The 72,089-nt window shown below is 41.2% G+C and overlaps 1 protein-coding gene across 3 annotated transcripts; it reads right to left on the bottom strand.

Moving 5' to 3' along the window:
• Nucleotides 1–15,269: 15,269 nt before the first annotated feature.
• On the bottom strand, nucleotides 15,270–65,840 carry VILL (villin like). 3 transcript variants are annotated; one of them, XM_069958820.1, is made up of 20 exons: nucleotides 65,759–65,840; nucleotides 41,359–41,434; nucleotides 38,033–38,107; nucleotides 36,228–36,424; nucleotides 33,510–33,618; nucleotides 30,724–30,834; nucleotides 30,288–30,487; nucleotides 29,042–29,120; nucleotides 28,359–28,457; nucleotides 27,845–27,998; nucleotides 25,712–25,812; nucleotides 24,903–25,040; nucleotides 24,114–24,272; nucleotides 23,383–23,562; nucleotides 23,119–23,264; nucleotides 21,732–21,876; nucleotides 20,598–20,786; nucleotides 19,578–19,643; nucleotides 18,437–18,721; nucleotides 15,270–16,610 (listed from the first exon to the last, which is right to left on the bottom strand). In XM_069958820.1, the coding sequence occupies exons 1-20, from the start codon at nucleotides 65,767–65,769 to the stop codon at nucleotides 16,497–16,499; spliced, it is 2,634 nt and encodes an 877-aa protein (XP_069814921.1). In that variant the 5' UTR covers nucleotides 65,770–65,840; the 3' UTR covers nucleotides 15,270–16,496. The 3 variants fall into 3 exon arrangements, with proteins under 3 accessions (XP_069814921.1, XP_069814922.1, XP_069814923.1); XM_069958821.1 differs by lacking the exon at nucleotides 65,759–65,840 and adding an exon at nucleotides 53,678–53,790; XM_069958822.1 differs by lacking the exon at nucleotides 65,759–65,840 and adding an exon at nucleotides 52,084–52,154.
• Between the last annotated feature and the right edge of the window lie 6,249 nt (nucleotides 65,841–72,089).

Below are 72,089 nucleotides of genomic sequence, written 5' to 3'. Positions count from 1 at the left end.
GGTTAGAAGCGCCCATGTGAGTGCTGTTTCTCCCTGCATTCTACATGCTACTGAAAATGGCAGCGGGGAGAAATGGCACTCAGCTAAGAACCCCCTGTTTCTATAACCTCTACAGCTTTTTCTATGCCTTTTCTCTTTACTGCCTATATGATTCTGCCAAAAAAACTGCAATTTCTGTGCTCTCCTCTCTTTCTCCAGTGAGCTGTCCCTTAAAATTTCTGTTCCTCTGCCCTGTCACGTTGTATGCAGAAAATAAACTAACGATAAAAAAAAAATGCAAAGATATCTGTAGACTAGTGAACAATATATTTGTAAACTCTATATTATGCTTACATAATAATATAATATAGAGGTGCTGAGACATTAGAAAATAGTCACCCCTAGGAATAGGCTCAAGGTAAAATACCCTTATTTTGGGCAAAATTATTGATATTTCCTGAAACCACTGGTAACTTGTGATATCTCACACCCAGTATTAGTTGAATATGAATGTGTTTCCATCTCTTTTCTCAAACCTGGATATAGTGACATCTCCAAAAGCTTCATAATATGTTATATTTGATATATTTTAGGGTATGTTATTTAATGAAATAAGGTGGAGAGAAGAGATGAGCGAACCGGATTCGGGTTTGAGTCCATCCGAACCCGATCGTTCGGCATTTGATTAGTGGGGACTGCTGAAGTTGGATAAAGCTCTAAGGTTGTCTGGAAAACATGGATACAGCCAATGACTATATCCATGTTTTCCACATAGCCTTAGGGCTTTATCCAACTTCAGCATCCCCCGCTAATTAAATGCTGAATGATCGGGTTCGGATCGACTCGAGCATGCTCCAGGTTCGCTCATCTCTAGTGGAGAGTCATGGATATGGCCGAAAGCAATATATATACAATATCAGTAGGGACAATATTCATTGTTTACTCTAATTCTCATAACAAAAGGTCTCTGAGGTTCCCAGATATCTCTTACAGATGCTAACTAGGAGGCAACAATATGTCTCCTCCCCACTATAGTGTGCAAATGAGGTAGGCTCAGGGTGTGGTATCATATGCTAACTGGATATAGAGATGGCATTCTTATTCTGATGTATATTGCAGGGGAAGAGCACAGACTGGTTAATACAGATTGTTGGCTGGAAGTGGGCAGAGTCTCCAAGTGGGGGAAGAGCAGAGGAAGGAGTATAAAAGACCCGAACATAACTTACCTAAGGAGAGAGCTGGAGGCCTGAGAGAACTGGGAGAAAGTCTAAGAGAAGCTTACCTGGAGGTCTATTGGAAACACAAGAGATGGAGACCTAAAGTGTGTGAAGAGTCCTCGGTTTTCTAAGTGATTAAGCTGTAAGTTACAGATATTGTAATGTTTGGTAATTATTAATAACTGTGGCTGTAGTTTTACACATGTATAATATATATTTCAATACACTTTTATTTAATTTACTGTGCTTTTACTGTGCATTTTTGTTAAATTCCACACCCCAGCTTTTGATCTGTCTCTAGTTTTCTTTTTAAGTGACAATGCCTATTTGAACCTTTGCTTTTCCATGATCACTTATAAATGATGGGTCACTGCCAAATCACATAGCAGCCAATAACAGATATAACCTCACCGCTTTGGTCTGTGCAACTATTTCTATCAGCACCAGATATGACCAGAAATCTTGATTTTACAATGACCGGTACCAGAAAGAAGTAATAACACTTATCCTGTATGTTTCTCCAAATGTAATACTTGTAATATTTATTTCCCACAGGAACAATTATTAACAACCTACAAGATCTACCGGCTGTTGTGACAATCATGAGACCAACCATTGCCAGTCAGCAAAGGAAAGAATTTTTCCAAAGGCTCAGACTGCTTGTGGAGGCCCATCCTTACAGGAGAGAGAATAGACGGTATGTGCACAGAAAGAGGAGGAGGGGAACAACTTAATTTTGAAAATCTACACTTCATCATATATTGTATCTACAATATAACATACAATGTATGAGTTCTGTATAGCGGCCTTATTGCTAATGTACAATGACAATTCATATTATTAGTTATAGTTTTATTTTTTCTATTTTAACTTTTATTTACTCTTTGTCACCATAACTGCCCAATCCTGTTCAGTTTTTGCTGTTTAATCAGTTTTAGGTGTTTACTCACCTTTATTCTAGACCGTATCAGGTTGCAAAATTCCTGCTTAGAACATTTGTTATGTAGATATTTATTATACTTTATTTCTTTCATTGTATTTATTTTAACCAATATGCTTTGTATCCTTGTGTATCATCTTATTTTCACTAGCATTTTATATATTTTTTTTTACCGTCTTTCTCTTTTGTCAGTTTCTATCTGACTTTTTTTCCCCGATAGTATCAGCTTCCTTTTAACTAAAAGAACTGACTTACAAATCTTGATTTCTCAATGACCAGAATTGGGAAGGTAGAATGATACTCCTTATCCTTTGTGTATGTCCCTCCATTGGTAATTATTTTATTACGTGTTTCCTACAGGCATTGTCAACAACCCACAAGAGCTCCAGACAATTATGAGAATCATGAAACCAACTATTTCCAGCCGGCAAACGAGATCATTTTTTCAAAGGAAAGGATAATTTGTACAGAACAATCCTTGCAGAAGAAAGAAGTGGAGAGGGTATCATTGCAAAGGAAGGAGAGAAGAGTGTATCTTTACTGAAAGAAGAAGAGAAGAGTGTATAACTTCATTAAAAAGTTATATGCCTCTGCCGCCATCAGGCAATGTTATGAAAGGACTTCTGAAACCTCTCACCATTATGCGCTTAAGAACAACAATGATTTCAGGGATTCTGTGGTTACCCCAACATTACAGATCCCTGCTGACACACTGAAAAGATTTAGGAGAATCTTATAAATTTATAAGTTAGCATGTCTACAGCATAGAGGGATGACATGACGGAGATGTCTCTATGCTCTCTGCCCTTTACATCCACATTCTAATTTATCATTATATTAGATTTTTTTTATCTTCAGCCTTAATTGCTTGTATATATATATCGTGTATATGGTTTAGAGTATTTAGAGTAGACTTAGAGTACTCTATTTAGAGTAGACTTACATTTGACTCCGACTGACTCCAATATTCTTTGATAAATTTGTGATGACTTTTTCATTCCTCTGTATATTATTTTTAAACTTGTATTGCTGCTACCTGTTGAATATATTTTCTATTATATAAATTTTATTACTTACTATGTATTTATTTAATCCATTATGAGTAAGATCCTTTTGTATCATCTTTTGACGTTAGCCTCCTTATCACCTTCCTTTGGTATTACTTTTTGTTACAGCTGCCCTTTTACCAATAAACAATTCACCATTACAGTTTGTCTATGCATCTCTGTCCTTTAGCACCAGAGGTGTCCCACAAATCTTGATTTGTCAAGATTGCAGAGTGATACCTGTAACATGTATATATATTTACTTTATTTGTAACTTTCATTTCATAAAACTTTTAACATGTCAAAAACACAAGTCAAAAGTTTTAATAGGTCAAGGTCTGGGCCTTAAAACCCAAACAATTGCTAGAAGGAGTGGGGAGAAGCGCTCATGTGAGTGCTGTTTATCCCTGCAGTCTACATGCTACTGAAATTTGGCTCTATCAAAAAAGTTCAGAAAGAGTACAGAGACAGCAGGGAGACCAGACCGACCTCTGAATGGAGAAATAATGGCACTCTGGGCGGAAGAGGTTGTTTCTACAACCTCTACAGCCTCTATATGAGCTATGCGAAAATATGCGGCCAGACATATACGTAGTGTGAACATAGCCTAAGTATAAAGTCTGACAGTCCTACATTTCTATAAACAGCAGCTAAATGCTAAAAAATGTCTAATAAAGTCTAGAAATATAGGTCACTTTGCATCCAGGAAAGAAATCAACGATTAAAAAAACAGTGCAAAGATGTACATAGACTTTAAAGCGAACAATATCTTTCTAAACTCTGTTTTATGCTTACATAGTTGTATTTGAATAGGCTGGAGGTAAAATACCCTTATTTTGGGTTAAATTACTGATATTTCCTGAAACCACTGGTAACTTGTGATATCTCACACTCACTATGCATTGTATGTGAATGTGTTTAAATTTCTCCTCAAACCTGGATATAGTGTGGGCTCCAGCACTATATCATTACCGAGAAAATAACTGTCCTGCAATATGTGGAAATGAAATAAAAATTGGTTTAATGGTGCAAGAGGCACCTTGTGAAAGACTAAGCACATAAATCCAAGCAGAAGAACAGAAGGGGCCAAAAGTGTCAGAACCAACAATGAAGCTACAGATAAGGGCAGCCTACATGTGTATAGCAGTGGTCATTGGTGACTTACAGGGCTCATTCTTTGTATTTGCCCCACTGTGCAGATCTATAAGATAAATGGATCTTTGAAAATTAAAGCTTTATAATAGGTTATATTTGATATAACATTGGGTATGTCACTTAATGAATTAAAGGTGGAGAGTCATGTATATGGCTGAAAGCAATGTATATACAGTATCAGTAGGGCCCCGTTCCCACTGAGCAAAGGTAGCGGAATTCCGCGACGGAATTGTCCGCCGCGGAATGCCATTAGCCTCCCGCTCATAATGGGAGTCTATGGGAGGCGCGCGCTGCTGCTCTGTACGCGCTGAAGAATGAACATGTTCATTCTTTGCTCAGTGGGAACGGGGCCTAGAGACAATACTCATTGTTCACTCTAATTCTCATAACAAAAGGTCTCTGAGGTCCCCAGGTATCTCTTACAGATGCTAACTAGGAGGGAACAATATGTCTCCTCCCTACTATAGTGTGCAAATGAGGCAGGCTCAGGGTGGGGTATCATATGCTAACTGGATATAGAGATGGCATTCTTATTTTGATGTATATTGCAGGGGATGAGCACAGATTGGTTAATACTGATCTTTGGCTGGAAGTGGGCAGAGTCTCCAAGTGGAGGAAGAGCAGATAAAGGAGTATAAAGACCCAAACATACATGAGAAGAGAGCTGGAGGCCTGAGAGTACTGGGAAAAAGTCTAAGGCTGTATGCACACGTTCAGTATTTTTTTCTGGTCCTGAAACAACCCGTGAGAAATTACGGATTGGACATCCGTATTCCATCCGTATTCCATCCGTATTTCCGTAATTCCATTTTTTTACTACTCATTGCTTTTCAATGCACTTCATCCGTATTTTTTGGCGGAAATACGGATGCCAACATTTTACAATCCGTAAACAATCTGTAACCAATTGATTTCAATGAGAGGATCCGCAAAAAAAAATGGGTCTGCACCGGGTCCGCACTAGGACATGTCCTTTTTTTATTACGGATTGATTTTCATCCATTTCTGCTACTGATCGTGTGAATAGCCCAATAGACTTCAATGTGCACTAACTCGGATACGGAAATACGGATCCGTAAATTACGGAACGTGTGAATAAGGCGAATAAGTAAGAGAAGTAAGAGAAGCTTACTTGGAGGTCTATTGGAAACACATGAGATAGAGACCTAAAGTGTGTGAAGAGTCCTCGGTTTGCTAAGTGATTAAGCTGTAAGTTGTACATTTTTGTTTATTATTAATAACTGTGGAGGTTGTTTTGCACATGTAAATCACACACACACATATATATATATATATATTAATATTTTATTTAATTTAGTGTACCTAGCATTAGTATCTAACCCACTAAATAGGGCAATAGATTTTTGTTGAAACTGATGATCTGTCCCTAGTTTTTTTTCTTAAGTGACAGTGCCCATTTGGAACCTTCACTTTTCCATGATCACTTATACCTGATGGGGTTATTTGTTTGCTGCCAAATCACACAGCAAACATAACAGATATAACCTCACCGATTTTGGTCTGTGCAGCTTTTTCTATCAGCATCAGAGATGACCACAAATTGTGATTTTGCAATAATCAGAACCAGAAAAAAGTAATATCACCTTTCCTCTATGTTTATTAGAGTTTATGTTTATGTTTATGTTATGTTTATTGATATATTCACTGATTTTCCATCTTCTCATACATATAAAGTATTTAATCGTATATTTCCTTCTGTATATCTGTCTACTTATTTGCTTTCCTTTTACCTTGTGTGGCTTTTACTGTATCTGTTCTGTATATATTTACTTTATTACTTGCAATGTATTTATTTTTACCATTATGCTTAGTATCCTTGTGTATCGTCATTTTGTCATTAGCATTTTTTTTTTAAGAATGATACTCCTTATCCTCCATAGGTAATCATACTACAGACAGTTATGAGAGCCGTGAAACCAACCATTACCAGCCGGCAAATTAGAGAATTTCTCCAAAGGAAGATAATAATTAATAATAATAATAATAATAATAATAATACAATTTGTACAGAACAATCCTTACAGAAGAAAGAAGTAGAGGTGGTATCATTACCAAAGGAAGGAGAGAAAATGGTATCTTTACTGAAGGAAGAAGAGGAGAGTGTATAAAGAATTCATAAAGACGTTATATATGCCTCTGCAGTCATCAGGCGATGTTACTAATGGACTTCTGAAACTTCTCACAATTATCCCCTGAGGGTCAACAGTGATTTCAGTGATATTGTGGTTACTCCAACATTACAGATCCTACCAGACTTATAAGTTAGCGTGTCCACAGCTGAGAGAGATGACATGACTGAAATGTCTCTATGTTCTTTGCCCTTTACATTTATATTCTAATCCACTTACAATTGACCCCATATTCTTTGATAAATTTGTGATGACTTTTCCATTCCCCTATATATTTTCGTTATCACGTTATATTTTTTTTATTCTAATTTGAAACTTGTACTGCCGCTACATATTGTATATAGTTTTATTATATTAATTTGTACTACTACTACTATGTATTTATTTAAACCATTATGAGTAAGATCTTTTTGTATCATCTTTTGACAATAGCCTCTTCATCACCTTTTTGGTATTACTTTTTGTTACAGCTGCCTTTTTACCTTTGTTACCAATAAACAATTCACCTTTACCATTTTGTCTATGCATCTCTATCCTTTAGCACCAGAGGTGTCCCACAAATCTTGATTTATCAAGGTTGTAGAGTAATACCTGTAACATATATAAGTATTTTTTCCTACATGCATAAGCAATAACCCACAAGAACTTTAACATCAATAAAGTGTAACTTTCATTTTAGAAAACTTTTGATGTGTCATAAAGACAGGTCAAAGGTTTTGATAGGTCTGGGCCCTGAGACCCCCAACCAGTGCTAGAACGAATGAGGAAAAGGGCTCATCTGAGTGCTTTTTCTTCCTGCAGTCTACAAGCTACGGAAATGGGTTCTATCAAAAAAAGTTTCTGAGTACAGAGACCAACACAATGAAAGATAGAACATTCACCAATAAAATTATGTAACTGAAAGCCACAAACTGAGTTCTGAAACACCTAAATCTGGTCATGAAGTAATCAAAGAGTCACTGTCGTTAACATTTTTTGCAGAAATCAATAGTCCAGGCGATATTAAGAAACTTTGTAATTGGGTTTATTAGCCAAATCTGCCATTATCTGCATGTAAAAAGCCTTTTCCCAGGTCCCCCCCTCCTCTCCTTTCTGCTGTCCACTCCTCAGAATCAGGAAATCTCGACTGCTTTTTCATCTCTTTCATCAGTGGGATCCGGTCTGGTCTATGAAGAGGGGAGGGAGGAGGGGGAAGGAGCGAGATTAGCAGGCAGCTGAGAGTCGAGAACAAAGGATTGCACAGCAGGGGAGCTATTCAGAGCCTTAATTACAGGTCAGATAGCTCAGTGCTGATGTCAGAGGAGAGAGCCCGGGATGTGAGTGTAAATTAACTCTTTGCTGTCCTGTCTTGCTGCTTTTACTTTCTCTCTTCATAGGAAAACCATAAAGACAGGGGGGAGAGCTTCAAACTGCTTTTTCATGATGAAAATTCATTTTTCGGCTAATAAACCCAATTACAAAGTTTCTTAAAATCACCTGTACTATTGATTTATGTAATAAAAATTTTAACAACAGTGACACTTTAACCTCTTAAGGACCCATGACGTACCGGCACGTCATGGATCACTGTCACTTAAGGACCCATGACGTGCCGGTACGTCATCCCTTTAAACGGGCGCCGCGGCCGGCCGGGTCCCGATCGGGGGAGATAGCCTGCTATAATACATAGCAGGCCATCTCTCCCTGTCGGCATGGAGGGTTGTTAACCCCCCCCCCATGCCGACGATCGCCGCTATTGGCTGATAAGCCCATAGCGGCGATCGGAACCTTTCCGGGCCATCGGTGGCCCGATGACCCGGAAAAAAATGGCGGTCGGTGCTGTCCGAGGACGGCACCGACCGCCATTACTGTAAAAAGTAATGGTGGTCACGGTACCACCGTCCCGATCGCCGTGAACAGCCGGCCAGCCGGCCGGCCGTTCACGGCGATCAAAGTCCCCACAAGTAATAAATACCTGCTCCGGACCCCTCAGCTAGGTAGCTGAGGGGTCCGGAGCAGGTATTTGTACATTACTCACCTGTCCCGGGGTCCTGATCGGCGTCTTCCGGGTTCCCGGCGTCCACTTCCTCTTGTTGGGACTTCGGCTTCTTCCGTGAGTCCCGATCGTCTCTTTCCGGCTCCAGCGTCGTCTATTTTCGTATTTTTCCGGCTCCAGCGTCGTCTATTTTCGGATCTTGCGCTCTGCTGCCCCCTAGCGGCTGATAAGTGTAATACACGTATCAGCCACTACAGGGATGTTCAGAATGTAGTAAAAAAAAAAATTTTTTCCCAATTTTTTTTTTTTCTATTTTCCGCACCCTATCGCCGCTGAGTGTTGATCAGCATCGCACGAAAGTGCGCTGCTAATCAGCAACTCCTCCTTTTTGGCGTAGGGTGTTTTTTTTTTATATCCTACTGCCACGGTCTGCTTATAAGTGCCGAACATAAGTGCGGCATTCATCAGCAACACCATTTTTGGCGTAGGTTTTTTTTGTATACTTACTGTAAAAAACACGTAAAAAAACACTACACTACATTGAATAAAGTTTTACACTACACCACTACATACCCCATATACCAATCCCCATATAAAGATGGCCCCCAGGGTGTTTTCGGTGTCGGACGCATACATTATTATTGCCTCCGACACCGAAACAGCCAGTGAGGATGAATTGGGGGGATCCTTCTTTCCTCCATTCATCCTCATCCTCCTCATCATCCAGTGACGTGTCTGGGAGTAGCGTAGCGTACGCTGCCCCCCAGACACGTCTTTTCCGCCAGTACCGTCCCAATAAGAGATGACGGTATGGCGTGAAATTCTACAAACTCTGTGAGAGTACCTCAGGGTACACTTACAGATTTAGGGTACGTGCACACTGCGGAATGGCGAAGGATAACCCTTCGTGCATTCCGCAGCTGGCACCCGCCGGCGGACTGATGCAGGGGCGCGTCTCCGCCTGTGTCATAGACTCTATCCTATGCATGGGCGGATTCCATTATCCGTCATTCCATCAACACGTTGGACGCAGAGCGGAATCCGCCCGTGCATAGAATGGAGTCTACGACACGGACGGAGACGTGCGCCTGCATCAGTCCGCCGGCGGGTGCCAACTGCGGAATGCACAAAGGGTTATCCTTCGCGATTCCGCAGTGTGCACGTACCCTTAGAGTGTATGAAGGAAGGGACACCCGAATCCAGCCACCAGATGCCCACTCCCCCCCCCCATCCTCGGAGTTAGTGGGGAGATCGTCCGGGAACTGATCTTCCCACTGCTGGATAAAGGTCACCACCACCCGTACGGGGATAACCTTTATACCAGCACCCCCTCTTCCGGTCCCTCGCTGCCCGAGCTACTGTAGCTTGCGGCACGATCCGAACATATCAGAAGTAGTAATAGAGCCCTAATATTTAGCAGCCATGGAGCGGACCCAGCGCTTCTGGATATGAAGGACCCCGTATCGCACCAGGACAACATTTTCCAGGTGACGTCCCCCACACTGGAGAACGGGAGACCCCAGAAGAAGTGCAGAGTGTGGTGTAACAGGGGGATCAGGAAGGACACCATTTTCCAGTGTGACGCCTGTCCTGATCCCCCCGGCCTCTGCATACTGGATCGCTCCAAGGCGCACCACACGTCACTGGGGTTCTACATTATCTAAATTCTGTCCCTTATTCCTATTTCAGGGGTCACGTTGATCCAGGGATTATTCTGATCGCCATTATGGAGTCGGGAAGGAATTTTTCCCCTGTGATGAGGCTACTGTCGTCTGCCTCACGAGGGGTTTTTGCCTTCCTCTGGATCAACACAGGTTGAATTTGATGGACACCTGTCATTTCCAACCTTATAAACTAATAATTGGCCTAATACCCCCAAATAAATTAGAATTGTCCCTTTTCCCCAGCTAAGTAGGTATGGCCGCCATTCCCATTAGAGGATGCCATGATGCAATTACAAAGCCTCTGTGCGGCCAGGACAGTAGAAACCCCCCACAAGTGACCCCATTCTGGAAACTACACCCCATAAGGAATCTAACAAGTGGGGCAGCGGGTATATGGCCCCCTGGTGACGGCCACATTTGGGACGTGAAAATGAAAAAAAATGGTATTTTTTATTTTCACGGCACATGTCCTACACATGTGCCCATCACTAGTGGGGTCCATATGCTCACTGCACCCCTTGTTAGATTCCTTATGGGGTGTAGTTTCCAGAATGGGGTCACTTGTCGGGGGTTTCTACTGTTCTGGCAGCACAGGAGCTTTGTAATTGCGACATGGCCTCCATCCCCCATTCCAGCCTCTAAATGGCGCTCTGTCCTTTTGGTGACTTGCCCTGTGCCCATATGGCAAATTATGTCCACATGTGGGGTATTTTCGTACTCAGGGGAAACTACCCTACACGTTTTGTGTTCATTTTCTTTTTTAACCCCTTGTGGAAATGGAAAAAAATCAAGGCTAGACCAACATTTAGTGTAATTTTTTTAAAATTTTTACTCTAAATCATTGATCTTGTCTTGATTTTTTCATTTTCACAAGGGGTTAAAAGATAAAAAAAAACACAATGTGTAGAGCAATTTCCCCTGAGTACGGAAATACCCCACATGTGGACATAAAGCGCCATGCGGGTGCAGGGTAAGCCTCCAAAGGGAAGGTGCGCCATTTGGTTTTTGAAGGCTGGATTTGGATGGAATGGATTTCGAGGGGCCATGTTGCATTCAAAAGGCCCCTGTGTTGCCAAGACAGTTAAACCCCCCACAAGTGACCCTATTATGGAAACTACACCCCTCAAGGAATGTAACAAGGGGTGTAGTGAGCATATGGACCCCACTGGTGACGGGCACAAATGTGGAACAATGTGGCGTGAAAATGAAATATTAAATTTTTTACACTATAATGTTGGTCTAGCCTTGAATTTATCATTTTCACAAGGGGTTAAAAGAGAAAAAAACACACAAAATGTGTAGAGCAATTTCCCCCGAGTCCGTAAATACCCCACATGTGGACATAAAGCGCCATGTGGGTGCAGGGCAAGCCTCTGAAGGGAAGGAGCGCCATTTGGATTTTAGAGGTTGGATTTGGCTAGAATGGATGATGAACGCCATGTCGCATTTACAGAGCCCTTGTGCTGCCAAAACACTGTAAACCCCCCACAAGTGACCCCATTCTGGAAACTACACCCCTCAAGGAATCTAACAAGGGGTGCAGTGAGGATATGGACCCCTGGATGACGGGCACATTTGTGCCATGAAAGTGAAAAAATGAAAATTTTCCCTTTCACGTCACATTTTTCCACATTTGTGCCCGTCACCAGTGGGGTCCATATGCTCACTGCACCCCTTGTTAGATTCCTTGAGGGGTGTAGTTTCCAGAATGGGGTCACTTGTGGGGGGTTTCCAGTGTCTTGGCAGCACGAGGGCTCTGTAAATGCGACATGGCCCTTGAAATCCATTCCAGTGAAATCCAGCTTCCAAAAGCCAATTGGCGCTCCTTCCCTTTGGAGGCTCGTCCTGCGCCCGCTTGGCACTTTATGTCCACATGTGGGGTATTTCCGTACTCGGGAGAAACTGTGCTACATGTTTTGTGTTTTTTTTTTCCTTTTATCCCTTTGTGAAAATGAAAAATTGAAGGCTAGAACAACATTTTAGTGTAAAAAATACTTTAGTCTTTTTTCAAGCCATATTGTTTGGAAAATCTGTGAAGCACCTGTGGGGTCCAGATGCTCACCGCACCCCTTGTTACATTCCTTGAGGGGTGTAGTTTTCTAAATGGTGTCCCTTTAGGGGTGTTTTTTAGGTTTTGGCACCCCAGAGCCTCTGCCAACCTGAAGTGGTACAGTCAAAAATGACCAAAAATAACGGAGCCATTGAAATTCACTAGGCGCTCCCTTATATCTGAGGCTTGTGGTTGCGTCAAATAGCGCAATAGGGCCACATATGGGGTATTTCTATAAACTGCAGAAATGGGGCAATCAATATTGGGGTGCATTTCTCTGGTAATAGGTTTATAATTATGAAAAATATTGGATTACAATAAAATCTCTGCACAGAAAATTAAAATTTTCAAATTTCTTACACACTTAGCTTTTATTTCTGTGACTCCCCTAAAGGGTTAAAAAACTTTCTGGATGTGCTTTTGCAGAGTTTAGGGGGTGCAGTTTCTGAAATGGGGTGCTTCGTGAGGCTTTCTAACACACAGTCCCCTCAAATACACTTTAAACCTGAACAGTTCCCTAAAAATATCTGATTTTGAAATTTTACTGAAAATTTGGAAATTTGCTGCTAATGTTTTAAGCTTCCTATTGTCTAAAAAAAATGAAATATAGTTTAATAAATGCCGCCAACATAAAGTAGACATGTTGCTAATGCTATTTAATATATAATTTATGTGGTATAACCATTTTCTGTATAAGCAGAAAAGTTTTAAAGTTGGAAAAATGCATTTTTTCACAATTTTTCACGCTATTTTGGGTTTTTTCATAAAGATTCGTTATAAGTATCGACTCCAATTTACAAGAAATGTGAAGTACAATATGTCACGAGAAAACAATCTCAGAATCAGCCGGATAGGTAAAAGCATCCCGAAGTTATTAATGAATAAAGTGACACTGGTCAAATTCATAAAATTTGCTCCGGTCCTTAAGGCCATTTCAGGCTCTGTCCTTAAGGGGTTAAACCCCTTAGCGACCCATGACGTATCTGATACGTCATGGTGCCGCTCGGGGTGTTCAGAGCAGGGTCCCCCCGGGACCACGCTCTGAACGGCGCTGATCCCGGCTGACACGTGCAGCCGGGCAGTGCCTCTATTAGCCGGCGCGGGTCCCGTTGCCGCGCCGGCTAATTAAGCCTCTAAGTGCAGCTGTCAAACCTGACAGCTGCACTTAGAGGCACTGCGCCGCACGTCCCTGGTGTCTAGTGGGACGGATCTCCCCCCCGCGATGCGATCGCGGGGGGGAGATCCGTTCTTCTGCCCGTGCCGGGCCTCAGCGTCGGAATGACGCTGATCCCGGCTCGGCAATAGATTGCTATGGCCTGCAGCAGGCCATAGTAATCTATGACCGATCTAATCGATCTTTGCTGTGTATATACACAGCATTGATCTCTATGAGAGATCAGTGCTGTCTATATACAAGTCCCCCAGGGGGGCTTCTAGTTACAGTAAAAAAAAAAGTAAAAAAGTGTTTTTATTAATAAAAAATCCCCTCCCCTAATAAAAGTCCAAATCACCCCCCTTTTCCCATTTTATAAATATAAATTAATAAATAAATAAATAAATAAACATATTTGGTATCGCCGCGCACGTAATTGCCCGAACTATTAATTAATCACATTCCTGATCTCGCACGGTAAACGGCGTCAGCGCAAAAAAATTCCAAAGTGCAAAATTGCGCATTTTTGGTCGCATCAAATCCAGAAAAAATGTAATAAAAAACGATCAAAAAGTCGTATATGCGCAATCAAGGTACCGATAGAAAGAACACATCATGGCGCAAAAACTGACACCTCACACAGCCCCATAGACCAAAGGATAAAAGCGCTATAAGCCTGGGAATGGAGCGATTTTAAGGTCTTATATTTGTTAACAATGGTTTGAATTTTTTTACAGGCCATCCGATACAATATAAGTTATACATGTTATATATCATAGTAATCGTAACGACTTGAGGAACATGCATAACAAGTCAGTTTTACCATAGGACGGACGGCGTAAATACAAAACTCCCCGAAATCAAAACAAATTTGTTTTTTTTTTCAATTTGACAGCGCAAATGATTTTTTTCCGGTTTCGCAGCATATGTTATGGAAAAATAATGCCTGTCAATGCAAAGTACAATTGGTTTCGCAAAAAATAAGCACTCATATACGTCTCTAGGTGAAAAAATGCAAGCGCTATGGACTTTTAAACTTAAAATGGAATAAGCAAAGGCGCAAAAACGAAAATAGGCTTTGACCTTAAGGGGTTAAATAAACTATCCACCAGTCTACCAGCTGTCATAGGTAGACATAGACATACACAGAAAAGCACAAGCTGTGCCCACTGGCTACTCTGATCTGAGTAAAGACAATGATGCTGACAATGGGAAATATGGCACATACCTGGAGATGATAAATTTTTGCTAATTTTTGCAAAATCTTTGCTAATTTAATGAAAAGGAAAAACTAGAATATTACATTGATAAGTATTCACACCTATTACTCAATGACCAGTCTACCTGTTACAGTTGTTACAGTTACCAGTGGCATAGCTACCATGAAGGCAGAGCACGCAACTGCTATGGGGCCTGTGCGGCAAGGGGACCCATCCAAAGTGTGGTCTGCCCCCATGGTACTAGCTGCCAATCACAGAGCCCCACGTAGCAGGCTGCAACTCACTCTAGGGATGATATTGGGCACTCCAATACCACTGTTCACACTGCGCAGGTTGCACGCTGCTGTGACTAACATACAGACAAAAACAGAAAATGCTGCAGCAACCTGCAAGTGTCAAGACTCACCGTAAAAACCTGTTTTAAAGATTATTAAAAAAAGAGGTTCTTAGTAAATAGAGTGTACCATCTCACCACATTAAGGAGCGATGGTTCTTGACTATAAGCCTACAAAACTGGGCATAAAGGATCAGACTAATTTAAGTTTAAAACACCCACAGGAAATGGGTGCAGTGTCAGCCTGTTTTTTTCCAGACATGACACTTAAAACCTAGATTAGATTTTTTGGCCTTGGTCCTATCACAATATTCATACTGTTCACTTTACAAAGGTTCCATCTTATTCCAAATGGCTACTGTCATAACCAAATAAAATGAACGATACAACGTACACCATGTTTATTGGATCAAACATTAGGATTGAACAAAACTAAAAGAAAAAAAGGTCACTTAAGACATAAGCAATGGCACATCAATGAGATTACAGAGCAAGAGGTACTGAGCTATGATATATCAAAGATTCAGTCCTACATACAGACAATAGACAGTGTATATCTGCTTTATCATGGGAACTACAAATGTTTACTGGACGGAAAAACATAAAATAAACAGAATAAAAAATCCATGAGAATACAATACTCAGCCCGAGGGATAAACTGATGTGTCAAATCTGATGTCTGGAATAAGCTCTGTATGGACACTAGGCAAACTATATATATATATATATATATATATATATATAATTTTTTTTTTTACATTTTTTTTTCTTCAAACATATATTAAGTCAATAATGTACATGTTTTTGAAAGCACAATGGGGCAGATTTATAAGCATGTTTTCATCTAGAACTTTAAATAAATGAAAATTAGGTTCATTTTGGCAAGATTTGGAGTTGTAGGCATTTATTGTACATTTTAGAACCTTTATGTGCCTCGCTTAAAAAGAAGTGTGTCTAAGAGGGAAAAGGGTGTGGCATAAATGTGACAAAGTGCAATAGACCTTTGGTGTAGAACATCTGTGCAAAGTAATTCAACCAATAGTTGGTATACAAATAGACAAGGCTAGAGATGTGCCGTATATATTATATAGCATTAGACTGTCTAGTCTAGGTTTACACTACTTATTACTTAACCCCCTTCTAAGTTTCCTCTAAACCCATTATAGGATCTTTAGAATTATAGAATTTTGTGACTGAAAAGTGTGAGCTATTTGGCATCATGGTCCATTCTCCTTTACTAGAGGGAGAGGTAGTTGATCTATAAGCAATATAAAATCAAATCATAGCTTTCCCCATGTTGGCCAGGGATCCTGAAGCTAGTTTAGCATATGTTTTACAGAAGTAAAAAGAATATATTGACTTTGTATAAAGAAGCGGATAAATAGTGAGGTGTAGCACAAATAATAACCATTGTGATAAGAGCTGAAATTTGGAAGGCCGCGTCTGAGACACCAAAGTCCATAAACGGTAATGAACACTAGATGGCGTAGGTTGTCAGGTCTGCATAGTCATATACGTAAAGTAAAAGGATCATGTATGTGACCTCTTCCTCCGGATGACGAAATGTGATTATGGATTAAAAAAAAAGAAGAAAAAATTAGATATTCTATGTATTAAAAGAGGCCATTTTGCTTTTTGATGTTCTGTTGCTTCCATTTGGGCAGTTGGTAGAACTGGGCTTTGGGCATCCCGAAAATATTGGCAAAGTCGGCATCAGACAAGTACATCTGTGAAAAGGTGGAAAGTCTCAATATTAATAAAACAGAACATAAGCAGAGAGATACACGTGTATTTTATGGTGGAAAATCTTCTGGAATATTTGCGATTTAATTAATGGGGGAGATTTATCAAACTGGTGTAAAGTAGAACTGTCTTAAATGCCCCTAGCAACCAATCAGATTCCACTTTTCATTCCTCATAGATTGTTTGAAAAATGAAAAGTGGAATCTGATTTGTTGCTAGGGGCAACTAAGGCAACTAAGACTACTTCACACCAGTTTGATAAATCTCCCCCATGTATTATGCAAATGAGTTTTGTGATATTTGTGGTTCTGTGGCAATATGCATGTATTTTATGATGCTTATATGTAATCAGGTTTGAAAGCAATAAAATGTATAAATGAAAAGATGCAGGAACCATGTGCATAGCACTGCATTAAATAGTGATACTGTCGCTTGGACTGTCACATGGAGCAAAAGGGTCAGAATTCCATGGCGGAAAATCCCGCCTGCCTCACACAGTGTCACACAGTGTCTTGCGCGCCTCCGCTTTTGTCACTTTCTGCTCAAAGAATTTACATTTCACCACTTTTGCTCCATATGAACATACACTTAAATTGGAGGAAGCTTTTTTTTAACCTCTAAAGGACATATGCCGTACCTGTACGGAATATGTCCGTAAGAGGTGTTCAGAGGGGGGCCGCGCTGTGAATCCATTCTGAACTGCCACGATCCTGACTGCTATCTGCAGCACGGGACCGTGGCTATTAGCACCATTAGATGCAGTTGTCACACATGACAGCTGCATCTAACCGTGTTATTTGCAGCCCATCTCTGGTGTTTAGTGGCGGGATCACCCCTGTGATGCGTTTGGGGGGGGGGGTCCCTTGGTCTTACTGGGGTGGGCCTCAGCGTCGGAATGACGCTGATCCCGGCTCGGTATTTTATTGCAATAGTCTGCAGCAGACCAAAGCAATAGAGCACCGATCTAGTGGATGGGTGCTGTATAATACAGCTACACTGATCTATATGGGAGATCAGTGTGGTTGTATTCGAAGTCCCCCATTGGGAATTCTAATTAATGTATAAGTTAAAAAAAAAAAAAAAGTGTTTTCATTAATACAAAACCCGCTTCCCTAATAAAAGTCTGAATCACCCCCTTTTCCCATGTTATAAATAAAAATAAATGAATAAATAAACATGTTTGGTATCACATTCCTGATCTCGCACGGTAAATGGCGTAAGCGCAAAGAACCGCCAAAGTGCAAAAATTCAGAAACATTGTAATAAAAAGCGATCAAAAAGTCAAATATACGCAAAAAGGTACCGATAGAAAGAACACATCATGCCTCAAAAATGACACCTCAATCAGCCCCATAGACAAAAGGATAAAAGCGTTATAAGCATGGGAATAGAGCAATTTTAAGGAACATTTTTTTTTTCTGTAGAAGGTTTTATTTTTTTTAAAGCCATCAAACAATATAAAAGTTATGGAAGTTGCATATCGTTTTAATCGTACCATCTTAAGGAACATATATAACATGTCAGTTTTTCCATAGAACAAACGGTGGAAAAATGAAAAACCCCCAAAGAAAAAGAATTGCTTTTTTTTTTTAATTTCACAGCGCATATAATTTTCTTCTGGTTTCGCAGCATATTCTATGCAACAATTAAGTCTGCCATTGCAAAGTACAATTAGTGATGCATGTGGGTTTCTAGGTGAAAAAATGCAAGTGCTATGGCCTTTCTAACACAAGGAGGAAAAAACGAAAATGCAAAAACGAAAATTGGCTCCGTCCTTAACTGGTAATACTTTTTAAAATTTTTTGCTTACCTCTTTTCTGGTGGGGTCTACTCCATCGGGTAAATCTTCTGCAGTTTTGTTAAGAAGCAGACTGCTATCAAAGACCTGATTTCCATTGCTCTGGGGGACTATTTCTACTTTAGGGAGGTTCTGGCTTGATGCTTGATTTCCGTTCATACTGTTATGATTACCATTGCTTTGCGGCAACCCACCATTAGTATGTGACTGATACGTAGGGACATTGATGTTTTTATTCTCTGTCTTTACTTGGACACCAACCTTGTTTGTGCTGTTCAGATTTGTGTTTTGCAGGTCCTAGAAAAGGGAAATGAATACAATACAGATTCCAGGGCTGTTTTTCCGAGCAAAATTGGCTCACCATCAAGTGCTTTACTGTATTATACTTTTTAATTTCTTGCCATAATTTCTACCATAGAGGTATTGCATTAAGGATCCTATGGGACCAATACGGGAATAAAACGTGCAGGAAATGCAGCGTTTGGTAAAAGTATTAGACCAGGAGGGTAAAGCCAGTGTTATAATGGGTGCCCATATATGCCATGGGGCTTTCTCTTTGTACGCTGTTTCTACTGCTGTCCCTTTTGTTCTGATTGATCATTGGGACCCCAGTTATTGAAGGTGTATGCCCACCTTTATACTAAGGAATTGCTATTGTGCCTTTTTAATCAGGTTAACACACATAGACATAAGTCTGTATTACACGGCACAATTTTTCATGGAAAGCGAGCGCTGACCTGCCAGTTCAGTGTTGGCTTCACCTTCGTTCCCTGTTTGCTGCCTGTGCTATTACATACATAGACAGTGAGCAGGAAGCAGTAGGAGGAGCAGTCCGAACAATCCTTAGATCATTCGAGCTGCCCTTTGAAGTCAGCGGCGGTCTGCTGGTGCCGCTCCTATTCCACGGGGCGACGCACAGCCGACAGTCGCTGCACACATTGTAATCTTTCAACATGCTGAAAGATCACACAATCAGCCAACATTGTGCATATCGTCTGATTATTGCCTTTCAACATGCGCTATTACACTAAATGACTATCAGCCTGGACAGTTGGTAATTGGCCAAGTAAGGCCGATAATCATTGTGTAATAGGGCCTTTAGCCTTTCCATAATTACAATGCCTCATCTGATAAGATAATCCAGTAGACTTACCACACTGATCTGTGAAATAGCCGAGACATCACCCAGGTTCTTCTTCATGTCTTCATAAGAGTCAGACTGTTGGGAAAGATCATTAATATTTTAGCAAGAAATTAACCATGGGACCCACTATACAGTATTTGCATGTGTTAATAGATGTAACAAATCCTTTTTTGTATTCATTATTTGCAACTTGCCAATGATATTTTCTAAGAATTCTAAAGTTGTGGTATATGTATAAAGCATATATTCTTTCTTCCTTTTGTTGACAAATAAGGTGAATTTGAGACAGTATTACATATACTTGTGAAACTTGTTGAGTGCAGTGTCCATTATCATGACAGTTCTTTTTTTCTTCTCTCCATGTGTACAGGCCAACCCTTGGTAGTAGTCAGTATGTCCTTATCATGTGTTTAGTCCTTTAACAGTCATGTGTGGTGCCTTACCTTTAACACTACATATGTTCCTTTAAGCAGTTGTAGTCTCTTACTAATCCTAGTCTATATGAGTTTATTTAGTTTTCTAGGTTTTTGCCCTGATCATCCAATTTTATCTAATTTCTGTCCAGTTCTTCATTTTCAATGTATCAAGAATTCAAATCTTTATTACAGTCAATTTAGGATTGGGGTATCTGCAAGAGGAAATTACTTTAATGGTCCATGTATGTGCAAGGGCATGTGATAGTGCTCCAAATATAGAGAACGGGATGTCTTCTGCGTGACCTGGGCCTTGCTGTGTCTGAGCCCCATAACAGGCCAAACCAAAAAATGCTCTAGTTCTCGTATGGGTCAATCTGACTTTAATGGGAATATTATTGAAGAGACCATTGAAGAGGACATAGAGTATCCAATGTCTCATTATTTTCTTCTTAAACAAAACTATATTCCCCTACCATTGTTCTAGGGTGACATACAATGTGCACTGTCCATATGGTGTGTTCATATCTTTGATCTGAGCTTAGGACCTTATTAATAGAATGTGTTTACCATAACATAGATCCATAACATATGCATCCAGACTAATATTACTCACACTCCACTTAAGAGAGTCCCAGGCATCAAACCAGCCAGTGAAGGTGGGAGGTTCATGACCTTGTTTTACTGTAACTAATGGAGTTGCTAAGTCTCGGCCAGCAGGATGAGATTTCAGGTATTCTCTTGCAGAGTTAATAGATTCATTCTTCTCATAATCATTTGCTGACTTGCCGATCCAAAGGAAAATCTGAGGTGAACACAATAAGGAAAGGTTTTTAGGTTCAACAACAAAACCATTATTTCAGCCTGAACAAATAAATTTCAGAAGTTAAGGATCTTTATAAAACCTCCTACCATTGGAGCAGATGGTAAAAGCATGATGGGGTTTTGGATGTTCCACTATTAAAGGGGTATTAAAAGTTAAACTAACTTATTCCCTTATACACAAGATAAAGGATAAGTGTCAGTCTATGTGGGGCATGACTGAGAATGAACCCTGTCTCATAAACTTTGTTTTTCCTAACTCCTGCTTATGGTTGATCATGTTTTCAGTTGGTTCTAACATGCAGGAGGCAGGGGAAATCTGTGTGAAGCTGCATCTCATAGATAATACTAGAGACTTTGAAGTGTTAGAGAGTTTTACTTGCACTGCTGCCCTTGGATAAAATGCAGGCAAGTGCAAGTATAGAATGATGTGAGTCCGATCTCTCTGCCATTACAAAGCCAGAGGCATCATGGGAAATATAGGCTGAAGGCCATTACGTGAGACTGTATTGGCAAAGATATAGAAGAGGCCAAAATGGCAGACAGTCCACATATGGTTTATCAACTAAAACAGGTACAGTATACACAAGGCATACACAGTAATATACTCTTTAGGGTTGCAAAGGATTGTGAAAACAAATGAAAGATACTAAGGTACATTATCACATTTGGCATGGATGTACAGTAGGTCAGTGGTGGGGCTCAGGCATGATAAATAAATGCTGAGAAGCCCTTTATACATCTATCGTTACGATTATTCAACATGGGGTATACATGACTGGGCTATACACATCTGTTTTTGCTTATTTTTCCCTGTTTTTATTTCTAGTATACGTTGATTTTGAAAGAAGACATTAGATAGGTTGCTTTGGTTTGAGCATACACAGTGGTTATCCGGCTACTTTATGCTTTGTCAGACATCACATACCTCCTCCCATGTATCAAGCATCATGACATCATCTTCATCAAGGTCACTTTGGGTAAAATCTACAATTTCTGTCATAATGAAACGACCCGTCTGATTGGAGCACTCAAAGAGGCGGGGTTTGTACTGAACCACAGTTTCCTGGAATCTTTAAAAAATATTAGAAAATGATGAAGTATTGGCCGTATAATATTAAATCATAGGACAGAACATTTACAGAGAAGGCGGGTCCTGAAAATACAGCAAGTGGATGGAGGATGAGAGACCTGGATGCCAGATCACACACAGCGCAGATTTAAGTATACACTGCTGATTGCGATATATGAACTGACAGCACAGATATATACAGTGGTCCCTCAACATTTAATATTAATTGGTTCCAGGACGACCATTGTATGTTGAAAATATTGTGAGAATATGTTGAGACCAAAATTCAATGGTAAACTGGTAATTGGTTCTGAATCCCCTAAAATGTATTCCCAAAATGAGAGAAAAATAAGATTTAATGGAAAATAAGTAGAGATGAGCGAACCGGGTTCGGGTTCGAGACGATCCGAACCCGAACGATCGGCATTTGATTAGCTGGGGCTGCTTAAGTTGGATAAAGCTCAAAGGTTGTCTGGAAAACATGGATACAGCCAATGACTATATCCATGTTTTCCACATAGCCTTAGGGCTTTATCCAACTTCAGCAGTCACCGCTAATCAAATGCCGAAAGTTCGGGTTCGGATCGACTCGAGTATGCTCCAGGTTCGCTCATCTCTAAAAATAAGCAGATAATTAATAAGGATAAAGTAAATCCTTACATATAACAGTCAGAGGCAGTGACTAGAGACTGTAAATGACTTTCTAAATATAGGATGGGAGCGTTTTTAGGATCCTGTACAGATTGTATGTTGAGTCTGGTCTCAGGTTACGATGGTCCAGAAAGGACCATTGTATGTTGAAAATATTGTATCTTGAGGCCATTTTAAGTTGAGGGATCAGCTGAGCATTGGATGTTTTCCCGCTCCTCATCTGATGGCTGTTACTTTTACACAAGCTGATTATCGGACGCAGGAGTGTTTCTACAAACACTCCTGGACAATATTCGGCTTGTGTAAAAGTCTCCATACATTACTTGGGTGGACTCTTCAAGAAGACATGCTACCTCCTCAATCCCCCTATTTAGAATAGAAAACATTTTGGAAATATAATTCATTTCTGGTAATTGTGTGAATACTGATGCACTTACTGGTTTGCAGACTAGAATATTAGTGTCTCCTTAAATGAAGCTAGACAACTATAAGAAATTTGTTGTGTTGTTTATTGATGAAAACCCAATGGTCTAAATGTCACAGCACACAATGAATAGGTGACTGTCAAGTGGTACGATCTATGCCTACCCACCTCTTATCACTGGAATAAGGTGCCCTTCCTCCCAGGGCCACCCAGAATTCGGCAGGCTCTTGACCCTCCAGGATGGTTTGTTTGTCTTGTGTAGAAATAATGTTGGCCACTGTCTTCGCCATTTCTCTCTCATCTCCACTGCAGCCCTAGAGAGTAATATACAGTATACAACATTATGATATACTGTGGACACAGTATACATAATATAATCATGTTATAAACTTACAGGAGGGTAATGTGCAACATATATAAACAATCACTGACCTTTCCACACCACAGGTAGCACATGGTATCAGTCTTCAGTACAAAAACATCATTGGAATTTAGAGAAGCGGCTCTGGCCGGGACCTCAGTGGCCTTTGTGTTGTATTCGTCGGTTCCCCTGACCTGGAACAGTCTGACTGCAGGTTCTGGTTCTGTATTTCCACTGCGACTTGTTCCTCCCTAATGCAAGATTATAAAATAATTGATTCCATTGATAAGAGCATGTGCTTATGTTATAAGGGCCTGTTCACACAGTGGATTTAGAGCAGAGAAAGAATCTATCTATCTATCTATCTATCTATCTATCTATCTATCTATCTATCTATCTATCATCTCTCTGGTTCCCTGGTTAGCAAGAGCTACTTCCTTTGTAAAATTTATAGTTGAGACTAAAGCCTCATTCACATATCCCGTAGGCTGTCCATAGCCTCGGACCCGTAGCTACAGACAGCCTACAGAAGTGCATCCTTAGTGCATCTGTAGCCTGTCTGCAATGCACAGACCCTTCAGGTACTAGTGATAATGGCCCCGTTCACGAAAATAAACGTGTCCACAGTGTTACCCTTAATTGCGACAGCACTACGAAACGAAGGTAGCATTACAAGGGCATACTGCTGCCCGAGGTAAGCGCTGATCAACTAGATTGGCGCTTGTTTAAGTAGTCTATTACAAAGCTCTTGAGCAACTACTTTAGAGACAGACATAATGCACAACACAAAAGACAATATTACCTCATATATAATCATTTTTCCTTTAAATATAGCCTGGAAGTGTTTTGGTTCTTTCCCCATGGTCACACGTATTTGCACTGGTTGATCATTGTATTTGCGGTCCAGCTCCACAGCGTGAAAGGCACAAGCTGTGATTTCATCTTGGGTGGCATGGCGGCCCTGCAAGTAAGAAACTAAATATTATAAAGGCTTCACTGACTCTTAAGTAATATTAAGAATCATTCATGTAAGCTGGAGATTGTTCACTATAATTTGTGCAGCTGACAATTTTTTTTTTTAAAAGGGCTACACAAACAATCTAGTGATCATTAGTGTGGCTCTGCCCACCAGATGACAAGCTGTGTACTTGGCTCAGTAAAGGAGTGCTGTTGGGTTGTGTAATCTATGTAATAGACGACTTTACCCTTTAGACCACTTGTGCTTGGTCATAATAGTATTTCCGGTCTGTTTAGGTATCTTTCACATTTTTGTAATTGAGAACAAGTAACAGTGAATAAAACATTCAAAGCCATTTCAAAAATCAATGCCACCATTTATAGGCTAACAAAAAAATTGCATTAATTTTACACTTACAAGACCTTAGATTGGGATAAAAAAAAACTAGAAACTGGTATAAAGTAGAATTGTCTCAGTTGCCCCTAGCAATCAATTAGATTGTATTTTTTATTCCTCACAGATTCTTTGAAAAATGAAAGATGGAATCTGATTGGTTGCTAGGGGCAACTGAGACAATTCTCATTTATACCAGTTTGATAACTCTCCCCCAATGTGTTTTGCCCGATCACTTACCAGCCACATGTAAAGCAGATAGTTTGGTTTCCCTGATTTTATGTATGTGTATAGCACCAAGTAACAATCTCCTCCATAGAATCTGCCATAGGTCTTTGGATCAACTTCTTTCAGCTCCAGATTTTCGATTCTCCAGATCTGAGAACAAAATTAATTTGATTCACGTTAATGATAATCTATGCAAATTTGCCTCTGTTAGGGAATTATAATAAAGATAAGTCCCCTGTTTATGAATATTAGGGATAATACTTTCAATGAGAATGTTTAGTTTTCTATTGGATTTTTAATTATTTTTAATTTATAGTAATATTCAGTGTCAAATATAATGATTAAATCAATGTTTATAAACAATAGTGTTATTATAGAACGTCCTGACACTTTTTTCCCCCGCACAGAGTGGAAACACAGTAACAAAACAGGCCTGACAGACTTCAGATCAATGAATGTGTTTTTCGACTTCTTGTACCTTTGGTTATAGTCGTGTGCCTTTAAAGTCTATGTAAACCTACACATCCAATTTTATTTATAAGTAAAGTGTTTTGTACCTACAGCTTTTTTTGGTGAAGAAAAGGTGTCTGTAGAAGAGAAACAAAGCAATTTTTTTTTCTTAAACACCTAGGGAGTAGTAGGACCTGTCTATTTTTTATGTGTCAAGTGTTAAGGCCCCCATACACGTAAATGTCAGCAATTAGGAGCACACTATGGAACATGTAAATGAAGCCTAAGATAGTTGCATAATTACATACATAAAAATATATAGGATCCTGTGATACATATATACTGTATGTTGGTGAAAAACATCTACTCACCTCCACCTGCCCTGAGGCATCATCCACCATCCGCTGTTCTGCTGCTAAATCAGGTCTTGCATAGAGCTGATTAATGTCAAACTTAACTTGATCCACCTTGGCTGAATAGAAGATAGTATTTATTAACACTCACAGCCTATTATACAGTGAATGTATAGCAGTCCAAACTATTTGAGCTAATTCCACCAAAACTTTATCTGAAATAGACAGATGTCTGACTGACTCCAGAAACAGCTTTGTTCTAATTTATTGATATTATAATCTAATTATCTAATGGCTTAAAGAGTCACTGTCGTATTATCTTTTTTTTTTTTTTTTTGCAGAAATCAATAGTCGAGGCGATTATAAGAAACTTTGTAATTGGGTTTATTAGCCAAATATGCAATTATCTGCATTTAAAAAGCCTTTTCCCAGGTCCCCCCTCCCTCCTCTTTTCCATCCAGGAAATTGTGACTTGTTGCATCAGACGTACCCAGTCTGGTCTATAGAGAGGGGAGGAGGGAGGAGGAAGGAGGGAGTTAGCCGACAGCAGAAAGCAGATAACAGAGGATTACAGGCACAGAGCTGGGTGAACGCTGTAATCAGAGCTCAGAGAGGTCAGTGCTGACTGTCAGATGAGATAAAGAGCGATGTATTTGTAGATTAACTCTTTCTTGTCCTGTTTTGGTCTTTTATTTAGCTCTCTCCATAGGAGAACAATGAAGACAGGGGGTAGAGCTTCAAACTCCTTTTTCATGATAAAAATGCATTTTTCGGCTAATAAACCCAATTACAAAGTTTCTTTAAATCGGCTGGATCATTGATTTCTGCAAAAAAAAAATTTTCACGACAGTGACACTTTAACCCCTTAGCAACCCATGACGTGTCTGATACGTCATGGTGCCGCTCGGGGTGTTCAGAGCGGGGTCCCGGCGGGACCCCGCTCTGAACGGCGCTGATCCCGGCTGACACGTGCAGCCGGGCAGTGCCTCTATTAGCCGGCGCGGGTCCCGTTGCCGCGCCGGCTAATTAAGCCTCTAAGTGCAGCTGTCAAACCTGACAGCTGCACTTAGAGGCTTCAGACCTGACGTCCCTGATCGCATCGCGGGGGGGAGATCCGTTCTTCTGCCCGTGCCGGGCCTCAGCGTCGGAATGACGCTGATTCCGGCTCGGCAATAGATTGCTATGGCCTGCAGCAGGCCATAGTACTCTATGACCGATCTAATCGATCTTTGCTGTGTATATACACAGCATTGATCTCTATGAGAGATCAGTGCTGTCTATATACAAGTCCCCCAGGGGGGCTTCTAGTTACAGTAAAAAAAAAAGTAAAAAAGTGTTTTTATTAATAAAAAATCCCCTCCCCTAATAAAAGTCCAAATCACCCCCCTTTTCCCATTTTATAAATATAAATTAATAAATAAATAAATAAATAAATAAACATATTTAGTATCGACGCGCGCGTAATCGCCCGAACTATTAATTAATCACATTCCTGATCTCGCACGGTAAACGGCGTCAGCGCAAAAAAATTCCAAAGTGCAAAATTGCGCATTTTTGGTCGCATCAAATCCAGAAAAAATGTAATAAAAAACGATCAAAAAGTCGTATATGCGCAATCAAGGTACCGATAGAAAGAACACATCATGGCGCAAAAACTGACACCTCACACAGCCCCATAGACCAAAGGATAAAAGCGCTATAAGCCTGGGAATGGAGCGATTTTAAGGAACGTATATTTGTTAACAATGGTTTGAATTTTTTACAGGCCATCAGATACAATATAAGTTATACATGTTATATATCATAGTAATCGTAACGACTTGAGGAACATGCATAACAAGTCAGTTTTACCATAGGACGGACGGCGTAAATGCAAAACTCCCCGAAATCAAAACAAATTCGTTTTTTTTTCAATTTGACAGCGCAAATGATTTTTTTCCGGTTTCGCAGCATATGTTATGGAAAAATAATGCCTGTCATTGCAAAGTACAATTGGTTTCACAAAAAATAAGCGCTCATATACGTCTCTAGGTGAAAAAATGCAAGCGCTATGGACTTTTAAACTTAAACTGGAATAAGCAAAAGCGCAAAAACGAAAATAGGCTTTGACCTTAAGAGGTTAATGATTCTAATGTATATAGGACAGCTTACCAATCTTCCCCACACTGTATGCTTTTCCAAGTCCTTGAGTTTCTCCGAAATCTCTCCAGTTCTGGAAGAGCTGTTTGAACATGGTTGACTCGGCTCCATCGTTGACCACCTCTATATTTGTTGTAGCAGGATATCCTTTGCCTTGTATAAAACCCTACAAACAGGATAGAATAGAAATAAAGTGACCATTCATTGGGCAACAAGCAAAGTAGGGCCCCACTCTTTTTAAGACAATTTGTCTTATAATTACCCCTATGTAGGACCCAAATATTTGGCCCTACATAGTGTGCAAAAAATACTCCCTTAAAGGGGTTGGTCACTTCTAATACTATCTTCATAGTGATTTAGACAGTCAAGTCTGTGAATAACTGCTAGGAAGTCAGAATTAAGCATGGGTGGTGGCACCAGTACCTGTTAGGTCTACCAAGTGGTCATAGTACATTGCTTGTTTATCATCTCTATTGTTAATTGTTTTTTGCCTATGACAACAGATTTCTGTATGTATTGCACTTACCACTGCCCGACTAAAAGCTGATTTCTTCTCTTCAGGACTGGAATCTTTTCCCCTCCAGACAAAAATCTTTACTCCTCCTTGATCTAGAATGTGACAGTCCTGCAACAAAGAAGAACAGAAAGCTGAAACCTTTTACCAGTGCAGTTTGTATGCTGGAGAAATGCTCATTCAGGGGGGTTATCGGGGAGTAGAAAAAAACACAAAAAACAGAACCACCCCTGTCCGCAGGTTGTTTGTGGTATTACAACTCTGCTCTATTCACGTCAATGGAACTTAGCTGCAAACCCCCCACCCAAACTGAGGACAGGGGTGATGCTGCATCTGGAACAAAGGGAGTATTTTTTCTAAGCCTGGATAACCTTTTTTTTTTTTTTTTTTTTTTTTAACTTGTCTGATAGCATCAGACATTAGCATGTACTAAGGGCAATATTATTTTATCCTACTCCATAGCATGAAATAAAACATTTAAATATGTTGATCTTGTCTTGACACCTTCCTGATGATTGCACAAGATTTTGGAGTGAAGGGAAATGCTATAATTTGTATTGTAATTTGTAATATCCTTATGTTTCTATGGGACAATGATCTATGTTACTAATATGGTAATTTTTCTATTTATATATTTAGTGATATACAAACTAACTGTATAACTGATGTATATACTTTCCGTGCATCCCACTAACCTGGTGTTGCAGGAGATCTTGAGTTAGAGGTTTTGTTGCAATTTCTTCCACAACCAAGGCTCCATCTTTTTCAAATACACTAAAAATACATATAATAATGGGGTCAAATCAGAACAAATAGTGATTTAAAGGGAACCAGTCATGTCATATGGTTTTTAATGTAAGGTGCCATAGGAGTGGATCTGTAGTGGAACGTAGTCATGCAGCCTCCACCTATTGGCACCCTTTGTACTGCGCTTTGTATGAAGTTCCCAGTATTCTTGGTGGTGGGAGGAAGAAGCATGTCTTTTTATCTCTGTGGCTCGGCCCCTGTTGCAGGGATTTTAATTTATTTAGAATACCAGGAGATGCATCCAAATGCTGTACCCAACATTACCAGGGAGGGGTTTTGAAATGTAAGGGTGACTCCAGTTAAAGAGAAACTAAACCTAAAAACGTCCTTATTGATTGCTTTTAAATACAAGTAAGTCGACATTCAGACATTCTAAGATGGCACATTGCCGACTGTAGTGTGCTTCTGTATGTCATCCAAGTCAGCCATGAAGGCAGAACACTAAGTACAACTATAAGGTATATAGGGGTCATATACCTCCCTGTGGGCTACCACTGGCTTACCCAAAATTCGCTGCATGGAAGTTAGGAAACAATTCACATATAGAATGAAACAACATCATTCAATAGGTAAGAACGGGCAAACCTGGTTCCCATTAATGTACCCTAAATGTATAGGCCGCCTCAGTATTCTGTTTCTTCTCCACCATGGACCAATTAAATATATTATATGGGCTTGGAAGGCTGAATAAAGTTTATATCATTCTCTTTCTTTTAAAAACAAGTGTGTCATTGGGCTTGAGACATACAGTATAACGTCCCTAATCCGATGCCTGACAAATATGTGCAATAGATTAGGAAATTGAGGAAGGTGGACATAATATGGAATATTAGTACTTATAAACCTGTAGATGGTGCTCTAAAATTGACATTGTTTTTAGACTGGAAATATATCACTTTATTTTACTGATCAGAGACAAATCTTTTGTTATTTTATTTTTCATATAATATTTCCTATAATGGGAATTACTTACTTAAAGGGGTACTTCCATAAAGTTATACTTAAGCTATAACATTATACATCATACCAATAAAAAACATAGCATTTTAAAGGTTGACAGCTTCCCTTTACATCTTTAGGGAATTTCTATGTAAGCAGTTTAGAGCTCCAGATTAAGTTGCAGTTCTGACTTACTGGTATAGCCTGACATTTGCTTTTTGCTGTTCATCTGCTTTCTCATCAGGAATAGGGTCCTTCAGTTCACCGGTTCTGGGTCCGAGCACAGCCGTCATTATCTGCATCAAGTCAGGGGAATCACGTTCATTGTCTATGACGCCAATCTGCGCTCTTCCTCCTCGCTCATCATCTCTTATACCCTGAGCCATGGTGCAGGCCTGGAAAGTGAAAAGATAGACAGCTAAATAGATGTGTGCAGGAAAAAACACACTCTGCTGTTAACTTTAAAAAACAATCTTTCCCTTCACCTTAATGTTTGTGCTCCTTTAAGAAGCCTCAAAACATGACTGGAGATTTAATAAGCCAAGCCAGAAACTTCCCCAGAAGGATTGTTTGGTCTACAAACCAATGTTCCTTCCTTGAATACAACGCTCTGTCCTCCTCATTCACATACCCGTAACCTCTCAGTTTTGTTGCTTTCTGGCCCGTTCCACTGGATGATAACTTTGCCAAGGTCAAGAAGGAAAACATCCCCTTTGTTAAAGCTGTTCCAGGACAGATCCACCTATAAGAGACAAAAATAATATTTTACACTGACGTGAGTCAGTTATGTCATTGTTAAAGGAGAAACCTTTATAAGTATATAACTGCATTGTAAGAAGCTTTTGTGTAGGGAACTATATTTATCAAGCAATGTTTCTTTTCTTCATTGCCCTTAGATCTTGCTCAGTGCTGCTCTGAGTTGACTTAAAGGGATTATCCAGTCTTAGAAAAACATGGCTACTTTCTTCCAGCACCACTCTTTACCTCAGTTAGGGTGTGTTTTTGAAGTGAATGGAGCTGAATTGCAACACCACACACAACCACAGAACAGGGGGTGGCGCTGTTTTACAAGAAAAAAAAGCTGTGTTTTTTCAAATCCTGGATAACACCTTTAATAGTATTTGGAGAGAAACTTGCGTTATATCGCATTGCAGCAGACTAGACTGACTATTGCAGGACACCGCATTGAACTTGGAATACATCCACAACTATAAAAAAAAAAAAAATTGCAATTGTGACCTAATGCCTATTGACATGGATAGTTGTTAGTTAAAGGGGTAGTGCGGCGGTAAAGAATTATTCACAGACTAACACACATTACAAAGTTATACAACTTTGTAATGAATGTTATGTCTGTGAATGGCCCCCTTCCCCGTGTCCCACCACCCCCACCCGTGTACCCGAAAGTGTGGTGCGCTACACTCACCTGTCACGTGCCGACACCAGTCTCCGATCTTCAGCGAGTGACGTCTTCTTCGGGCGGACGGCGAACAGCTCCGACTGTCCCGAATGCCGTCCCCCCTCTGCAGCGTCATCCGATGCTCAGCCGCGATTGGCTGAGCATAACTGTGCTCAGCCAATCGCGGCTGAGCACAGTTGTGACGCGGCGGAGGGGGGACGGGCGGCAGCGACTCGTCCGTCCGTCCGAAGATGACGTTTGGCACAAGATGGCGGATGGCCCTCAACACAGATCAGGTAATGTATAATGCACCAACACTTCCGGGTACATGGGTGGGGGTGGTGGGACACGGGGAACGGGGCGATTCACAGACATAACATACATTACAAAGTTGTATAACTTTGTAATGTGCGTTATTCTGTGAATAATTTCTGAGCGCCGCACTACCCCTTTAATGTGGAAACTAGGCTTTCAGGTTTGCTGGTATCTTTTCCGACCGGGTCACTCAGCATTTGATAGGAAAACATAATAGAGATCCCTATTGCTTGGCTTCTCCAATTTTTTAAGGAACTACTCCAACTCTTACCAGCTACTTCACCCAAACTAATAGTTATTGGCAGTGGCCGAGAGCAGGGGTACACACTCCTTAATGTCATGTTTAGAGAAGTAAAGCATTCCTCTTCATTCAAATACTTTGAAACAGATTGCACACACAATGCATTGTTACAGATCCAGAATGGTGCCTTTAGTAAAACAAACAAGATACTGTAGTCTATCCCCCGCCGAGTAGATAAACACACTCAAAAGGTTATTGCTACAAAGAAGTTTAGTCAAGTATTTTGAACAGAATGGAACAATATTTGTGATGGTGCCAATGTGTGTGCCTACAGCTACTTACTGAGAGATTACCTACAGGGCGATGCCTACTACATCAGTTAATGGGGGATAATTCGTATTGAGGAGGGGAGAATTACTTACAGGGGGATGCCTGAGATGGTGGATACTATCTACTGGGGCATGGGAGGTAAAATCCAGGGTGAATAGCTACTGGAGCATACTACCTACTGGGGAGATTACAAGGTGGATACTACCTGTAGAGAGATGCCTAACTACTTTATGGATGCACAAAAGACAAGTATAATGTATGAGCGTTTCTTATACGGTACTATTGGTCTTATTGCTGGTATTATTGGTCTTGGTATACTGGATGCTATGTGGTAATAGTATGATAGTCTTATACACTGTGTGGTGGTGATAGTTATTGTATAGCATAATTGATCTTATTGCTGGTATTATTGGTTTTGGTTTACTGGATGTTATTTAGTAATGATATGGTGGTGTTGACAATATTTGTTTCACACACACACACACACACACACACACACACACACACACACACACACATTATTAGTAATATTGGTCTTGGTTTACTGTATTTGGTCAATAACAGTGTGATAGTATGGTGACTACAACTCCCAGCATTTACTGACAGTGTGCAGCCCTCAGGATATTTTGATAGTTGTAGTGGGCAGGGTTAGTTGGGGTGTGGTTAGTGGGGTGAGGGTAGGGTTAGAGGGGGCATGGTTAGCCCAGGGCCCATGGTACCCTTAATCCATTCTTGCCCAGGGGAGGGGATAATGGTGCACTGGGGGCACTGGGCCCGCTTCCAATGCAAAAAGTGACCTAATTTGCATATTACAAAGCAGCACAGATCTTGGGAATTCGACAGTTGATTGAGAAAAACACACACCAGCGTAAACAGCGCAGCATTGCCCATATAGGCCTATAAAAAGCTTAATATGTGGATTAAACTGGTACACTCACTATAACCAGCACAGGGAGTATACAAGTCAATGTAATAATATTTTTATATTTTTAGTAATAGTTTACATTAATTGTAAAAGCCAATGTAACTGTGATACTGTTCTTCTAACTTTTAAGACAGGAGAGTCTCATATGAGACTTCAGGCCAAACTGCACCCAACCTCACACGCACATACACACACATACACACATACCTCTGTGGCCGTGACATGTTTCCTTCCTTTCACATGAAGTAGGCGACGTATGTTGTACATATTTGTCTCCACATGTTTGAACCCTGAGGCGACTCCTCCTTTCTTGTATCTGGTGTGAGACATAAAGCAGAGACCTCAGACTAAAGATACAATCATCAGAATCCCTAGAATAGTATCGGAAAAAGAATGCTAATAATAATTTTTGACTTAAGGTCCCATTAGAGATAAGGAAACCTCAAGCACATTCTGATTCGGCTGAACCCAAGCGTGTGACATTTGATTACCGGAGGTTGAAGAAGTTGGATGCAGCTTTAGGGAGGTCCTGGAAAACATGAATAAAGCCTATGGTCTGTGGCTGTATTCATGTTTTCCAGGGAGTCTTAGGGCTGCATCCAACTTCTTCAACCACCGGTAATCAAATACCGTCCGCTATTTTTCGGATGAATACGAGTGTGCTTGAGGTTTGCTTATCTCTAGTCATCAATCATTTAAAACTTTTGATGGCCTTACCTGCAGCTCGCAGGCACGTCCTTATACTGTGTATGGGGCTCTCCCAACCATCCACCAACAGATAATGTCAGTGGTGATAGGGGTTGAGCGTGATGGAACATTACTGTGTGACCCCTTTGTTTTGGGAGAGATAAGCCTCAGTCAGAGCTCTCTCACTGCAGCTTACCCCTCCCCATAGATGGCACAGAAACAATTGCCTGTGTGGAACATTCCCGTGTATGTGGAGTACAGGCAGTGAGAGGGAGAGATAACTGACAGCCGAATGATCGTTCAGGCCTCAGTTATTGAACACCAATTAAAATGCCAAAATTGGCACATAACGTTGGCTCAAAAGCACTGTGGACGAATGTTAGGTGAGAGTCAAGAGGAATTCTGGAATCACATGATAAAAGAATTACATGATTTGTAATGAAAAAAATGTCAACATAAACTAAAATGAAAAAAGTTTTTTTAGACTACACAGTGTAAAGAGCTACTGGCATGTGTTACACTAACACATCTAATCAGGTTGTTTTCATAAATTTAGGCCAATGTATGGAGCCATTTTGCTTTTTCTGTATGTGTGGGTGACACAGTTTTGGCACGCAACTAAAAAAAAAGCATGGGTGCAGGGTGTTGGATCCCAACCAATCAGATATTGATAAGCTGTGCTGAGGATAGGCCAGCAATAAAAAAAAGGTCCAATAAATCTACTTAATGATTCAGTATACACATTGATACACAGCAGACTTTCTGTTCCTTCTACACACTATCGCTTACTCTGTTAACTTTTTAGCTTTTTAGGGTTAAAGCCCCCTTGTCTTGCTGATGTCATCGATTTTTTCCTCTTCATGTAAAAGTATATATATATATTTATATAAAACATAAGGAATCTACTGAGGTTAATTTCACAGTGTGATCATGCAGTAAATTTGGCTGGATGCATTTGAAATGGCAATGAACATATAGCCCAGACTGTATACTTATACTGTTGCATTTGTCTACCACTGCCTCCCATTGTGTATGACATATATGACATGTATGACATGTATGACATATATGACATGATTGAATAAAGTGTAGACAATGACATATATTGATCCATTTATGCCAAAGGGACATTGTATTTCCATACACATACATTATAGTCACATTACGACCACCAGCTACTATCCAAAGTACTCGCTGTGTGCAGCTTGGACAGCAGCTAGATGGGCTGGGAGTCACTCAGTAAGGTCCTGGTAGGTTGTCACAGGTGTCTGGAGTCAGCATGACTACAGTGCACCCTACATAGAGCAAAAGTGATGGTCAAGGTGATTCCACAGATGCTCCATTGGGTTCAAGTCTGGGGAATTAGGGACGTGAAGAACTCTTGGTCATACTCTTCCAATCAATGTTGGACATTTGTAGTCAGGTGTTGTGTTGCTGAAAGATCCCATACATCCTAGGGAAGGCAATTGGCACATATGGATGTACATGATCTGGAAAGATGGAGCCATACTCAAATCTGTTGAACGTTTCTTCCACATGGATGAGTTTGCAGAAGTCCAATTCCGATACTGCCATGAAAACCAAAGCCTTTTCTGGCAATGCAACTCAGTTAGCAGGAGTACAGTGATCTTCCATCTGCTTCCAAACCCCATTAACAGTAGGGTTTACTGAACTGGATCATTTTGGTGGTGAGCTGCTCCACTGTAGTCTATCATTCAGCCCATGTGCACCTTTAAAGCCAATGTTTCCCTCTCACATCAATGGCACACAGTGCTCCGCAGTTTCCACGTTGATTATTTGTATTGGTACCATTGGTCCATTCTCACCACAGCAGCAGCGAACCATTCACGAAGTGCACAGTTTGAGAAATACTGCCCCCCTTGCTCGAAAGGCAAGAGTCATTCCTTTATGCAACTCTGGTAAATCACTTCTTATACCCATGACAGCTACAATGGATATGTGTGCAGATCGGACACCTTATATACCTGCAAGGCCAGTTCACCACACACGGTATCCTTCTTGAGCTACACGCTGCCGACACTGAAAGTAGGAAGTCTGTGAATATCTAAAGATAGTCTATAGTTATATTATATGGCAACAAGTTAAACTAGAGAACAGAACATCATGTCACCTGCTTATATGCTACAGATTGGTAATTTGCATTGTCTTTCAAGGATTATAGGCAATAGTAAATATTCAGGTTACAGGAACAGGTAACAGAATATAAATCCCACTTACATAACACCGTTCTTGAAGTAACTTTTGAAGGTGGCGGATTCATAGCCCTGCACCTCTCTGTGTTGTATGGGGCTTCCTCCTAGAGCCTCGTCCAGCTGGGTTGTGTACATTGCGGCAGCTCCTTGTTCATCCTGAGTCGAGTCCTTCCCTATCCAGTAGTGGAGGTCACTAGACATGCCACTGGACAATTGCTTGATCTATGGAACAGTGGAATATTGAGGATTCAGATTTTCTGCACACACAGGGTGTCCAATACAGGGTGCAAATATAAGTGCAAATACAAGTGCAAATACAGCATGTCCAATACAGGGTGCAACTACAAATGCAAATACATGGCACTTGCTGAAGAAATTGGCTATAACTCCAAGCCTAATAAACACATTTTACTAAAAAATTATAAAAAAAATGAGAATCAGAAACCTCTCATAACATGAGGTACTCCTTAATCTGACTGCCCCTCTCTGTCCTCGTGTCACACCATGCCACCCCAAAAGCGATGATAAGCTTGAGTCGTGTGCTGCCTGGTTCTCACTACAGTGTGCGAAAGTATGTGTTATTTGTGCACGCCTATTGGAGAACAGGATCCATTAGGTCCAGTGAAATTGTGGTAGAGAAACTGGAAATCTTTGCTTCAATTTATGTACTGCAGACCCTCTGTATGCATGATACATAGGGTCACATGGTAAAAGAAAATATACCGTGTAGCATCCCAGCAGTTACTTTAATGTGTGCCTAATGTACACAGTGCAAAATGCATATTTAGTATTTTTCATGTTATTTCACTGACAGGTGTAGTTTATGCTGCATACATAACAGTGGAGCACCGCAATGTTCGCAGATCCTGTGCATTTCACCCTGATTCAGCTTAGTTCTATGAGGATCCTTTTTCACCATTAGTAAACAAACAGGCACATTCTGTCCTTCCCTTCACCCTTACTCTTTCAACATCAGTCAGAGATCACATGTACAAGACTAATATACATGAATTAAGAAATAATTTTCACCTTCAGATTCTTCTACATTCTATGTACATACGTTTAAAGGGTTGCACAATAAAGGTAGGTGAAAAACAGAAATATTTAACCTTGTGTTATGTGTGGAATTGAGTATATCCATGTGGAATACCCAGATCCAAAAGAGGAAAAGTAAAAACAAACTGCAAGGACAGCGGTGACCACCAGGTGGTGATATGGAGGCACTACCCATAATATTCCATACTCTGTAACTCCCATAGATTTTTATGGTTTGTGTCAAGTCTGTCCATCTGTCCATAGTTGTTTTTTTTTTTTTTTTTTTCGATGTTATGATTAACCTATGCATTTGGGCTTTTATAAATGGAAACTTGGGCCCCCAGCAGCAACTTTCAAGTTGTTGTATGCATCAGAGGCAGCTCCCTCTGCTGACTTGCAGGTAATCCTGAAGCATTACATTCATATTGGTTAAAATCTTGACAAAGTTGGTTAAAATAGGACAAAGTTTGTTTATATCAAACAACTTATTTAAGGGAATGTTTAATGGGAATAGGAGTCACCATTGCTTTGTGATCAGTGTAGTTTTATATGAATTCTGTTGTGCGCTGCTTCTCTTGCACTGGAATAACATGGCAGCTGTGCGGCTTTGGGAGTTTCCATGTGTAAATCCCACACATGATAAAACACCTGTCTCCTGTACCGATAGCCTGAAGGTGTCTGCTCAATGTTTTCGTTAGTCTTTCCCCTTCAATAGCTGTGACGTTACCAGGACATACACAGTTTAAGAAACACACCCATGAAGTGTTGCCCATTGTTATTATGATGTATACTTACAAATAAAATAATGTAGCAGTCACCTTCGAAGAAACTCCCATAGGCTTTTTCGGGAAGGGGAACCATTTGCATTTTCTAAAAAGAGTTCAAAGAGAACAATAATAAACATAAGTACAATGTAAATGCCATAAGAAATGTTAGAGGCAATAGAAAACTAATAGCAGATACTTGAACATTGCTCCCAACTCTTCCCTGACAGATGATGTCAGGAAAGAGAAGGATCAGTCATGTTAGAGGTCATCTGCCTGATCCTTCTGTTCTCAAATAATCCACCATCAGAGCTGTCTGGCAGCGGCATACTCCTCATCTGTATGTAGTGTCCCACTATGTAGAATAGAGGTAAAAGTGTCTCTATTCAGTGTCACAGTTAGTGCAGTTAACTGCTATGCCTTACTCCAACCACTAGGTGTCACACTCTCCCAGAGCACAACTGTAGTCAAGATCAGGTTTAGCTACACAAACCCTTTCTCTTATACACTTCACTTTCTCTGTTTGTTAGTTGGAAGCTAGATAAGAAAGAGAACACACCTTTTCTCCAGAGCTAGTAGTAACCCCAACTATGTGTTGCTAGACTTAACCCCCAGGGTAGCTGACGATAAGGGAGCAACCCCCCTTGCCTACACCGTGGATCCGTGGAGTAAGAAAGACCAAAAGGACTGTACCGCAGTAGAGCACAGTGCAAGATAGCCGCTCTCTACTGACTTTTGCTCAGCTGAGTAGGAAGGAAACTACTAGCTATCTACCCCCAGAGACAATGGCCCGGTACTCATACTACCAATCAGGATGGAAACTCGACACAGAAGGCGATCAGTTGAGATAACTGAGACCATACTATACATGAGTACCTCTGCACCTCACATCAGTTCTAACCAAGGTCCGGTTGCTGTGTGTCCGGTGGAGGGTATTTTATTTTTTGTCTCAGGCATCAAAAAGACTTGAAAGACTATATTGCAACATATGTATAAAGTTTTAGTATGGCTACAGTGGCTAGATCAGGTGTAACAAATGTATTAAATGCCCCATAACACTGTAAATAATAAAGGATACATGTCTCCTATAAATGATACCGTACATGAGATATAGATGCCATACATGCCATAAATAAATAGAAGTAAATTACAAATCTCTGGAACTTGCTGGAACCAGTTGATTTGAAAGAAATATTTTTGGGGTGAACAACCCCTTTAACTGAACACTAAAAGTGTCTGCTGTAATGGCAGCAAATATTTTATGGATACAACATTGGGATTATTTAACAGTCACTATTTTGTAGCTGACATAATATTATAGGTACACGTGTGAGGCTAAAACAATGCTGTGGGCAATTTTGTGTTGTGCTATTACTGTTAGCATTAGTTGTTGGCTTACATTTCTTCACTTGGCATCACAGTGTGGCATAGATGAAAGGAGTTAGTTATGATATAAACATTGCTGTATTTGCTACTAGGCACCAGAGGGCCCCAGCCTAGGGCCGCAGTGTTGAGGGGGGTTAGCACTGGTTTATTTCCATGTCAACTTGTTATCCCCAATCTATAGGCTAGGGGTTAAGCTGACCAGCACAACGCCCACCAATTCCGAGTACGCAGACGCAAATAAATGAAGTGTTCGGTATTATGTTTTGGATTAGTAATTGGTCATTTCACCACTTTCTGTGTATAGAGTATATATAACACATGCAGATTTTTTCGGGATATCTACATGAAAAAAGATCTTATGCTTTTGGACATGTCTTACTGGGTTGTATTCAGTCCTAGTGCCTAGGGCAACATGAGCTGTAAATACGGCCCTGGACATACACATAAAATACTGCTGTCAGTGATAGATGGCTATTGTGTATGACTAATGTGTGATGACTACATGCACAATACTGGGAGAGTCCCAGGGTTAGGTCTCTGTCTATAGGCTGATATGCAAGAAAAATACAAATATATTGCAAACTGTTAAAAATCTATCTATCTATCTATCTATCTATCTATCTATCTATCTATCTATCTATCTATCTATCTATCTATCTCCTATCTATCTATCTATCTATCTATCTATCTATCTATCTATCTATCTAACATATTAATCAGGCCAGGTGTCTACAAAGGCAGTGACATTCTCCTCTACATAAAGGCCGTATAAACAGAGCTGTGCAGCCTGACACGTGATAATAGCTTTTCAGCTGGCTGTAACCACACGCTGTTGACACATCAATGCAAATTCTAGATTCCCATTGTGTATATCAGAAAAAACTCTTTCACTGCTATTTCAGATGATATAACAGGAGTCCAAGGTGCCCCATGAAATATACAACAGACATAAAAAAATCCAACTTCTTACTAAAAAAAAAAAAAAAAAAGTTTTGGACCTGGAGATTTGAGCTCCATGGTACATTTATATATACAGTGGTACCTTGGTTTAAGAGTTACTTGGTTTAGGAGCGTTTTGGTTTAAGAGCTCACAATTTAAAAAAATTGTGACTTGGTTTAAGAGCATTGCTTTGGTTTAAGAGCTGTTGTGCTCTTCAAGCATGGAGAGAAGTATAATTAATCAACTACAGGCATTGGACAACAAAGTATATTATTCTATACAAAATCTAGTACTATAGTAGTGATAACCCTCACACTGTTCCTTTATGGTTTTTAGGGACAAACTTTGACCTGAAAAAGTGTAACACAAAGCCCTAGGGCTCCATTGCTAAATCTAATTACCTTAGCCTGTCCTATTCAAGTTACATTAAAGGGGTACTCTGAAGAAAAAAAATTGTTTTCAAATCAACTGGTGTCAGAAAGTTATACAGATTGGTAATTTACTTCTATTTAAAAATCTCAAGTCTTCCTTTACTTATCAGCTGCTCTATATCCTACAGGAAGTGGTGTATTCTTTCTAGACTGACACAGTGCTCTCTGCTGCCACCTCTGTCTATGACAGGAACTGTCCAGAGCCGTAGCAAATCCCTATAGAAAACTTTTCCTGCTTTGGACAGTTCCTGACATGGACAGAGGTGGCAGCAGAGAGCACTGTGTCAGACTGAAAAGAATACAGAACTTCCTGCTGGACATGCAGCAGCTGATAACTACTGGGTGACTTAACATTTTATAATAGAAGCAACTTACAAATATGCAATATGCAACTTTCTGGTGCAAGTGGATGTAAACAACAAACAAACAACATTTTATTTTCTCTGGTGTTCCCCTTTAAGTTCAACAAAAGCAAATTATTCTCATCACACAATGACGGCATAACAGGCAAAATGTTTCTGGTACTCAGTGGACAGATAACTCAGAAACAACTAAAATGAGCAATACTAAACTAAATAATATAAAATAAGAGTTTCTTACCTCAATGGACCATATTTGCAAGCCGGGCTTCCTACTTATGTTAGCGAATGGTTGGGAACTCATTTTGACAGAGTAACTGAAAACAAAGATTTAAGAAATTTACAAAATTACATTATTGATGGTGAACATCATATTAGGCCCCGTTCCCACTGAGGAAAGGTAGCGGAATTCCGCGACGGAATTGTCCGCCGCGGAATGCCGTTAGCCTCCCGCTCATAATGGGAGTCTATGGGAGGCGCGCGCTCCTGCCCTGTCCGCGCTGAAGAATGAACATGTTCATTCTTCAGCGCGTACAGAGCAAGAGCGCGCGCCTCCCATAGACTCCCATTATGAGCGGGAGGCTAACGGCATTCCGCGGCGGACAATTCCGTCGCGGAATTCCGCTACCTTTCCTCAGTGGGAACGGGGCCTTACAGGTTGTGTATATTTTCACATGAAGAAGAAAAAAAACAAAATGCTATAAAAGTAAAAGAAACAACCAAACCCATGGCTGTGGAACAGATCTTCTCCAGAAAGAAAAGAGCTGCACTCTCTGCTGCCACCTATTGGAGGGAGCTTCCCATGGTGGACCATGGTATGGACTATAAGTATCAACATGTCGACTTGGAGGTCCCCTGAAGGCCACACTTTACCCCTCAGGACAGAGCTGGATGTAAGATTTTCACCTGGGGTTCAGTTTTCTGCCCTAACCCTGTATTTAGATACCCTAGTGCAAGGCAAAATGACTTTCTGCCCCCACCCCCCTTAGCACTTCACACCCAGCAACCAAAACCTCTGTATTGACAAACAGAAAGAGCCCCTAAAAAGTTGTTTACAGATGAAAAACCTTTTTTTGGGGGGGCTTAAATGGTAATTAGGAGCTGAGCATTGCCTTAAAGGAAAGCTAATACAGGTTCGCACTAGAGAGCACAATTCTGGAGGAGAGTACTGCATGGCCTATAAGTCTCCACATGATGACTTGTTTTATTAAAGGGGTACTCCAGTATTTTTATTTACTTTTTTTTTTTTTTTTTTTCAAATTAAATGGTGTCAAAAATGTAATTCAATGGGAAGCATATTATAGGTGTTTTATGCAAAATGTTAATATTTTACATTTTAAATATACCAAATGAACATAGCTTTAGTCTGATGGTCTACATAAGGTTACATAATATGTAATTAAGTAGTAATAATAATAATAATAATGATATGCATTAAAGGGGTACTCAAATGAACTGGTTTCAGAAAGTTGCATAGATTTGTAATTTAATTCTATTTAAAAATCTCAAGTCTTCCAGTAGTTATCAGCTGCTGTATGTCCTGCAGGAAGAGGTGTATTCTTTCCAGTCTGACACTGTGCTCGCTGCTGCCACCTCTGTCCAGGTCAGAAACTGTTCAGAACAGGAGGGGGTTTCTATGGGGATTTGCTACTTCTCTGGACAGTTCCTGACATGTCAGACTGAAAAGAAAACACAATTTCCTGATAAGTAGGGGGAGAACTGATATTTTAAATAGAGGTAAAATACAAATTTGTATAACTTTCTTAAACCAGTTGATTTCAAAATATAAGAGTTTAAAGGGGTACTTCAGCGGGGAAAAAACTGTTTTCAAATCAACTGATTTCAAGAAGTTATACAAAATTTGTAGATTTCTTCTATTTAAAAATCTCAAGTCTTCCATTACTTATGAGCTGCTGTATGCCCTGCAGGAAGTGGTGTATTCATTCCAGTCTGACACAGTGCTCTCTGCTGCCACCTCTGTCCATGACAGGAACTGTCCAGAGCAGGACAAGTTTATTATGGAGATTTTCTATGGACAGAGGTGGCAGCAGAGAGTACTGTGTCAGACTGGAAACAAAACGCCACTTACTGCAGGATATACAGCAACTGCTAAGTACTGAAAGTCTTGATAGAAGTAAATTACAAATCTATATAACTTTTTGACACCATTTGAAAGATTTTTTTTAGCTGGGGTACCCCTTTAAGGAGAAACATTACCCCCACAGCCCTAATAACATTTAACACTAAATAAAGAGTAAAAGGTCCAGTCACACAGGACAGTAATGGTGCAGCAGAAATAACCTCAAAATGGCAGCGCCACATGTAAATGTATGCTGTTTTTGTCACTGTGATTGTATTTTGACTGCAGTAAGATGTATCTTGTATCACTTTTATTATCAAAGGTCAATTTAGTGCCCTGGATTATTATACAGCGGGTAACATAGTTACAGAGCCATGTAATGTGAGATGAAGTGTACTGACTTTACTGTTTGCATATATTCAAATAAGAGCTAGAGAAATGAAGCCGGAGTAGATATAACAGCATCTGGGATATGATTATACAGTATGTCTATGCAACATAGTTATCAGTATATATGGGGCAGTGAAGTGGTGATGGGAGGACCTTGTGACCATCAGAAAAAAGGTTTTTTAAGAGGTCCCAATCTAGCAAATGTAAACATCCACTTTCATTTCTATATCTTTCTATATATATATATATTTTTTTTTAATATTGTTTTTAGAGCATAAACCACTACTAAAGGGGTAGTTTTGAGAAAAAAAATTCAAATCAACTGGTGTCAGAAAGATATACAGATTTGTAGATTACTCAATATTTTCAGTCTTCCAGTAGTTATCAGCTGCTGTATGTCCTGCAGGAAGTAGTATATTGTTTCCAGTCTGACACAGTGCCCTTTGCTGGAAAACTTGATGGAAGTCATCTACAAATGTGTATAACTTTCTGACACCGGTTTATCTGGAAACAATTTTTCTTTCACCAGAGTACCCCTCTAAATGGGTTATCCCCTGGAAGAAAGTGGTCATGTTTGTGTAGCACTGGGATATCCCCTTTAAGGTCTAATAGGTAGCTGTGAATCAAAAATTGAATCTAACAGCAATTGACTGATTCTGTAGTCGGCTCCAAATGGAGCTCTCTTATGGTTCCTGTTGTGTTCTATCACAGCCTGGGCTCATAGGAGGATCTGCTATACACTGTGCTAGGTCAGGCTAACCCTAAATACAAGGGGTGTGCAAAACTAATACACTAACAGTGTTTAGTGACACTAAAGAATTTGTTACAGTATGAAGGTATGCGTGGAAAGTTTTGAAACAATGGACGCCATGATCAAGTATAAAAAACCTCCTTATTTTTAAGGGCAGGACAGGGAGCAGAATTGATTTGCACAACAAACCAAGACCAGTTAAGGAGTCACTGTCAATAAAAATAACTTTTGACATGTCATCAGCTATGTCAAAAGTTATTGATCACAGCAGGTCTCACTCTCAGGCTGTATCATTGGCTAATTCCAACAATGTAAGCGAGCAGGCGGGAAGTGGATCACTTTGCTGCCGCACTCTCTCCCTGACCTGACTGCGGATCACTATGTCCCAGACATGGTGCAGACATGCGTCCATAAGCGTGAGCACCTTATGTTGACATTTTATACTTTCATGTATTTAATTAATCTTTTAAATAAACTTTTACGATTATATTTTTTGAACTACATTACCATACTACAGTATCTATTAGTCTTATTTTGTTGCCACATTTCTGGGTAATTTTCTTGTTTGTTCTATCTGAGAGGCAGGGCTGGCTCCAGGTTTTTTTTTGGGCCCTCGGGCGACAGAGCCTCAGTGAGCCCCTCATCCATCCACTATGCAACCATCATCCACACACTATGCACGATCACTTGAGACACCACTAGCATACACAAACACACATTATTGACACAGACACTGACCAACAGACACTGACTGACTGATGCTGAAACTGACACAGACTGACTGACACTGAAACACAGATAGACAGACTTACACTGACTGACACAGATACTGACTAACTGACACACTGACAGACACACAGCACTTACAGCTCAGTCTTCTCCTTCCTCTCTGTCCTGTCATTTGATCAGGTCCTTTACCCTTTTTTAATCTCTGTGCAGGTCCCGCTCTGTCTCCTGTGTCTTCTGATGTTCAGCGCTTACCCTGCACTACAGTGATCAGGCTTAATATTAGACCACCAGGCCACTCTCCGGGCCCCTAGAAGCGCTGTGGGCCCTGACAAGTCCCGGGTAAGCCCTGTGCTGATGCCGGCCCTCCTGACAGGTATCTTTTTGCCCATTTGACCTTATTGCCTTTTTCATCTCTTCCTAACGTGATCCTTACCTACATATTATCTAATTCATTATGTAATTAGTAATTTTATATCACTTGGTTATTTATTTGGACCTGACAGTTTCAATGAATACTCTATTGTTCCTCTATTATCACCCCCGGAAAAATATAAATAATTTCATCTATGCATTACCATTCTTCTTGTCAGTCAGGTATGTTCTTATAAAAGCTAACACAGTCCACCTTGTGGTCAGAACCAAAATGTAGTGGCCTTGTAATGTTTCCAGGACTACCGGCAAAATCACACACCATTGACTGTTACTGAGTTTCATCATTGTATAGAAACAATATATCACCCAGCACTGTACACAGATTGCAATCGCTCATTTATCGCGGTGCATGGCGCAGCAATACTACATGTGAGTCCGGGGTTACGATTGGTGAATAAAAGGTTAATACTTGAGAATCTCATCTCATGCTAGATGCATTGGCAGGAAGTCAACATTGGACGTGGCTGTATATATTGTGCTATTTGTTGCCTGGCAGGTGGCCTGTTTTGCCTCACAAAGCCTGGATTCACCAATAGTTCAGGTGCTGTAGACTCATACACTGAAGGGAAAGCTGCTTATAGTCAATCCAATAATTCTAAATGCAAACAGAGCAACCCCAGGAAAGAGCAACTGTATCCACATCAATCCCAGGTAACTCTTAGCATATGACCGTGTTCTTTTACATGATACCAATTCACCCAGATTATGTACAGTATTATACTTTTCTATAAGAGGACCACCAGAAAAAATATTTATTCTGCATGGTTTACATTTCTTGCAATGGGGCCCTATGGATGTCTGATGCTACTGCATGGCATCCTTAAAGGGGTATTCCACTCAAACATAATTGTGAGTACTTTTTTTTTTCATTTATCCCCTTCCTGAGCATACATCTTAAGGCCATGTTCCCACGTCGTAAGAGACAGGCCGTTCCGTGACTCGGCCAGGTCATGGAATGGCCGGTCTCTGAAAATATCATCCAGCCAGATCTTTTCGATCTATTCGATGAATAGCGGCTGCAGAAAACTGACATGTCAGTTGTTTGCGGTGCCGCGAAAGATCCGGGCCAGGGCAAATACTATGTGTATACGCTCCGGCTGGGGTCCCATAGAACAGTAAGGCAATGTATCTTTTTGCAAAAAGTACAGCCGTAGTTGCCGATTTCAACAACGGCCGTACTTTTATGAAAAGCTACGTTGTGTGAACATAGCCTTACAGACTCCTGCCTGGACAATCCCTTTAATAGGTTTTCGCTCATGTCTATAATTTTATAGGAGTATAAGGGATCGGCAAAAAAAAAAATAGTGCATTCATTGTGTTTTTGTGCCGTAAGTTCAAATTGACCCTGTGACAACTGACCTGCTGCAGATTTTCACTATGCAACAAAGGTCGGTTCATGCTGCAGACTCTTGTATGCAATGAATGAATGACATTTTCAAAATCTCATTCACTTTGCTGATAATGTAAGTGCTGCAGATTTTCTGCAAGGAAAGCCACTGCTGAAAATCTGCAGCCTATTTGTTAACCGTCAATATACTTTAAGGGTACGTTCACACTTACCGGATCCGCAACAGATTTTATTTAATTAACTGCACACAGCATCAAATCTATCTGCTGCGGATCCTGTAGGTGTGAATGCACCCTTAGGATGCTCATGTCATCGAGACTGATCCTTTTTTTACATGGCTACCTATAATAGCATTACATGTATTGTCAGGCATCAGATTTTGCCTTTACATAGCAGAACAAACTAGGGAAAACTGGAGCTGGCAGCAATTTCCTGGATAGACTGGATTATAAACGCAGGTTAGAGGTTGTAAATCCTAGAAGCAAAAGCCTATTTTATTATAATGCTCGGCTTACTGTTTGTGAAAAGAAACAATGGGTGAAATACACAGCAACAACATTCTGCAACAAAATCCACCTAATGACTGAGTGCTTATTCTTTTATTGGTTGATCACTGGGTCTTTTAGGGTACTATTACATGAAGCGATTTTTTGACTATCAACGATTAACGATAAACGAACTCAAACGACCGCTATGGCAAACGACCTGAAATCGTTCACCCAACGCGGTTACACGGAACGATGATCGTTACTTATGATTGTTATTGCGAACGTCCGAATGACGTCTTATTACATAAACGATTTGCGAACGATCAACGATATAAATAGGTCCAATTTCTATTAAACGACCAACGATTTCTTGTTGGTCATATAATCTTTGTCTGTTATAACACTTAAAGATTATCATTCAAATCTGAACGATTTAACGATTTTTCAAATGATAATTGTTCCGTGTAATACCACCCTTAAAGAGGGAAATAATTGGCCTATTCACGCTGCAATGCCATCAATCACAGTTAAACAGAGCAGAAAACAGATAGCTCTATGCACTTTGTAGTGGCCATTCTAGGTACTGCAGCTTAGTTCTTATTTAGGGCCCATTCACACTGAGCAAAAGTGGCATCAAGGACAAGTGGAATTTCAAGTGGTGTCTGTGGTGCAGGCTCCGCTTGAAATTCTGTCACTTTTGCTCAGTGTGAACAGGCCCTTATTCCATGGGAGCTGAGCTGCAGTGACCCAGAACAGCCACAGCAGGATGTATGAAGCTGTCTGCTTCCAGCTCTGTTTCACTGTGTATGGGGGCTTTGTGGCCCAGTTGAGGGTGATGACTTATCCAATAGACCTCATACTCAAGCACCCAAGTTACTTGGTGGCTCACCGATAGGAATGTCAACTCTACCTATACTGGCTTTTTATGTATTACATGACCATTAAAACCTCAAAAATCATAATGATTCATATTAATTTTACAAAGTGGCAATTTTAATGTTCTCATAGGCAAAGCAGACAGCTAAGCATGATTTTGGATTTTGAATGCTAAATATTTTAATGGTGCCCTGTGTGTGAGGAGTAGCACTTTATTTGACCATTATATAACTTGTGAATGGCATCTCTACACTGGACACACATAGAAAAAGAAATACTGTCCCTCCATATCTCCATAGTGCACCTTAGCAGTTTGCAGCATGGAGGACATTATAGAGCAGTAATGACTGTCAAGCACTTGGACGTGATATAACAGAGATTATTAGGGCTTTGAAGCAGCTTCTTTGCCTCTTTGCTTTACTTTGAATTCCTCTTCCATATTCGCTTTCCATATATTTCTTTAAAGGGAATGTGTCATCAGAAAATGACTTATTGTATAATAATGTTTTAAGGTAAACACATTCTTAAAGTATTTTTGGTGACAATCTAATTCTCCTAATTCTCGTTTTTCTATCAATATTACAAAACAATCCTAAGATCTTGCAGTTTTCATTCTCACCACTGGGGCAAAAACTAAGCTGAGATTTCCTGTTGTGTCTGTGGTGATAAGGCTGCTGTAAAGTGATCTGTACAGTATTGCAACAACATGTGACACCAGCAGATAGATAACATCAGTACAAGACAATAGCAGCTCCCTGTGGAATAACCTTTTTAAAGAAAAGGAAAACCTTTCTTCCCTGAACCGTATAACCTTTTTAAAGGTCACAGAGCATGCTCAATGATGTTTCACATTCATCTCAAGGGGACAGAGTCTGTCTATTGTCATCTATGTCCATGAGCCTTGCTGTAAAGCATGTCATTGGGCTGTTAAGAACAGCCCAGGCAAGATGGCATCCCCTATAACAATGTACAAAAAATAAATGGAAGAAAACAACTTTTAGTATCTGACTCTTATCAGGAAAAGAAAATTTAGGTGACACATTCCCTTTAAGCAGCATGTAATCTGATCTCTCAAAGAACTGATAGTCCTCTTCTCTCAAGACCTATCACAACGATTAGTGACCCTGAAACCAACCAATTAGTAGATTGAAGTAATCGTCCTGCTCGGTAAGCTCCATTCTACTTCTTCACTTTTTCCCTGATAGCCTCATGGTTGCTATTGACTTTCATGGACTGACTCTGCAGTTATCCAGACAAAACTAAGCAAAGCTAGGACTGTTCCTATTTCTTTCTTGTATATTTGTTGTACAGAAACAACCTAAACACATTTTTAGGCTGCGTTCACACGTATATGTATATTTCAGTCAGTATATTTCAGTCAGTATTGCAACCAAAACCAGGAGTGGATTAAGAACACAGAAAGGCTCTGTTCACACAATGTTGAAATTAAGTGGATGGCTGCCATTTACAAATATTTGCTGTTATTTTAGAACAATTTGCTGTTATATTGAAATAATGGCCGTTATTTACTGTTATATGGCGGCCATCCACTCAATTTCACCATTGTGTGAACAGATCCTTTCTGTGTTTTTAATCCACTCCTGGTTTTGGTTGCAATATGAGGACCACAATACTGACTGAAATATACGCAGTGTGAACCCAGCCTTAATGTGATGTTGGGATCCAGTTTTTAGTTTATTCATGACAATCACCTCAAATAAATGAAAGGATGTCACTGTTGTTGTTTCTGACATTATTGAATATCACAATGACCCCACGATGACTCTGCCCTTTGAGAAATTTCCCACTAGTAGAAGTGATGGCATATCAATAATTCACATCTTGACCAATGGGGTTTGGCTGCTGGGAACCAAACTGATCTTTAGCGCCCTATTATACAAGGTAATTTAATGTTCGAAAAGGCCAGTATTGCCCTATGTGATTCCAGCAATCAGTCAGCAAACGCTCACTCATTAGCTGATTGCATCTTAAATAAAAAGCCATTGTTCTCCTGCACATCTCCTTGTATGTTAGGGGATAGATATGGTCCAACAATTATGGTAGTAAAGTGCCACACAAAGAATCCAGCAATTATTCATTGGTCAAGCCATGTGATAGGTTCCTTATTCGGGCACCGATTCGGGCGTGCGCCCGCATCAGAGCTTACCATAGCACACAGCGAAGAAAGCGGCCGGAGCTGAATTCACTGAATTCCGGCCGCAGAAAACTGACCTGTCAGTGTTTTGCTGGGCCGCACAGATCCCGGCCAGAGCGCATACGATGTGTGTACGCTCCGGCTGGGATCCCATTGCTTAAAAGGCTGTGTTCTGCTGCGCAAAAACTACGGCCGTTGTTGCCATCGGCAACAACGGCCGTAGTTTTACTTAGTGTGAACATAGCCTTAATGAAAATTCAGACTAGTCCCCAACATAAATGTTGTTCAGCAGTGAATAGTATCCGATTAATTTTTTTGCAACTATATGCAAGGAAACATTGGCAAATATTTGAAGTTCAGGCGTGTGACATAATCTAAGGTTTCACTCTGCTCTCTTGTTTCCCTGGCGGAGCGTGGGAATAAGTACAATAAATTGTTGGTGTGGCCAGAGCTGGCAGTGATTTCCTCAGCATACGCCATCATTTGGGAGATGGGAAGAAAACAAGACTCGCTCTCTACCATCTCAGACTAAATCTTGCTTCCATATTACTAAGCATAGGCACCACTTTAGTTAGGGAAAACCCTATGGCAGCCAGAGGCTAAAGAGGTCTACTTGGCTAAAGGAAGACCATCTTTTTTGTTTTCCTTCAAAAATTTATTTTAAAACGAAGTTCTGTGCAAATATATATATATTGCCTATTATTAGCAGAATGACTGTCTTAAGTTCCTGATATACTGGAATGTGCTACAGGCCAACCCCAAAGAAAAGTAAAATTACTGCTGATGTCCTGCAGATCAAAGACAATTTTATGACCATGTAAAGTCTGGATTTTCTTGCAGATCTTTAAGTGCTTTAAGCATGTCAAAACAGTCACTGACGTATTTAGTGTCTAGTGTCTTTAGAGATTACACAATCCCAGGTGGTTCACTGTAAAGTTACCGAATACTATTTAAAATAGAACAAACCAGTTCTCAAAGAATTCTTTCTGCTTCACAAGATTATAGGACATTGGCTGTAATTTAAGCTTGGGGTTAATCTGCTTTGCACTCTTTCTTTGCTGAGTCAGTACAAATCAAACCACATTACTAGAAGTTCGGAATTAGCCACATCCTAGGTGGTCACCATCAAAAACAATATGGATGAGGTTTACTGGAGGAATCCCTCAAAATATTGAACTGCTATGGAAATTTTTGTAACACATGCTTTGATTACCAACAAAAACACACACATGTTACAAACATACACACACAGACTAGGGCAGGCAGAACATTCTATACAAGTCTATTACAAGATAAGAAACACTTAGCTAAATAATGTAGATGAATTTGTTAAAATAAACAATAAATAAAGTTATACATTTACCCTGATATTTAAATAGGGGGAGGGCGAGAAGTTGGAACTAAAACTTCTCTAGCTGTAGCTAAAAGCCCTATTACTCGAATCGATTATCAGCCGTTACAGCCGATAATCGTCTTGTATAATAGAAGGCAACAATTAGACAACATGCACGATGTCGGCTGATTGTTGTCTCTCAACATGTTGAAAAATCAACGTTCATGCTAGCAGCGATATGCTGCCATCCCCCTGCGCAACAGGAGGAGCAGCGGCAGCAGACTGCCACTATCTTCTATGGGCTGCCCAGATGATCTAGCGATCACCCGGGCAGACAAATTTGTTGGGTATTACATTATGGAATTACATGTATGGAAATCTTACTTTTGATGCAAAAGCCTGTCTTCTAGTATTGCAAAGAGGCAAAAGCTTTCCAGTTGTAAGAGAAGAAATATTTTTTCATTAACATCCTTCCCCAGTTAGAATGATGACTATGATGAAGTAGAGGAAAGATGGTTAATGTGTAACCAGCGGAAGGCTTACTTTGAATAACCAAGAGTCACTATAATGTATTAGGAGAGATAACTTATTAATTTTATTAAGGATCTGTAGGTAAATTTCAAGAGAAGAAATTCTTCCTCCTGAAACTTGATGACAGCTGTTACTGTTGAAATCCGGAATAACAATAGTCACTGCGTCAAGACAGGAGGGGGAGAAAAAATATTTGTTTAGAAAAGCGTTCAGCATTATCTTTGCCAAACTCAGCTGGGTGTGTACATGCCTGACATGTTCTAAAAAGCCTGATTGTATCAGGGCAAGTTAGCTGGTTCTGGTAGCTGTAAAAGACATTGTATTAGATTACACAGTAGAATAGGAAGGTTAAGGTGAACCTCCAACTTTATAGCCACAATGTGCAAACCTACTGGAAATTTCCAAGGTTTTCCATGATGTACCTTCTCCTTGAGTCCATCTTATTTCCTACATATAAACTAAGTTCACGCTAAGAGGTTTTGAAAAAACATCGGATCATCTATAATGATCATTATTAGCAGCCGTCTACTTAACAGATGGACGCCTTCCACCGATATTATTACGAAGTGGAAACATAGCCATACACTGAAAATAGCACAACCTACATGATCATAACTCTAGGATTTCCTTCACTATGGACAAAAATATTATTAATAATCTAAATACCTTAAATATAGACTAAAATCCTCCCCATGTCTTACCAATACACCTCTAGGTCTACCCTTGTTGTAGTATATACTATTCGTATGAATCCGGGAAATATTTGGAACAGATCAGCTTCAGATTCACATCTACAGTGAATATTCTAGAGATATGATATCTTTATTATATTATGTAATCACAGAGAGTAGTCGTCACAGATAATCACAGGTGACAGTAATTCTAATTCATTTTTAAATGTTGACATTTAAAATATAAACAATTAGTTCAGAATTGTGGATATAAGTAGAGCCGTATCTGCAGCACAGCCCTGTCCACACCCAACTGAAGGGACAGTAAAACCTACATCCAACCTACGTGTAGTGTAAGAGATTTGCCTGTAGGGAATAGTTCTCCTAGGGCAATAGGGTGGCGGTTCCCTTGCATACTTTAGTAAGGAGTCACAGAGGGAGACACCCTTCATATCTATCTTTCCTTGACTCACCTTCCTTTGTGATATATTGGCTACAAGCGAATCCCTGCTACTATTCCATAGCAGTACTTTGCTTTTATTACTCAGCACTACCATAACTATATCAGAATAGTAGTAATAGTACATTCTACCGCTAGTCACAGTAGTAAAAGTAAAGGACATATGCAAGGAAACAGAATGCTAGTTTGTGACTAGGAGGAAAAAGTGGAAGAGCAACTACCAGGAAAAAGTTTTAAGTTTCTTCTTATCTACCATTCACAGAACATCAGCGGAGAATACTACACATGACGTAATAAACAGTATACAAACTCTTACCTTAGTTATGCTGTGAATATAATTTCTTCTTTGCAAGTTCTCTCTGTCAGGACTAATATTGTCACCTTTACCTGTCAGAGGAGCACGGCTTCCCAAACCTGTAACGTGAGCCCAGCCTCACCAGCAGCGATCCTCCTACCTGCTGGGCCAACCCACCCAGAATTCTACCATGCACCCTGCCCACAGTACGGGGGGGTTACGTCCTGCTAAGTGAGTCAATTACTAATTTGTGTTCCTTAGTTAGAATGCAGGATTCCTTGTACAAAGGTTGCACAGTTAAAATGATACGTATAGCGTAGTGCTTAACTGCATTAGTAAATGATTTCAAGGAGATGGGAAAAAATCGAAGCTGGCCTAGCAATTACTACATAAAGGTTGGACTCAGCTGAATATGGAAGAGTTTATTGCTTCTAGATGCTTTAATTCTTGATGAATTTGGTGTTAACACCATTATTACTATTATAGAGCTTCATGTTAACTCTCTGAGTACAAGCCCATCTACATTATTGTTGGCAGCTTGTAAAGGAGAATTTAAGGGATTATCCAGGATTACAAAAATATAGTTGCCACGCCTGTCCTCACCTTGTATGTGGCGTTGCAGCTGTATCTGTGCTCTATACAGATGAAGCCTCAGCTTGACTGAGCGTTCATGTGCTTTGGAAAAAGGGGGTGAAGCTGCTGCCATCTGTGTTCCCAGAAGGATAGGTAATTGATATTCAACATGCCTAACTCTTTGTGGACATTATTTGTTGGGAGGCCCCAGGGTCAATTAACTCTGAATTGAACTCTGCTGCCCAAGGCGAACTAGAGAGAGAGGCGCCCCTTTTTAGCCCCCCAGTAATGTGTATATCCCATATAGTTAGCACCCACATGTAGGTATCCCACCAGTATGTAGTCCCTGGGGTAGTTAGCCCCCCCCCAGTAAGTAATCTCACAGCATGCATCCCAATCCCCCATGTCAGCATTCCCTTTGTATACGAAAAAAAAGCCATACTTACCTGGCTTGCAGTGCTGCAGTCCTGTCCACCTGTACCTTCTCATCTGCAACCCCTCGCCTGTGATCATAACCACATACAGTTAAAGGGCTAGGCGCAGCACCTGCACTGGCCATGCTGTCCCCTTTCTGACAGCAGGGGGTGCTGCCTGAGGCCACAGCTTCCAGTGGCCTCATTGATGAAGTGTCCCGATGAGAACTACTGTATATTAAACACCAGGCAGCTGGTCGGTCCCACCAAAAACATAGGGTCCAGCCACTTTTCTATAATGTGTATGGGGGTCTGCACTCCTGTATTTCTGAAACACATACACACAAGAACCCATTCTATACAACTCCTTGGAACTTAACAGAACTAACAAAGTAATTTTGAAAGTAACTTTTATTTGTCATTAAAAACGCAGGCTATAAAAGAGCAGGGCCTAAATAATATTCAAAGCGAAGATAAGCAACAGTGTTACAGACAAACAGACTGACCCGTCGCCTGTCTATGTTATAGGGATATGTAGATATATGGAATATTGACACCATGCCTCCTTTAGCATTTATGCCGACTATCCAGCGGCTGCAATGCAGACATCGCTTTCTTCTATTAAAGGATCAGCTGGATTAGGCGTAACCATGTATTATGTATGACATATAAGCTGGGACAGAAAGTGAAGTACGTTATCATGCCTCAGGGAATGAGAAAGTATGGCTACAGCAAAAAACATGTGAACGTATCTGTTATCATGACTGCCATCCTGGCTCATGTATACTGTTGTGTACTGTTAACTTTTTTATACTCTCTACATTTGTGGTCCTGTACCTAAAAGTTTTTTTTTTTTTTTTTTTTTAGTAAAAACAATTGATAGTCATTAAGGTATCTCTGGTAGCTACATGTACAGACTCACTGCTGATCAGATAAATATAGTTTATAAAATATCAGAATGGAAAAACTTACTAACATGCTTTGTATATAATCTCATTCTTTATTACCTGGTATCCAGCAGCAGCACTGTAAGCTTCAGTTTGACTATACATTGGTGCTGCAATCCCAAAAAGAACACACGCTGGCTTAGCAGCAGAGGAAACACCTGGGATAGTGCTGGGACTTGTGGTTCTACAACACAGGGGCTTCACAGGGAAATGCTTACACTGGCACTAATAAAGAGGAGCAGTGTACAGTGTACACCGTATCAAATCTGGTCAGATAGTATTTGGGGTGCACTTGAAGCCAAACACTGGTATGATAGAAATGTAACTTAGGGTCCTATGAGCCGATTAAGGCCTGATCAATATTGTAAACGAGCACCGATCTGCTAGACTTGGGCTCCTTTTGTGGGCCTATTACACGTCCTGATAATCGATTATTAAGGGCTGCACGGACATAGTTAGCAATGTCCATGCAACCCTTGCCCAAACAGTTAATACTTTATCTGTCCACGCTCTGTATGCGTCCTATCTGAGCTGTCAAGCTGCTCAGCCAATCACTGGTTGTAGCGGTCCCAGCCAGTGATTGGCTTAGTCGGCTGCTAGAGATGAGCGAACCTGGGGCATGCTTGAGTCCATCCGAACCCGATCGTTCAGCATTTGATTAGCGGTGGCTTCTAAAGTTGGATAAAGCTCTAAGGTTTTCTGGAAAACATAGATACAGCCAATGACTATATGCATGTTTTCCACATAAGCCTTAGGGCTTTATCCAAGTTCAGCAGCCACAGCTAATCAAATGCCGAAAGTTCGGGTCCGGATCGACTCGAGCATGCTCCAGGTTCGCTCATCTCTATCGGCTTCGCATCGCTATTACACATACTAATGCGTGGTCAGTGGCTGATGATTTTAGGTCTGGGCCTAAAGAAACAATCAGCTGATAACTGTTTCATCAGCTGATTGTTGTCTCTATTACACAGGGCAATAATCGGCCGAATCGGGCAGATTTGTCCGATTATCACTCTGTAATAAGGCCCTTAGTCTTTTACTTGATAAAAGCGTAATCCAATGAAAAATTGACATGGGGGGCATTTACTATTAAGTTATGTGATTTTTCTACAGAACTGATTAGTTTTTTTACCCAGCAGAATAGGACTAATTTAACACATATTTATAAATTTGTGAATAAGAATATTCACAGAATAATCACGGAATAAAATATATTTTAAAAGAATTGTGCAAAAAAATTTGCCTGCTACTGACCAGACATTGGCCTGCACCTGTTTTTGCGATTATTTTTTCAAATTGCACAAATGATAAGTGGGTGCAAGTAATGGATTATGCTAAATTTTAGGTGAATACTCAAAACAGGCTGATTTAAAAAAAAAAATGCATATAAAATAATAACCCATTAAACACTGTTTCATGAAGAGAAAAAAAATGGGCAAGAAAACCACATATTCACCAAAACATTTGCGCAACGGCCTTGATGAATGTTAACTCTGGCCTCTTGTAGTACAGTATTTGAACAAATAATTGGAGCAAGGGGATTGCCCTTATGGAAATGAGATAGGAAATGGTGATCCAGAAACTCTACACTCAGGGCCGTCTTATCCATTGGGCAGGGTAGGCGGCTGCCCGGGGGCCCTTGCGTCCTAGGGGGCCCCTGCCCTCTGTGACCTGTATTTTTAGCTTTATAAGACGCACTTATAAAACTAAGTGCGTCCTATAAAGCAAAGACGGCTCCCAAGCAGTGCTGAGCACCGCAAGGAAGCCGTCCCGCCCGCCCCCTCTATTGCCGCTCACTATGCATATGCATATGCATAGTGAGCAACCCCCTCCGCCCGCCCCTTCTATCGCCACTCAGCTGAGCAGATCAGAAGCCCAGGAAAGTGCAATGAGCAGCACTTTCCTGGGCTTCTGATCGACTCAGCTAAGCGGCGATAGAAGGGGCGGGCAGTCCAGGAACTCACCCGTCCGGCGGCCCCAGCAGCTCCTCTCCCGGCAGCGCGCACTCCCGGCATCCTCCGGGAACAGGCAGCAGGGTACAGAAACGCTGCCTGTGTCCCGGATAGAGTCTGCAGGACACTTCCAACACAGGCAGTCTCTCTGTACCCCGCTGCCTGTGCCGGAGGATGACGGGAGTGCGCGCTGACGGGAGAGGAGCTGCTGGGGCCGGCAGACGGGTGAGTAACTGGTTTGTTGTTTTGGGGGGCACTGGCTACTATGGGGGCACTGGCTACTATGGGGGGCACTGGCTACTATGGGGGACACTGGCTACTATGGGGGCACTGGCTACTATGGGGGCACTGGCTACTATGGGGGACACTGGCTACTGTGGGGGGCACTGGCTATTGTGGGGGCACTGGCTACTATGGGGGGCACTGGCTACTATGGGGGCACTGGCTACTATGGGGGGCACTGGCTACTATGGGGGCACTGGCTACTATGGGGGGCACTGGCTATTATGGGGGGCACTGGCTACTATGAGGGGCACTGACTACTATGGGGGGCACTGGCTACTATGGGGGACACTGGCTACTATGGGGGCACTAGCTACTGTGGGGGGCACTGGCTACTATGGGGGGCACTGGCTACTGTGGGGGGCACTGGCTACTATGGGGGGCACTGGCTACTATGGGGGCACTGGCTACTATGGGGGGCACTGGCTACTATGGGGGGCACTGGCTACTATGGGAGCACTGGCTACTATGGGGGCACTGGCTACTATGGGGGGCACTGGCTACTATGAGGGGCACTGACTACTATGGGGGGCACTGGCTACTATGAGGGGCACTGGCTACTATGTGGGCACTGGCTACTATGGGGGGCACTGGCTACTATGGGGGACACTGGCTACTATGGGGGGCACTATATGGGGGGATTGGCTACTATGGGGGGCACTATATGGGGGGGATTGGCTACTATGGGGGGGATTGGCTACTATGGGGGGCACTATATGCAAAGATGTGGGGGATTTGATGGTGGCGGTTGGGGGGGCCAATTCGCACCTCTGCCCAGGGGCCCATAATACTGTTAAGACGGCCCTGTCTACACTCCACTTAAGCCCACAGACAAAACACTCCCTGGTTGGCTCACAGTGGACTCCTAAGAAACAAGTTTTAACAAGTTGTGATTTGAACTGCAATGCCTGCCCACTGGTCCAGCCCTATGGAAAATGTCTGGTAGAGGTGAAGCCCCAGGGCCCAGCCTGAAGCCTCAAGGGGTCCTAGGATAGCTATGGTATTCATCATTTTTTTTCCCTTGGTTCCTGCACTCCTCCTACACTCCTATACAACAATATTCTGTTTGACAGACAGTGCCACAGCGATTCAAAGACTTTCATATCATACCGGGCGGAGAATGAATGCATTACTCTGCTCACACTGGTGTGTTGCAGTGGGTTTTGGACCTAAAACTAGAAGGATAGAGATTAGACACTCTTTTTTCAACCTCCCCACTCCAAGCTAAATAATAAGATCTAAGGGCTCATTCACAAAATCTGTGCAGCGATCCGGATGAGGATTGCGGCGCGGATCATCTAGACGGAGCCTCCACCGCTGCCCTGCACGGATCCCCTCCGCCGCCCAGCCACAGCGATGACAGGAGAGCATGGTGTTGCTCTCCTGTCATCTCATCTCATACTCACCTACTCCCCGCGCTGACCGGCTACAAGCGCTCACTAGAAGTGGCCAGGACTACGCTGCCAGAAGAGTGTGGCGAGTAGGTGAGTAGGAGATGAAATGACAGGAGAGCACATCATGCTCTCCTGTCATCTCTGCGGTCGGGCACAGGGGGGATGATCTGTGCCGCGATCCGCACTACAACATGTCCTATTTTTTTGAGGTGTGGGTCGCAGCACGGATCATGTGAATGGCCACATTCACTTCAATGGTCCCTAAAATTGTCCGTGGTTGTGGATCCACGACCAAGGACAATTTTAACGGGACTTGTAAATAAGGCCTAATAAAATCTAAGAGGCTTAAAGGGGTATTCCAGGGAAAATCTATAAATTAGCAATGGAAAGGGTTAACCAAGGTTAACCCTTTCCTAATATACTTACCTGTCCGTTTTTGGCCCCCCAAGGAGATCTCCGGTCCGGTCACGTGATGGTCCGGGCTGCAACTCGCGGATCCTCTTCTTCCGGTTCGGTGACGTCACCATAGCGGGCCGGCGTCGGCTCTCCTATTAGCAGCAGAGCACTAAACCCTGACTGGCTTGGTAGCGTGTAGCCAATCAGGGTTCAGTGCTCTGTGTCCCTGCTGTACCAAGTTAGCCGGGTGCTGATGTCCCCGGCCCCCCTCCTTCATGTATTATCACCCCGATCTCTCCCCCGGCCCTCTGTATAATTACCCCGATCTCTCCCCCGGCCCTCTGTATAATTACCCCGATCTCTCCCCCGGCCCTCTGTATAATTACCCCGATCTCTCCCCCGGCCCTCTGTATAATTACCCCGATCTCTCCCCCGGCCCCCCTCCTTCCTGTGTATACAGTCCTATTCAAAGATCGCTCAGCCCCCGGTGTAACTGCTGCCTGCGCTGGCCCCGATCTCCGCACCTGTACTCAGCTGACAGGCGCTGTGTAAGTGAGTGCAGGAGAGATTTCTTCCTTGCTTCGTACACAGCGCCTGTCAGCTGAGTACAGGTGCGGAGATCGGGGCCAGCGCAGGCAGCAGTTACACCGGGGGCTGAGCGATCTTTGAATAGGACTGTATACACAGGAAGGAGGGGGGCCGGGGGAGAGATCGGGGTAATTATACAGAGGGCCGGGGGAGAGATCGGGGTAATTATACAGAGGGCCGGGGGAGAGATCGGGGTAATTATACAGAGGGCCGGGGGAGAGATCGGGGTAATTATACAGAGGGCCGGGGGAGAGATCGGGGTGATAATACATGAAGGAGGGGGTCGGGGGAGAGATCGGGGTAATTATACAGAGGGCCGGGGGAGAGATCGGGGTGATAATACATGAAGGAGGGGGGCCGGGGGAGAGATCGGGGTAATTATACAGAGGGCCGGGGGAGAGATCGGGGTGATAATACATGAAGGAGGGGGGCCGGGGGAGAGATCGGGGTAATTATACAGAGGGCCGGGGGAGAGATCGGGGTGATAATACATGAAGGAGGGGGGCCGGGGACATCAGCACCCGGCTAACTTGGTACAGCAGGGACACAGAGCACTGAACCCTGATTGGCTACACGCTACCAAGCCAGTCAGGGTTTAGTGCTCTGCTGCTAATAGGAGAGCCGACGCCGGCCCGCTATGGTGACGTCACCGAACCGGAAGAAGAGGATCCGCGAGTTGCAGCCCGGACCATCACGTGACCGGACCGGAGATCTCCTTGGGGGGCCAAAAACGGACAGGTAAGTATATTAGGAAAGGGTTAACCTTGGTTAACCCTTTCCATTGCTAATTTATAGATTTTCCCTGGAATACCCCTTTAAGGAGAGGCCTGCCCAGAGTCACCCTCTCCTCACAACCTAGAATGTTCCCATGTTAAGTATTTGAGTCCATTTGAAGTACATACAGCCTTCCTCTTATTCATAGACAACAATAGCATATAACATTATAATAATACAAAAACAGTACAAACCATTATAAAAACAGTAAAACAATATAAATAGGCATGTATACAAGACACTTACTGTAGCCGTGTGACACTGTATTGGAACTCTTCTTTAGTAGCAAAACCAGATGTACTTTGTTTGACGTACCCTCCTAAGCATTGGGTGTTTTTTTTTTTTTTTTTTATCTCTATTTGCAAATGTGTTTCCTCTCCCGCTCTTGTTCTATTTCCTACTTTGGTGCAATGAAGAACTGGACTATAACCTATACCACTTAGTCATTTTTCATCAATTTTTCTGCCTCTATTCAACTGTAAATCCCACTGCCTGCACGTTTGGTATCCACCTCATTGTGCTGCACTCTGTGGCAAGTTTGCAGGGCAGAGTCTGCAACAAACATTTACAATCTATAATATGCCATATAAACAAGCAGAATATTTGAATTTATAGAAAAAAACTTAAAACACATTAGAAACATAGAAGATTGTTGGCAGAAAATGCCCATCTGGTCTATCTAGTTTTCACTTTTAGTATTTCCCTTCTTATTATCTTAGGGCAGATATATGTATATCCCACGCATGTTTAAATTTTATTATTGTAGATTTACCAACCACATCTGCTGAAAGTTTGTTCCAAGCATCTACTACTCTTTTGGTAAAGTATTATTTTTCTCATGTTGCTTCTGATCTTTTCCCCAACTAACCTCTGACTTGTTCTTGAGTTCATTTTTTTTGTTAAAAACACTTCCCTCTCAGACCTTATTTAGTCTTTTAACATATTTAGAGGTTTTAATCATGCCCCCCCCCCTATCCTTCTTTCTTCCAGACCATACAGATTTAAATCCTTAAAGTGTCTATGTAGACATGTCAGTTTTGATCCGGGTCTGAGTGTTCAGACCCGTACCAATCGCCAGGGAGCTGGGAGAGGACTGCGCTGCAGTACGTCTGCTCCCCACTCTGTGTTAGCATAATCATTCAGGCTCCATAGACTTAGATTATGAGTCTGACTGATTACGTAACAGAGAGCCGGTAGAGGACCACGCTTAGCGCAGTCTTCTCCCAGCTCGTTCTCCTGATCATCACATCTGAGCATTCAGACCCGGACCGATCAAAACTTTAAACATGTCTCTGTGACTTGTCATAAGTTTTTTATGGTGACTGTGACACTTTAAGTCTTTCCTGATATGTTTTATGCCTGACACCCTCCACCATTTATGTAGCCTGTCTTTGGACCCGTTCTATTTTATCAATATCTTTTTTAGGTGAGGTCTCCAGAACTGGACCAGATATGGTCTTACAAGAGCTCTATACAACTGGATCATGATCTCCCTCTTTCCACTGGTTATACCTCCAGCTATACAGCCCAGCATACAATTTGCTTTCCACACTGCCTAGTTGCACCGGTGACTCAATTTAAGTCTGTCAGAAATCACTACCCCAAAATCCTTCTCTTCTGAAGTCTTTACCAACACAGAACTGCCAATATAATACTCAAATTAAGGATTCTTCCTCACCAAGTGCATTACTTTACATTTGCAAACATTGAACTGCAGTTTAATAACAAAAATAATAATAATAATTTCAACCCTATTGCACACTTTTGTGTAATCAGAAAACAGACAAACCTTACCTACCTTCTCCTACCTCATGTACAAACATAGAAAAGGGCCCAGAACAAACTCTTGTGGCACACCACCAGTCTCTGCTCGGAACATACACTATTAACAACAATCCTCTAAATATCTATCCTACAGCCAACACCAAATCCACTGAACTATCCAGGGATTAAATCCAATTTTCTCTCATTTCTGTATCAGCTCCATCTCTATCAGTCCAGATAGGCGATATCCACGGCACCACCTTCATCCAGCACTTTTGTTACATCAATGAGGATAGTCTGACACAATCTGCCTTCAGTAAAGCCATGCTGGTTTGGATCCATCAAATTGTTTCTCATTAGATGATCCATTATCTTAATTTTTAGAAGTGTTTCCATAATTGTTACTACTACAGATTTTAAAGAAGTCTGGGTTCGTTTTTTTCCCCAAAAGGGAGGAGGTGGCTGAAAATAACAACATGCACCTACAAGAAAAACAAGGGACAGTGCTCTATGGCGCGGATCAGCTGGACTAAAAGGGGTGAAGGGATAGAATATGGTAACCCTCACCTGATAGAGTTGTGCTGAACAGGAGGCACAACTCTCGGAATAGCATGAAAAGTATAAACCTGCGAACCGCAGCCACTCCCGAACTCTACCAAGGGAATAATGAGGAAAAACACCACCAAACACCAACAACGGGGATCCAGGCGCAAGTCCGACTAATGGTGACCAGATGAATAATGTAAAACTATAAAAGTTTATTAAAAATATCCAACGCGTTGGGTCTTTTTACTAAACTTTTATAGTTTTACATTATTCATCTGGTCACCATTAGTCGGACCTGTGCCTGGATCCCAGTTGTTGGAGTTTGGTGGTGTTTTTCCTCAACATGCACCTATGTCCCTGGCTCCAGCATTGGGGTCCGCTGTCCTCTGTTCCAGTTCCCGGTCCCCAGGCGGCTTCCTGGTCTGAGTGGGGACCTAAGTTTTGCCATTTCAGGCCCGCTCAGCCAGTCAGCCGCCACCATAGCAGCGTACCGAGCCCGGACTTCTCCTTTAAGCTAACTGGCCTGTAGTTGCTGGGCTCTTCTCTACTCCCCTTCTTGTTCATAGGTATAACATTTACCATTCTCCAATCATCATTCTTTATTCTTTATTTTGCATTATATATTGTATTTCTATTAAAGGGGAGGTACTCTTTAAAAATTTGTTTGTGACATATTTAAATAAACACCGCCTGTCAATCTTTGAAAGGCAAGTATTTCTCAAGATGCTTCTATTGTTCACTGTTGCTCGGCAAACATGTCCTCCAATGTCCTCCATGAATAAATGTTTACTCTATATATCTATCATCAGCTATAAAACAAGCAGCTAAGGAAAGCAATACTCATGAAACCAACCTCCCTATACAGTGGGATAATGTAAGTCCTGATTCTGAGCATTTGCATGTTTGATTTAGGCTGATATTAAAACATCATTTGTAGTCTTATAAAGTGTGTGTCCATAAAGGTCATGAATGTGAAGAATAAAGAATGAAGCCCTATCCAAATAATACCTATGTAGTTTTGTTTTCCTTTGACTATAACATCACATACATGGGGGGATTGGTCATTTCTGTATAATAACATATTCACTAATATCCTTTAGTAGCATTTTGGACATGTACATTTGCTATCTTGTATAGAAACTAGCAGAGCAAAAGTATATTCAATGCACAGTCTAGAAGGCTCGGAGAAATAAAAAGCATAATCCAGTGTGCCAAAATAATACATTGTTCCCAGAGTTTGCTGTGCCTTTGCTGTTCCTTGCCACTAAAATTAATACCAAGAAACTAGACAGCCCTATACCATGGGTTTCTTAATCTTCCTCTGGAACCTCCTTATAATTATCAATAGTACTGATAATCGCTCAAACTGGTATTTAATTTGGCTTGAATAACTGTCCATCTCACCACAAGTCCTTCAGAGTCTCTCCAGGAATTACCCCAAGTGACACTGATACATTTGTACTAGGAACATGTGTTCCCTATGGGAAGTGGTAAGCCGCAGTCAGACTACTCTGGCAACGGCTTATCCCTCCGAGAGGTCGGGCAGTGCAAACTTATCATGCATGACTCTACTTGGAGACTCAGGTGGCCCAATGGCCATTGCCAGCACGAGGTTTGCATGACTATTATATGGGAAGTGTATTATAATTATAAAAAAAAAAAAAAAGTATGAACATAGCCTTGTACGGGTTGATTATCAATAGTAATAAGCGATTTAGGTGAAAGTTCGAGTTTGCACGATCTGCATTTGAACAATCTGCATTTGAATCTTGCTCATCTCTAATTATCAACCAATAATTGGCTAATAATCATCATACCTTAAAGGGAAACAGCATTGGTCGGAGAGTGGGGTGGCCAGAGGCTGTGCGGGGTGGATGCATACAGTGTGACAGACAACCCTTGGGGACAATGTTAGCCAGAGCATTAAAACAATTTTTCAGGAACATGCCGGATCACAAGGCAGCACTGAAGCTACATACACTGCTCATGTGATCAGCAATGGGAAACCAGAAGCACTGATATCTGCATATCTCAGTTTCCCTTTAACATTGGTGTTATTAGTTATATACCAACTATCAAGAATTATTTCTAAATATTCATTTAGAACAGATCCCATTGTCTTGTCACAGCTATGCAGTCATTTACAGCTACTCTCTGGAAAATAGACAATGGAAGGAGAAGAAATGATTTTATAGTTAGATAAAAGGTCAGGAGTAGGAATGATGAATCAATGAGCGCTGCTTGGTTTGCTGCATACTGGATAGATTCCAAGAAGCATAGAGTCATGATATATAACTTCTCAATTTTTTTAAAGGGCTATTCCCATCTAGTAAGGTGACAGCCTATCACTAAGAATGGGACTAGACTTGGTCCCTCACTGTTTTTGAGAATAAAGGGGTTGCAACATCTGTCCATATGGCCTAAGGGCATAAAAACATCACAACATCACAACATCTGATCTGGAAGCCATTACCTGTCGACCATGTCACTTAGTCACCCAGGATGTTCTCACTCCTTCTCTCAAGTATCTATTAAATACAAACTTGAAAAGAAGCCTCCGCTCTTCCTGTTCAGATTAATTAATTATTACCTATACGATTAGAAAGGGACATATGATCTGTTATACACGGCAATCTTTTCTCTAGGTGCTAACCAACACCATGTGGTCTCACTTTCCTAAAAATCCTAACACATCTTCTCAGACATGTCAATGCAACTCAATACACAAAGAGATTGAGATTTCTTTTAGCATGTCAGACCTTTTTATTAACCCTTTGTTGCAAATAATCTTGGTCAATAACGTATCATTTTATGTATTTCGATTTTTATTACATTTTCCAAACTTGTCTACATCATATATTACAGACCAAACTAGGTGACACAGTCCCTCATGTATACATATAGCGTAAGCTGAAAACCTGGGATCTATCTGAGAAGTGACACGGGCATGTAGTGCTCAGCAGCAAGGTGTGGCTACAGAAAGTAATATGAGGTTTTTTATGTGTTTACTGTTAACTCCTACAGAGAAACCGGAATTACAGGTTAAGGATTATGAACAATGTATTGTCCAGCTATACAGTATGTTAGTTACAGTATTACCAAATATGGCAATATCTACACACATATTAAAGTGTAACTGTCATCATAAAAAAACTTTTAACATGTCAGAGAGACATGTCAAACGTTTTGATGGGTCCAGGTCTTAGTGTTCAGACCCGTACCGATTGTGAGAACAAGCTAGGAGAACATGTGTTGCAGTGCGGTCCGCTCCCTGCTCTGTGTCAGTGAATTCAGTCGGGCTCCATAGTCTTACATAGGCTATCAGCTTGAGCCTGACTGATCCCATCATCCAGAACCGGGAGAGGACCGCACCATGCGTGGTCTTCTCCTGGCTCGTTCTCACGATCGGTATGGGTCTGAAAACTCAGCCCTGGACTGAACAAGACTCATTAAACATATCTATGTACAGTATGTGTTTATTTCCAAGTCTTTGTGTTCCTGGGTAAACGCCAGAGTGCTAAAGTTCTAATTCTTCTAAACTTGAGGATCTTAGCACAGATACCTGACCAAATAGTGACAATTCACAATGAGGAGATGGCCCCAGGATGTGGGACCCTAACACTCTATTCACCTTCCTGCACTTCAAACGGTACAACTTGGGTAAGTACTGAACCCAGCTTTCTTTAAAGAGGTTTTTCATCCAAAAAAGTTATCCCCCAGTCCAAGGGATAACTTGCTGCTGTGGTTTGTTGGACCCCCTGCAATGTCGTGCCTGCTGCCACTATATCCATTCTTTATGGGGGCTATAGAAAGAGCTAAGTACAGTGTCTTGGGAGACTGGGGTCCCCATATTGGAGGGGGGGGGGGTTTGGACCCCTGTAATCAGCTATTTGTTCTTTATCCCGTGGATAGGGGATAACTTTGTCAGGTAGGAGTAACCCTTTAAATCTAATACAAGGCCATTGTCGCCTAACCATACCTGGCAGCTAGTTCCCAACAGCCATATAACCTGTGACCTGGTCATCCAGAGGGTCCTCCTTCCCTCTCTAAAGTCTCTCTGGTCATCAAGTATAGACATAGAACCGTTCGCTCTGAATAATTATCTATATGAATAGAATGTGAAATATGAGCTGGAATAGACCAGAATCTTCACAATAAGTCCTGTTCAGGGCTGGACATTCACGAGTTCTGGCTTTTCTAAGCATAACAATGCTTAGAACAATGGCAAGTATGTGATAATCTTTCAACTCAGATATAAAATTTCCATGCATTTCCTACTATGCAGAATGGAGAATCAAGTTACCCATGCAGGTTTAGTATATCCCCCAAGAAAATAGATACCTAAAAAAGACCTAGCAAATATTGATATATCACTGTCAGCAGTATTCTATGGTAGTGGAGTGCTGGTAGTGTCATTCAGTAGTGACATCATGGAAATATGTATGTATTTTTGCATTGTTCTTGGTTTTCCATGTAGATCAATATCACATAATTATGTAAGCACTAAAGTATGAGAGCAATGAGAAGGCATAGGGCTGCAGGATCATATAGGAGGGTTTGTTTGTAGTCTCTTACCATGGACATAGTGCTCCATTGTAAATCCGACTTATCACGACGAGCCAGGAGAGGACGCGCTGCAGCACGATCGGTACGGATATAGCGTGCATCGGTAGGGGATCTTTACGGGTATAGCACCCGCACAGAATAGACTGTGTACACAATGGGAAGTGCTGCTCCCGGCGTACTTCCATTGTGTGCTATGCTAAATTAGAGAACGGCACACCCGAATGCACCTGCATCCCAATTAAGATAAAGTGATGTTCATCCGGCTGGTACTGCAGTACCGGCCGGGATGAACTTCACAGACAGCGGCCGTTCTGTGACACAGCTGTGTCACAGAACGGCGGCTGTCATACATTGTGTGAACCCGGCCTACATGTACACCTGGCCTACATGTACACCTGAAAGGGATCATCTGGAATTTTAAAATCCTCAGGATTGGCCTTGAATATTAGGTTGTTGAGGGGTGTACCCTTGTCATTCCCTACTAAGTTGCATTTTATATAATTATATTAAAAAATTATTTCAAATCAACTGGTGTCAGAAAGTGCAAGAGATTTGTAATTTAATTCTATTTAAAAATCTCCAGTCTTCCAGTACTCATCAGCTGCTGTGTGTCCTGCAGGAACTGATGTATTCTTTGCAGTCTGACACAGTGCTCTCTGCCGCCACCTCTGTCCATGTCACGAACTATTCAGAGCAGTAGCAAATCCCTATAGAAAACCTCTCCTGCTCTTGACAGTTCCTGCACAGACAGAGGTGGCAGCAGTGAGCACTGTTTCAGACTGGAAAGAATACACCACTTACTGCAGGACATACAGCAGTCAATAAGAACTGGTGATTTTTAAATATAAGTAAATTACAAAACTCTGACACTTTCTGGCACCAGTTGATTTAAAAGAAAAAAAAATTGAGTGCCCCTTTAAAGAATTTCTTAAAAAATTGGCTGCAGAGAATACAATAAGTCATACTGAAAAAAATGGTGCTGTATCCATGGTAGACTTTCTTGTAAACTAATACACAGGTCATATTTGCACAGTTTTATATGTAAGTCAGAGATTTACAATAAAGTCGTGTTTACTGTATGCTAATACTAATGAACATTCAGCTTTAATTCACAGGAAGTAAAATCAAGTAAAACTGGATTTTTAGAAAAACACATGGTGGAATATGAGATGCAACAATTAAGAGACAAGGTAAATATACCATAAAAGCTACAAAACAAGGCATAGAGAGAAGGGCTAAAGTAAAGCTGGCCCTATACAATTTAGGTTTTCACTGAATCCTGCTTTTGCAATTTTTTTAGCTTTTTGTTCTCAGAAAGTTAATTAAATTCCACAATCTTCGCATTTATTCAATAATAAGAGGGAAAACTATTGGACCATTGGAATACATTCCAGAAGGACAAAAAGCTTTGTATTGCTAAGACTTGCAGTCACTAGTATACCCTCTATATGTATAGAAAAAGAAGACTTGAAGTTGGAATTATTATGCTAGTCTGTCTTTTAGTTTGGAGTAGTTGCTATGCAGCGGCCTCACAGTCAGGGCTGCATCTGCTATAAGGTGAGATAAATATCTTGCCTCAGGCGGCAGATGCTTGGGTCTCTGAAGGGGCTGCACCGATGCTGTCTGTCAAGTCGTTTTAGTTGAGTCTGTCTGATTTAACTAGAATAACAAGACCAGATAAGTAGTCACTATGTGGCGAGGGGGCCTCCACAATGTGTCCTCTGCTGATGCCATACCCTAAGTCTGGCTGCTGCAGGTATTTCAAGGGGTATCCGCCCAATAAGCTGTAGTTGTAGCTGTATTCCAGCAACTAAAAACATATCCCCTATCCACAAAATATGGAGCTGCCAGAGATACTGACCACTGTTCAGCTATCTCAAACAGCAGCAGCAGCTCCATAGAGAATAAAAGGTGCAAATGCCGACCTGCCAATCCATTCACCTGGGAGAGTCGGGTCCCTGATCTTAAGATCACAGGTGATCCCAGAGGTCGGACATGTTACTAATTATATTGTATCTCACAAAATAGCTTATCGTTTGGCCTGTGCACAGACGTACGGATGTTGGATTACAGATGATGGATCACACTGTGTTGCTCCAACCATAAACTATTTTCTAGAATGTGAGCAGATTTTGCTGTCAGAATATGATACGGAGATTTACTCCTTAAACACATAGGATTTGGGTTGAGTCTCGCCCTTCAAGTTAAAATAGAGAAACTAGTTGAGCACAATGCTTCTGCCTCAGGGACATGTTTTAATCATCATGTGAAGATCATCGTTACAGGAAGGAAATAAATATCAGCTACTACAGGCTTCTAATACCCCTCCCCCCCCCCCCCCGCAAAAAAAAAAAAAAAAAGCTTTCCTTTGAATGTCTTTACTATTACCATATTACTGTAGTAAAAACTACCAGCAAATCCCAACCAATATATTACTACACAAGCTGGAATTATGTTCCTCCTTCTGTAAATATATATTTGGACACATGTGTAAGGGAACTTGGGACCTGGATGGAAGATAGGGACAGACAGATGCTCCAAGACTGTCCCTGCCTACTTGTCAGTCCGACCCTAAGTGGGCTGCCACAACTGGGCGAATTTTCCTTCATTAAGTGAAACGCAGAACAAGACAAGAGAGACAAACACAATAAAAAATAGGCACATACAGGTCAAACTGGAGATAGCAGCATGGTTCAAACACATCAAGAAAAATGGAGGCCAGAAGTACAAGCAAAATGGTCGGAAACTCAAGCAATCCAATATGAAACGCTAGTGATGTCCAAGAGCACAAGTTGACTTCTTATGAGATGTCAGAGTCCCAGTCCAGAGAATGATTGGACCAGCCCTCTGACATCCAGACCACAAAGAACAAAGACTGACAGGGATGGGAGGGAAGTAAAGAAGGCAACTGTCCATCACTACTTAGTCTAAACCAACTGCAATCCTGGCTAGGGCTAGTGAAAGAAACCAGATGGGTTTGGTGAGACCTGTCAATCCCCATAAAGCAAGTGCTGGAATCAGACTGGTAGGAAACCTGCACACTGAATCATGACCAAAAGGGCAGTCTTGGCCGTACTTTTTGGTCTTAACAGGCATAGACATAACAATATGTCCCCAAAATTGACAATTTAAGGCTATCTGAGATAGCTTGAAGTTGCACAGACCAATGGGGAAATATGTTCCAGAATGGTTATTTCATAGGGAATACAATTATTTACTAAAACAAATATCCAGAGAAATTGCTGGTTAAAATTCATAGTCACACACAATGACTTATAAAGTATAGTAGCATTGTAGAAGTATGGTTTAAAAAAGTTAAAAATGTTTGCCAAGCAACAATGCAATAGAAAGAAATCTCATTACAGTGACAACTCCTCCGCAGTGATATATGATTGATCATTGTTTAAACATTACGCTCTAGTCACTAACCTTTCCCTACATTAGTCATTGACCTGGGAGTGACTGGACAAGATGAAGGGTGGCATTTGTAATTAAAAGTTCAATGGGATTTACTAAGATTAAACCATTCAAAATCCTAGGTTATATATGTTGTTTGTGTGTAGTGTGCTTATGGGGTTTATGTTGATTCCAATTAAAAGTTACCTTAGGGTGAGTTCACGAACAGGATCCGCAGCAGATTTGATGGTGCAGATTTGATGCTGTCTTCAGTTATTTAGATCAAATCTGCTGCGGCCAGGCCACGGAACGGCCGGTGTCAGAGATCCTCCTGGCCGGTACTGCAGTACTGGCTGGATGATCTTTACTGCTGCTGAATTCGGATGCGGGTGTCTCAGTGTGCGCCCGCATCCGAATAACCCGCTGCACACAATAGAGCGTGCGGCTGGAGCTGCGCGCTCCATTGTGGGAACTGACAGGTTCTCTGTGGGCGTTTTTCAATGAATAGTGGCAGCAGAAAACTGGCATGTCAGTTTTTTGTGGCGCCACTAGGGATCCTGGCCGGAGTGTATAATATATATATATATATATATATATATATATATATATATATATATATATATATACTCTGTCCGGGATTCCCTCAGCTGCAGCACAATGTAAGTTCTGTAGTAATCACGGCTGTTGTTGCCGATTTTCAACAATGGCCGTGATTACTACGGAACTCTGTCTGGGATTTCCTCAGCTGCAGCACAATGTAAGTTCCGTAGTAATATCAACCCAACTAAACTGTTGCTGCTCTACAGGTAGGTAATAACTGGTATCTCTAAAACAAATATATT

Source organism: Dendropsophus ebraccatus, chromosome 2 (genome assembly GCF_027789765.1).
Source record: "Dendropsophus ebraccatus isolate aDenEbr1 chromosome 2, aDenEbr1.pat, whole genome shotgun sequence".
Lineage (NCBI taxonomy): Eukaryota > Metazoa > Chordata > Amphibia > Anura > Hylidae > Dendropsophus > Dendropsophus ebraccatus.
Note: the sequence above shows the minus strand (reverse complement) of the source record. Positions and strands in the feature narration are given on the sequence as shown.

Bases quoted from the DNA above. Each gene is read 5' to 3' on its own strand.
- VILL (XM_069958820.1), bottom strand. The intron at 27,999-28,358 runs GTAAGTGCAATA...TCCTGTTTGTAG, and splicing joins CAGCTTTTAGTCGGGCAGTG to GGTTTTATACAAGGCAAAGG. The intron at 23,265-23,382 runs GTCAGTGATTGT...ATTACTCTCTAG, and splicing joins GCTACCTGTGGTGTGGAAAG to GGCTGCAGTGGAGATGAGAG.